General features: G+C 37.6%; 2 protein-coding genes and 1 long non-coding RNA gene across 3 annotated transcripts; 1 reads left to right on the top strand and 2 right to left on the bottom strand.

Annotated features, from left to right (window-relative positions):
* Positions 1-48,669: 48,669 nt before the first annotated feature.
* On the bottom strand, positions 48,670-50,352 carry LOC133823831 (uncharacterized). The gene has a single exon (XM_062256679.1). It carries the CDS (start codon positions 50,350-50,352, stop codon positions 48,670-48,672), a length of 1,683 nt encoding a protein of 560 aa, XP_062112663.1.
* Positions 50,353-51,627: 1,275 nt separating this feature from the next.
* On the top strand, positions 51,628-53,490 carry LOC133821028 (uncharacterized). The gene is made up of 2 exons (XR_009887268.1): positions 51,628-53,131; positions 53,226-53,490. It is a non-coding gene; the product is annotated as an uncharacterized LOC133821028 (long non-coding RNA).
* A 1,302-nt stretch (positions 53,491-54,792) lies between these two features.
* On the bottom strand, positions 54,793-56,431 carry LOC133822416 (GSH-induced LITAF domain protein). Its single transcript, XM_062254748.1, has 3 exons — positions 56,002-56,431; positions 55,237-55,363; positions 54,793-55,104 (listed from the first exon to the last, which is right to left on the bottom strand). Exons 1-3 carry the CDS (start codon positions 56,208-56,210, stop codon positions 55,018-55,020), a joined length of 423 nt encoding a protein of 140 aa, XP_062110732.1. The 5' UTR covers positions 56,211-56,431; the 3' UTR covers positions 54,793-55,017.
* Between the last annotated feature and the right edge of the window lie 15,658 nt (positions 56,432-72,089).

Genomic DNA, 72,089 nt, shown 5'->3' with positions numbered 1-72,089 from the left:
GAGCTCAGGTCTGGTTGTGGTTCAAGAACACTAGTGTTACATCAAGAAAATGGCTTCAGCAAAGTTTGAGGTGGATAAGTTTACAGGGACAAATGACTTTAGTCTATGGAGGATTAAAATGAAGGCCTTACTAATTCTTCAAGGGTTTGCCGAGGCCATTGATAGAAAAGCTCTGATTGATCTAGGTGATGATAAGAAGAAGCAACAAGAGATTAAAATGAAAGCTCATCATATAATCTTGTTGAGTTTGGGAGATGAAGTTCTACGTGAAGTTTCGAATGAAGAAACAACCATTGAGCTGTGGAATAAGTTGGCATCAATTTACTTGAAGAAATCTTTGGCAAACAAATTGTACTTGAAGATGAAGCTCTACATGTTGAGAATGGAGGATGCAAAAGAGTTAAGAAATCATTTGGATGACTTCAATAAAATTGTTCATGACTTGAACAATATTGGAGTAAAGATAGATGAAGAAGATCAAGCAATTCTCTTATTGAGTTCCCTGCCTAAAATGTATGAACACTTTGTTGATACAATCCTATATGGCAAAGATACATTGACCATGTCCTAAGTAAAGGCAGCATTGAATTCAAAAGAGATTCAGAAGAAATCTGATGATAAAGTCGACTCAAGTGGTGAAGGGCTATTTGCAAAAGGCAAAAATGAGAAAAGAGACTCTAAGACTCACAAGAATCATCATGGCAGAGGAGGTCATAGATCATGATCCAAGTCTAGAAATGCTACTGGAAATAAGTGTTATTATTGTGTTTAATGCCCAAAATATGACAACCACTAAGCGGTAGTTGTAGTAAGATCAGACGGTCGATCCACAAGGAGGTAACCTAAAATCAAAAGATTAGTAGAAAATAACACAAAAAGTTAGTAACAATAAATAAATAAAATTGTAAATGAAAAGAGGTTTGAGATTTTGGTATTGTCTTTTTGATAAAGTGATAAAATGAGATAAGTGAAATAAAAGTAAGATGTAATCAAGAGTTTGAGAAAAGGAGAGGTTTCAAGAATCATCCATATACTTGTTTAGTTACTTGGTTACTTTATTTACAAAAAATACACAAGTAAATAGTTCACATCCCAACATTTATTTGGAAAATCTAACATTAAAGTCCATATATTTTTTTCTAACAAAAGTCCATTTGAGTTATAAAGTTCTTTACTTTAAAAGCACAATGTTAATCTTATGAAAAATCTAAAAATGACAAAATACCCAAGGGCAATAATGCAATAGAAGATTAGACATAAAATTATGTATCAATATTACTTTTACTAATTAGAAGCACATAGAAAGAGCATGACTAATCCTATATACTATTAGCATAAGTAAATAAAGATAACAAAATAAAGATAGAGATGAAATAACATAAATAACTCAAATATATTATATTAAGAACATAGTAAATCAAAGTAGCAAAATAACATCACTAGCATATGGAATCATTCCTAACCTTCCTAGGAAGATTAGACCATTATGCTCATGATTCTCACAAAATTCTAAGAAGAAAATATGAGAAGAAAGTGAGTAGAAATTTTACTATAGTTTCTTTTACTCTAAAAATTACATGCATGTTGTGAAGGAAGAGTCCCTATTTATAGAAGGAGAAAATGACTAAAAAGAAATTAAACAACAAAATAGGGTTTACAAAATAAATCCGAAATATTAATAATAAAATATGATTTTGAAAAATCAAATCTTATTATTAATATTACCCTAGCTATTTTTGTGTATAGTCAAAATGCCATTTTTCTAAAGCACCAAAAAAGATGAGCTTTAAAGCTCAAAATGGTAATTTTGCAAGGCCCAACACCCACAAAATATGGGTTGAAGGTGGCTGATGGTACAAGAGGGTTTTGACCCACTCCCATCCAATGGGGAGGTGCCACCTGGCATTGGCTGGGAGAGGAGAAGGCAGATGGGGTGCTGGGCTTGCTGGAAATGGGACTTGGCTTTGTTGGGTCACTGCTGAAAAAGGCAAGGCTAGGTCGTGGGGTCTCTTTGGGCTGAAATGATGTTGGAGTGAGGCTGCTTGTTGGGCCGTGGGAGAGCTGAAGGCCTGGGTTGCTGGCAGGGGCTACGTTGGGGTACTGGGCTCGGTTGAAGGGAAGAGAGGGAGTGAGGCGATGGCTGCTGGGAACGGGCTGGTCACGCTGCCTTGGAGGAGATGATGCGGACAGGTGGCACGAGACGAGTGGCTGGCAGGCTACCAGCGTCAGGCGGCTTGCAGGCTCAGCGGCTCGGCTCCAAGCTCAGCGGCTGTAGGCTCGACTCGGCTTCAGGTTGGGGAGGAAATTGGGCTTGGGCTTCTCTTTTAGTTGGGCTTTAATCTCAAGAATACCATTTTCTCTTCTCTTTTTGTCAATTTTAACTATTTCTTTCTTCTATCTTTTTATTATTGCCAAATGCAAATTATTTCCTGAAAATTAAACATAAATTAAATCAAAAATTAATATTTTCAATTAAAACATATATTACAATAAATTCATGAAAATATTAATTAAAACTTAATTTATTTTACACTTTAAAACCAATAAATTTGCATTTCTAAGCATTAATCATATTTCAAGAAGGAAGGACATTTCAGAGATGAATGTTATGAATTAAAGGCCAAACGAAACCGAGACAAAAATCTTGATAAAGGATAGGCAAGTGTTGCATCTGATGGATATGATTCAGCAGATGTTTTGGTAGTCTCAAGCACGGAATCAGGCCAAGAATGGATCTTGGACTCGAGTTGCCCGTTCCACATGTGTCCAAATAGAGAATTATTCAGTAATTTTGAAGAAAAAGATGGAGGGATTGTGTTGCTTGGAGATAACAAAGCTTGTTCAGTACAAGGTTTAGGTTCTATGGTGCTAAAACTACATGATGGCGTTTAAAGAACTATACAGAATGTAAGGTATGTTCTTGAACTAAAAAGAAACTTGTTATCCATTGGAACTCTTGCTGCTAATGGCTGCTCTATTAAAATTGATGAGAATTCATTTAAATTAATTAAAGGTTCTCTAGCTGTGATGAAAGGAACTTTTAGAAATGGTTTTTATTTTCTAGTTGGAAAAACAGTAACTAGTGTTTGTAATGACCCACTAATCTAGACTATTTGGACCATTAACGAAACTATACATAAAACTTACGTTTTTACGAAAATACCATAATTTATTGAATAACTTACAAAATAAGAGTTATTTACAAAGTAAATACCAAAACGGATATGGGATCCCATTGTCTTTAAAACAAAACATAATTTAAAATAATAAAACATTACATAATTAGTGCGGAAAATACATATAAAAAGATATAAAACCGAAACTACATCCTCGAATCGATTAACGCTCGGCCCCTTGACTCCATTCATCATCGATACACATCCTCCAAGCGTCACGAATCTTACCGCCTCTAAAGCTTATTTTCCTGCACATAAAACAGAAAGGAATGAGCCTAATGCCCAGCAAGGAAAATCTAACACAAAATCATATACATAATTTCATAAGAAAACATAAAGACTTAACATAATACATATAACATACACTTATTATAATGGCCATTATTACTTGGGGTCCCATAGACTAAACAAGCATATGCCCATGGGATTAGTGGGGTCCTACTAGCTAAGTAGGTCATATGCCCATAACCCATTTGGGGTCTTGTTAGTCATATGGGTCATATGCCCAAGCCTACAAACATACACATATACATATCATAACACTTTTAATAACATAAAACATATAGATAACATAAGCACATAACATGTTGATTCTAGCCTATTTTCCTTACCAAAGTTACCGGGATTATGGACTGAGTTGGGACTTTTGGAACACTCCTAAAACCATAAGAAAGAGTGAGTCTAAAGAAAGGAGATGAAATGAAAGAGATGGAAAGACTAAACCATAAAAACATACTTACCGACCTATATGCTTAAGAGCTTGGATTCCCTAACCAAAATAAGAATAAGGTTAGGGGACTGAGTAGAAGGTTTTGAGAAAGGAAATAACATAAAATACAGAAAGGAACTAGAGTTTTGGGTTTACCTCAAAGATTGCAAGATCAATCTAACCTCCACTGAAATACTATAGAACTCACTTCCCAAAGTGTTTGATAAGCTTATGATGTTTAAGCTTATAGTTTTTCCCCAAACCAGGTGTTTACACTCTCACACTCACTTAACACTAGCAGCTTCTGAACTTAGAGCAAATGGTGAATAATGGCTGGGTACTAGGTCCTATTTATAGAGTTTGGGAATGAAAATATCTTGATTTTACTTGAATAAAAATAATGGCTTTTTAGGTGAAAATCATTTGAATAATCGTTCAGCAGAGGCTGAAGACTCGTTCAGAAGATGCTGGACTGTTGAAGGAGTTTGAATGGCTGAAAGGAAATGAATTCAAAAACATTTGAAAACATACTGGAAGAGGCGATATATCGCCCCCTATAGGCGATATATCGCCTGGGCCAGTATGCCCGAGGCGACCGTGCATCGTTTCGTGTTTTCCGTATCTACGTGCTGCGACATATCGCCCCATATAGCTGCGATATATCGGCACACGCTGAATATTTAAACACGAAATTACACATTTTTAGCTAAGTTTGAATGGAGTAAACAGCCTTGACTAAGCCCTCAACGTACTCAAAGCTGCTGACTGACCCTATAACATTCAAACTTTACCCTTATTTAATTTAATCCTCCAAAATACTTAATCCTTAATTACCATTCATAACATGTGCTTAAAATCCTATTGGTTGATGTCTAAACCTTATAATATAATAAATATAATCCTTAATATCAGTCACATAATCAAACCTTAGGTTATACTTAATATTCTTAAACTATAGGTTAAACGTTAGAAAATCTATAAGTACTACTATGAGTGTCCAAATAATTCCCGATCTGAACCAAAAATCCATAGTAACAAAGATAACACTAAACATACTATAATACTACTAAACAATTAGCTAAGTAAAGTTCTTGGACTCTACAGTGTTGTTTCAAATGTTTCATGTAATGTCGATGCAAACACAACCGAACTATGGCATCTTCGACTCGGTCATGTGAGTGAAAGAGGACTGTGTGAACTGGAAAAACAAGGAATTTTGGAGGGAAAACTCTCAGGAAATTTGGGCTTTTGTGAAGAATGTGTATATGGCAAGAGTTGTAGAGTGAAGTTCTGCTCAGGAATTCACACAACAAAAGATCCACTTGGGTACATACATTCGAACTTGTGGGGGGCTGCTAAAGAATCAACTATGGGTGGTGCAAATTATTTCATTAGCATCGTTGATGACTACTCAAGGAAGGTCTGGATTTTCTTGTTGAAGACCAAAGATGAAGCTTTTGGTACCTTTCTAAAATGGAAGAAACTGATTGAAAATCAAACAAGAAAGAAAATTAAGAAGCTTCGAACTGACGATGGCTTAGAATTTATTTTAGCTGAGTTCAATGAATTTTGTAGTAGAGAAGGTATAGCAAAACATCTTACAGTTCATGGTACACCCCAACAGAATAGGCTTGCTGAAAGAATGAACAAAACGATCCTTGAAAGAGTGAGATGCTTGTAAAAAGGTGTTGGTTTAGGAAGAAAGTTTTGGGGTGAGGCAGCAACTACTTCTTATTACTTGATTAATAGATGTCCTTCAGCTGCTATTGGCTTCATGACACCCGGAGAGAAACGGACAGGCCAAGCTCCAAGTTTTGGTAATCTAAAAGTATTTGGTTGTTTGGCCTATACACACATAAGACAAGACAAACTTGGACCCCGGGCAGTTAAGTGCATGTTTCTTGGGTATCCTAAAGGTGTTAAAGGTTACAAGTTAGGGTGTTTAGAACCAAGCTTTAAGAAGTGCATAATCAGTAGAGTTTTGGTGTTTAAGGAAGATGAAATGGCAATGAAGACAAATTTATATACAAGAATCAGTAAAGGTACAAGTAGTAATCAGATTAAGGTGGAAATCGACCAAAACAGAAGCAACTTGAATCAAAATTTGAAAACTACAGCTGAAACCAATAAAGATGACGATGAGAGGAGTTTAGAAGAATATCAACTAGCAAAGGATAGAACTAAAAGAGACATTAAAGCCCCTGAACGATTTGGTTTTGCAGATTTTAGTGCCTTTGCATTGACAACAGCAGGTGAAATTGATAATTCAGAACCAACAACCTACCAAGAGGAAATAAGCAGCAGGGAAGGTGCATCATGCATTCAGGCCAATCATGAAGAAATGCAATCATTACAGAAGAACAAAACATGAATTCTGGTTGACAAACCAATAGGTCAGAGATTGGTTGATTGCAAGTGGATTTTTAGAAAGAATGAAGGTATTCCTGGAGTTGAGAATACTCGCTATAAAGCCAGACTTGTAACTAAAGGATGCACTCAAAGAGAAGGAGTTGACTTCAATGAAATTTTCTCCCCAGTTGTAAAACAAGCTTCTATTAGATCTATAATGTCAAAGGCAGCCAAGCTCGATCTTGAGGTGGACCAAATGGATGATAGGACTGCTTTCCTTCATGGAAAACTTGATGAGGCAATCTATATGAAGCAACCCAAAGGATTTGAGTGCAGTGACCAAAATAAGGTATGTCTCTTACAAAAATCTCTTTATGGACTAAGTCGAGCACATAGACAATGGAACTTAAGGTTTGATGAGTTCATGACAAGAATAGATTTTGTTAAAAGCTATTATGATCCGTGTGTATACTTTGGTAATCAAATCTATTTGTTGCTTTATGTTGACGACATTTTAATTGTTTGAAAGAATAAAGAAGACATAAACAAACTCAAGTGTTAGTTGAGATCCTAGTTTGATATGAAAGATTTAGGTGTTGCTAAAAGAATTCTGGGCATTGACATTAGAAGAAAAAGGTCGAACTCTATTTTCTTGTCTCAAGGAAGATACTTGCAGAAGGTACTTGAAAAGTTTAGTATGGACAAAGCCAAACCAGTGAACACTCCACTGGCTGCACATTTTAAACTCACAAAAGATCAATCTCCCATAGCAGAAGAAGAAAGGAGTTACATGGACACTGTCCCATATGCTAGTGGAGTTGGCAGCTTGATGTATGCCATGGTGTGCATCAGGCCAGATTTGACCTATGCAATGAGCATAGTAAGCCGTTTTATTGCAGACCCTGGTGAGCAACATTGGAGTGCTCTTAAATGGATTATGCTGGCTGTATAGATACAAGTAGATCTCTAACTGGGTATGTATTTGCAGTTCAAGGAAGGTGTGTTAGTTGGAAGGCTAACTTGCAGAAAGTAGTTGCATTATCATCAACTGATGCTGAATATATGGCAGCCACATAAGTTATTAAAGAAGCAATAGGGCTAAAGGGACTTACTAAAGAGCTAGGATTTAATTAAGAAAACATCACAGTTCACTGTGACAATCAGAGTGCTCTACACTTGATGAGAAATCCCATGTTCCACGAGAGATCCAAACATATTGATAATAAACTGCATTTTATTAGAAATGTGATTGCTAACAAAGAAGTTCAAGTTGAGAAGATAAACACAACTAATAATCCAGCAGATATGTTCATAAAAGGGGTCACTCAAGACAAGTTTAGGCACTGCCTGAATTTGTTAAACATAGGAGAATATGCTTAGGCCCCTTAAGAGATTTTGGAACAGCCTGTACTATCATGAAGGAGATATTCAAGTGCTTCGAACCAATGTGGATTTGTAGTGATGTGCTTCAAACACTTGACAAGTCAGCCTCACTTAAAGCTAATTTGTAAAGATAAATGGCAGCAATTAAAATTTTTAACTCCATCTCATTGACACATACTATATATATATATATGGACACACATTCATTTTGTAGAGTTAGAAATTCAAAAATCTGTTCCAAGAAGTAGAGAGAATAAGAGTACAAATTCTTGTCATTCTGATGCTCAAGAACTCTGGTTTTTCTGTTGTAAAGTTCTTGTAGCTGCTGTCATTTTGTAATCTCATTTTGATCAATAAAGATAGTACAAAGCCTTTAAGGTTGTTCCCGTGGATGTAGACTCAGAAATGAGTTGAACCACGTATATCCCTGTGCAAAGCTAAGTTTTATTACTTTGTTGTTTTTTGAAGCCTCTACCATTTTTAGTTGTGACGTTTCTGTTTAGTTAATGTTCTTGTTTTGTGATAGATTGATCACAACAGATTTGATGCAATATTTGTTGCATTAAAATATTAAATAAAAGTATTCTATTTGTAACAATAATCTCATTAAGTGGTTCAACACATAATCAAGTGTAACATTTCTAGGAGGTTAATATTAAAAACAATTTACCATTTTCCTAAAGTAACATTTATGTTTTGAATAAAGCCCATGAACCTTTTTTTATCTCCCTACATCAGTAAGGGTAGAAATTTTTAGAATTTATTATGTAATTAATTAAAAATGGTGTATATTGGGCTACAAAATTGAGGCCCACTTGACAAATAGAAGCATCATGGTAGTTGTAACACCTACTACCCAAGGACCGTTACATTGTGTATTTTAAATAGTGCTAAACTCGCTAAATGAGTCATTTGGCCATAATCGTGTAACTAAACGTGATTAATGGTTTAGGGTTAAAATTTTTTGTCAAAGATACAAACGTTTCACTAAAACGTTTACTGTATACACGGGATCCCAAAATACATTTAAAAGGTTAATTACAATAAAAGAATTACAACCTACCGACCTAAGCGGCAAAATAGGGTTTGACCCTAGCTCCTCTTTAAACCTTCGGTCGTGGTGGTCGAGCAGCCGCATATGTACACATCGCCACCTAAGCTCTCCAACTCAAGGATGGTCCAGCTTTCTTTTCCCTTTTACATGCACCACATAGCACCCAAGAGCCGAGGCTCAGCAAGAAAACTTAAACATGCTCATAAGTAGTTAACAATATGTTACCAAATCATAATAAGAATGCCTAGTAGTAATAACCCTACTCATGCATGCATACAGGTAAAAATAAATTATTATGGAATCATTCTGGGGCTTGCAGCCTTAGTCAGATGACCATAGAGTCAACCTGGGGCCCTCTGCCCTGAATAGATGACCATAGAGTCAACCTGGGGTCATTTTCCCTATCTTCTATATAACCAGCTTTGGAGCTGATCTAGCGTACTCGATAAGTTTTCTCTGACCAATAGATCGGTCAAGCGTATGATGCACTCCTGGTTAGGCATGCTATCGCCCTGCTTGACTAATAAGTCAATGCCTTACGACCAGCACTCAGCGTGCTAATGCCATCCTTGACTAATAAGTCAATGCCTTACAACCAGCACTCCCCGTGCTAATGTCGCCCTTGACTAATAAGTCAATGCTTTACGACTAGCACTCACCGTGCTAATGTCGTCCTTGACTAATAAGTCAATGCTAGGATATGGGACTAATAATTCACTCTAGGTCCCTTAGCCCTATCCTCTGTATAAGTGCACCTGGCGCTGACTAGCACCCAATGTGCTAAGGTCGTTCTTGATTAATAAGTCAATGCTAGGATATGGGACTAATAAGTCACCCCTGATCCCTTAGTCATATCCTCTGTTTAAGCGTATAATGCGCTGACCAACACTCAACGTGCTAAGGTCGTTCTTGACTAATAAGTCAATGCTAGGATATGGGACTAATAAGTCACCCTGGGTCCCTTAGCCCTGTCCTATGTATAAGCGTACCTGACACTTCTGATTAGCCTAATCATAACGACTAGTGCTCGACGCACTATTGCCGTCCTTGACTAATAAGTCAATGCTTTTCAACCAGTGCTCAGCGCTATTGCCAACCTTGACTAATAAGCCAATGCTTTACAACCAGCGCTCAGCACTATTTTCGTCCTTAACTTGTAAGTCAAGCCTTTCCCAATAAGATAATGCAAACAAGCATATATCATATGCTAAATATCCAGATATAAAGCATTCATCATGCTTAATCAACAATCACAAGCATAATCATAATCATAATCATGCACATACTCAGGCGTTCATGCCCTATTCATGATCCTATTCAACAATTATGAATCACAAGCATAATAATAATCATGCACATTTGCAGAGACTCAAGCTTTGATAAATTCTATATTCAACATTAGGCCATGCCATAATCACATGTATCACATACTGGGTGAAAAAGTATCACATATAATTTTTCAAAATCTATCAAGTCCCTTAAATGAGAAAAAGTATCAACAACATGCCAATACACCCTAGGCCGAAAACCCTATTGCATGCTTCTACTCCCAAATTGCATTTTTAATAACCCAAAACATCATGCTTTTTAAGAAATAAGAATACTCCAATATAAATCTCTCAACAATTAATAAGATCAATACTCTAGAGGATTTTCATGGAATCCTAATATGCAAATTCACAAACAAGTTGATAGGATATTAATTAAAATAAAATAATTCTTAAATGCGTAATTACTCATATACATAAATGAATTTTTCCATGGAAAATACTCATGCATGTACTACCCATATAACCTTCGCATGTTCCTTCAAATCAAGAAAAGAAAATATAGGGACATGGAGAATAAATCTTCAACACACATAGGGAGTAAAAAAAAATGTCCAAACAACCATGAACTAGATCACAAACCTCTTAATAACCTTGCTTAGCCAAGAACTCTATAATCGTGTCTCTTGACACTCTCGCCACTTATCACAAGAACCTAGAACGAGACACCCCAAGTATCTGTATCTTAGAAATCTTGGAAGGAAAAGTTAGGAGAAAGGCAAAAGAATAAGAAAAAAAGAACTACCATTATACCTCTTCCAATTTCAAGAGCCTAACCCTCTTGGATTGGTGATCGACTTCACTATAAGGGCATAACTCGTGATCCTCTTGCTAGAACCACCACCAAGATCCTAGTTCAATGAATCCCCAAAATATTCTTAACTTAGAACATAGAAGGAGAGATTGAGATAATGGAAAGGATATGAGGATAATCACCTTACCTTGACTCTATGGAACTCACGAACCATAGTATCCTTAGCGTTAATGGAAACAACGTAGGGAGATACAAGTTCTCTCTATGGTGTTGGGCGGCCTCCAAGGTGATGAGAGCAAGAAGAAATGTGGGAGAGGAGAATAAAAGAAAACCTAGTCTTATGCATACCCTAGCCGAACCCTAGTGTTCTTGGTCCCCAAATTATGTTTGATTGATTTCCTATTCCTCCTTTCTAGCCATTAAGATCATTTCATATTAAGAAATAAAGAAAAGAAATAAACGAAACCCCTTTTCCCTTGGCTGTCCATGGCTAATAAAGGAATTTATGTTATTCTCGTAACTCTAGAGTCCTACGACTTGGGACTGGGTATTGACCCATTTCAGTTGCATTTTAGGGAAAACATGATTTCACAAATTTTGTAGGAAATTTCATTAGCTTTCTAACAATACTATTTTTGTCTAAATTGGATAAACACAGCCTAAGTTATGCTAGTTTTTTTTCGAGGCTGGGTCCAGGGTTACGGGAAATAAGAAAAAGGCAACTCCCTTTTTCTACAATTGTTTCCTCATTCTTATTTGTGTGAACACAAAAGCTTACCCTATTTACTTTTCCCATTAATCATCTTTTTTAATTTAATAAAAATAATAAAACAAAACTAATTAATTAATAAGGAAAAAAATCTAGAATAGTGCCGGGAAAATCCTTGCATGCTCACCATGCAATCATGCACATGCACACACACAAGTACTAAGGTGCATTTTTACTAACCATGCACCTTGGTGCATTCAACCAAAACTCATTTTACTTATAAATTAATTTAATAAATAATTAAAACAACTAACAATTAAATTCACATAATTCCTACCAAACAATTAAAATAATTTCTAACACTAAACAATTATTAATAAAACAAAGCACAAAATTAATTAATTAAAAAAATAAAAATTTGGTGCGCTACACAGGACAGCCGACTACTCTAGGGGAAGATTCATGCCAAGAGTCGTCTTGCGTTTTGTATTTCTTCGATGTTCGACGGGTAGAGTAGCTTTTGAACCTCATCCTTTTGGTTTTTGGAAGGGGCTACGTTTTGAGTTTTTGGTTTTAGAGAGCGATAAAGAATCGGAATAGGAAAAGGTTCAGAAATGGCGTAGTGAAGTGAAGATGACCTTTGTGTTTCCCACAAAAAAAATTGAATAGCTTCCCATAGCTACTACACGTAGAGTCATTATGGATATAAAGGGAACTTGTCTAGTCACCCTTCGTCTACAAAGCACAATTTCGACGGCAACCACTCTGATAGACCAATTGGTTATCCTTGCTTCACACGCTTTTTAGATTTTCAAGCTTTTATTTCTATTTTTTATCTTGAATAATATAGAGTTTTTATTTCGGATAATAGGATAAATGGGCCTTCTGATAAGTCAATCTCCGTTGGCCTTAGGGCCTAAAGAGTTAATGGTTCAGCTATATTGGGTCGAATACCATTATCAGTAATATCTCTTTTTCCCTCAACTTCTTCATAGTACCATCTTACACCAAATTTTAAGAAAAATACCTCCAACTAAAATATTTGTTGAAGTTTGTTCCTTGTTATGATTCCCCCATAAAATAAATATTGACAAATAAGACAATGAAAAAATTGTACAGTGTGCGTAAATTTTAAAGTTAGAATTAGTGGTCGTGAAAAAGAAAAAGAAAAATTATTTCGAACTCTTGACATTTTAGACATTTTCAATTCATTGATGTACACCCTACAAAGCACGGCAAGTACTCAATAAAGAATGATTTCCCTCGATGCAACGATTATTTTCTGCATATTCATTGAGGATTTTATCATTAATCTATCATAACAATTTAATATAATGTTTGTTAGGATAAATATGACAATATTCTCTATATTAATTAATTTTTTTTAAATTCAAAAGTCATACTGCGGACTACAATGCCATCCCAGGTTGGGCATTATCATCAATCTCAGTCCAGTGACCATTTCATCCATGTTGTAAAGTGAATCGATTTGAAATTTTTTACTTTACTCTTGGAGTAACTAGTATAGTTTTGTATATATATATATAAATATAAATTTATGTCAATATTAAGTTCTTCCTCATTGGTACTAATATGATGTACACCCTACAATTAGTGTTCATATTAAATCAGAAAAATATGAAAATACACAGCGAAATGAATAGGGAAGGGATTTTCAAAAAATTATTGATACCAACAAGGATCATACATATATAGATATATTAAATAACATATATTAGGAATAGAGATTACCTCTCGTAGTGTAATAAGTGTCATTAAGTTATTTTGTAAAATCAACAATTTTCCTATCAAATTAATTTGTTTAATTAATGAAAATAAAAATGAAAAGTTACAACATTTTTATTTAGTTACTAAAAATCATCTTTAAAAAATAATAATTAAATTTATTAAATAATCAAATTAATTTAAAATTTAAACTTAAAATCCCAACGATAGGAAGTATATAGATCTGGCGTCACTCATAGACTGGCATAAACTATGTCGTCAGCGGCATAGGGTTTATCCCTAATTTTCTCCTTTGTTTTTTTATTCATTTTAAGAGAAGATATTTTTCCCAAAATAAATATTACGAAATTAAAAAATAATTTTATCTTCAAAATATAAGTTTTAAATCAATATCTTACAATGAGAAAATAATTAAACTCTCTCAAATATTAATTGAAACATGATTAATATTTATCTGAACATAAAGTTTGTCAAATTAAAAAAGTATATAGTTAACTAATCAATTAATTCATTTGTAATTATGGTTGTTGTTATCCCCAAAATTTTAGTTCGATGACGTGACAATCAGAAGTGACAAGTGGCAATGCATGGTCAGTAAATGACACATTAATAGTCAATAAATGTATTGGCTCTTCGGAGTTGTGATATTACTGGTCATGAAAATTATTTATTTGGTTTGGAAGTGATTTGACTGACTAGGTAGAATTTTTGTCCGAACGGTAAAGATTTTTGACTGACCAGTAAAATATTCTGGCAGACCAGTAAAATGTTTTGGCCGACCAGTGGAGTATTTTGGCCGACCAGTCATTTTTTTTGCCCGACCAGTAAAGTGTTTTGCTAGACCAGAAATGTGTCATGCTAGACTAGAAATATGTCATGCTAGACCAGAGATGTGTCATGCTAGACCAGAGGTGTGCTAGAGGAGTGCTTTGCCTATACCGACCAGAGGTGTGCTAGAGGTGTGCTTTGCCTATGCCGATGAGAGAGGCTTGCCTATGTCGACCGATGAGTTGTCTTGGCCGATCAGTCACTTCGGGGATGGATTTGGTTGGTCCACGGATCAGAATCTCAGAAGTTACTGTCTAGTGACTCTTCAGTAAAGCCTCAGTAACAGCTTCAACCTGAATCATTCTCAACTGCCGCGGGAATCTCTCAGATATCCCAGAATAATAGCAATATTATTGTAATTTAAATTTATTTATATTTTATTAATTAAAGTATGTTGGAAGAACCAAGGACTTGGTCAAAGGGATATATCGGATGTACGATCCATGAGCCTATAAATAAATGGCTCATGGCATCATTTAGGGGGATCTGGTCTTTTGAAAGAAAAAAGAGCTCTCTAGTTTGGAGAACTTGGGACTGTTACTTAGGGCATTCTTGGGCATTTTCTGAGAGAGTTTAGAGAGAGAAAGCTTGTATTCTCTAGAGAGAGAAACTCTGTATTTTTCTACTTACACTTAAGAAACTCAGTTGACTCAAGTTCATCTGATCTTAAGTGTAGGATATATATATCGCAACTCCAAGTGGATTAGGCTATTACCAATAAATTGGGGCTGAACCACTATAAAATTATTGGTGTCGTATTTTCTATTCAAGGCTTATTATCATTTTGACGTCTACTCGTCGTTGGACAAAATCGTGGTCAACATTTTTGGTGCTTTCATTGAGAGCTTGAAGAGAAGAAACACATGACTATCATATCAAGATGGCGCCCAAGAATACCAATGTGGCATCCAAAAAGTCAAGCACGTCAAAAGAGCCTACTAGATCAGAAGGTCCTGGACCGCAGAACCCAGAGACTGAGCCCAGGTTCTTTCTCGAGGAGACCACTCCAGAAGTTGAACAACTCCAGAAAGCAATAGGTGTTTTCCAAGAGGAAATGATGCAATTCAACACTCGGCAGGAGGTTCGCTGAAGAGATGGCCAGGCAGAGAGCTGCGTTAGAGCAGCAAAGGCGCGATATGGAGGCCAGAAGCGAAGAGATCAGACAACGACAGGAGGAAGTCCATCGGAGACATCGTGAAGCAGCAGTTGCTCTAGAAGTGGCTACCCAATTGGCCCAAGCCAATGCTCAAGCCGCGGCACAAGCAACCACCCAAGGAGCAAGAAATAATAATTCTAGTCGGAGGACCACTAACAGAGCCAATTCTCAGGGACCGGACAGAAGTAGGAGTAACCCCCCTGGTTGGGAAGATGATGGGGTCCGATCCGAAACTGCCTCGACGCAAAGGGAGAACTCTAGAACCCCCTCCAGGAGCCACCGATTAGAAACTTCTAGATCAAGGAGTCACCGATCGGGCAGTAAAAAGACTCCACCCAAGCAGGATCAGACCAAGACTCCTCGAGATAAGAGGACTTCATAGTTCAAAGATGGGCATGGTCATGATGAGGTTGATAGTCATCACACCGACCAGTCAAAGGATAAAGAATACAACAACCCACAAGAAGGAAAAGACTGCCCGGGACGTACCGAAAAGCCTCCACTGCACCCCAGCCATCAACGTAGTGGGAGAGAACAAGTCCCGCATAGTAACCCTTTTAAAAATAAAAAATTACGGTGTTTGATCGGGTAGGAGAGTGTTATACCCAAAAATTGGAAATCAAGGACGTGGCAATAAATGTGACAAGTAGCAGTGCATGGTCAGTAAAAGACACGTTAATAGTCAATAAATACATTGACTCCTCAGAGTTGTGATAAAGTGACCCGGTAGACTGACGAAGAATTTGGACTGCTTCAAAGATGTCATAACCAAGCCAAGTGCACCTTGGTCCTAGGACGCTAAGGATAATGCATCCTAGGAGAGCTAAGGAGAGTGCATCCTAGGAGGCTAAGGAGAATGCATCCTAGGAGGCTAAGGAGAATGCATCCTAGGAGAGCTAAGGAGAATGCATCCTAGGAAAGCCAAGAGAGTGATCCTAGGAGAGCTAAGGAGGTTGCATCGAGGAGAACTCAAGAAAGTAGTCCTAGGAGACCCCAAGAGAGTGATCCTAGGAGACCCCAAGGGTGAGATGCCAAGGAGGTTGCCTCGGACCTATCCGGGGTGAGATGCCAAGGAGGTTGCCTCGGACCACCTTGGTCCGAGGAGAAGCCAAGGAGATTGGTTCGAGGAGAAACATGGCATGCTAGAGGAAAGTGACATGTTAGAGGAGAGAAGTGCATGTCCTACCACCTTGGTCCGAGGAGACCCCAAGGATTTGTTCTGAGGAGAAACATGGCATGCTAGAGGAGAGTGCCATGTTAGAGGAGAGAAGTGCATGTCCACCATGCACAAGTCCTACCACCATGCACGTTCGACCAGCACTTGCATGGGTGATCAGTAGGAGGTGGATCAACTAGCTAGAGGAGACTAAGTCAAGATTCCCAGAGACAGCTTCAACAACATACGCGGGAATCTCTCATTCTTCCCACAAATGGTGGGTTTGTTACATTTCGAATTTTGAATGTTTCTTTGTAATATAAATATAAGAAGAATAATAAAATATACCTATCGTAAGGGGATATCAGTTGAGGATCCCAGGCCTATAAATAGAGAGCTTATGGAATGAGAGAGGGGCTTCTTTCTGCTTCTTCTTTCTAGAGAGAGAAAATTGGGTATGTGTGTTCTAGAGAGAGAAAGTGCTGATATTTGAGAGAACTCTTGTATTTTCACAATCTGTACTGAAGAAACTCAGTTGGCTCAGTCCATCTGATCTTGAGTATGGATCTATAAATCACAACTCTAAGTGGATTAGGCTATTACCGACAATCGGGGTTGAACCACTATAAAAATCTCTTGTGTGTTCTTTATTTTCTTGATTAAACTGTCTGTTGTCGTTTACATTCTCTTGAAGGCTTGTCATTATTGACGTTCTCACGTCGTTGGCTAAAAAGACAGTCAACAGAGAGCATGCTTCCTGGAAGGATCTAAGGGACGTTATCACCAACAAGAGGAGGATCGAAGGGCAAAATCTGAACCGCCCTACTAGTCAAGTAGAAATACTTGACAACAGTGCACCAGATGGTAATGCCCGACCAGGCGGTCAAGACCTTGGAACTTCGTCAGTTGCACCAGCCATCCAAGCCCAGCTTGATGTGCAAACGGCTGCAGTGCAAGGTTTGTCAAAATGACCTTCTGGGATGGATGTGATAGACCACCAGAGTGGCAGCCCATTTTGTGCTCGGATTAGAGCAGCCCAGCCGTCGGCAAAATATAAAGCACTAGTGCTGCCAGTATATACAGAAAAGGCAGATCCCATTAGACATGTTGGGAAATTTGAGGACCAGATGGAACTGCTCGGGGTAAGTGATGATTATCGGTGTAGAGTTTTCCCGACTACATTGTTGGATACTGCCCATGATTGGTATTGGAAGTTTAAGCCGAACTCCATTACCTCTTAGGAAGCATTCAGGAAGGAGTTTTGTAAACAATTCAGTGCTGCTCGGACTCCACCAGTTTATGCCAACCACTTGGCTGATATCAAACAAGGGAATGATGAATCTCTAAAGAATTATATACAAAGATTCATGAGAAAAGCCAATAGAGCAACTGCTGTCGCAAACGATGGGAAGATGGTTGCCATATCTTCTGGAATCACTTATCGAAGCCCTTTGTGGGATAGTATACATAGAAATCCAATTTCAACACTTCAACAATTTCTTGATCAAGCAGACAAGTATATGAAATTGGATGATGCAATCGAGAAAGAGGAGAAAGGCATAAACAATCAGGGCGGATCAGCTGACCCTCCTAAGAATGGTGGAAAGAAACGTGGGAATAACGGGTCTGACCACCATGAAGAAAAGAAGGCTAAGTCGAGTTCAAACGAAAAACCAACCAAGTATGAGCCTCAGTTCACTAATTACACCACTCTCTCGACTAGCCGAGCGGAATATATCTTGCTAGTCATGACGAGGTTCTCTATAAGAAACCTCCACCTGTAATGCCCCGAATTTCCTAATAAGGGTTAAGACCTTGATTAGGAGGTCGGGAGGGCCATAATTGATTTATTATGTTAGTTAGTGATAATATGCATGTTTATGTGAATTATATTATTATATGATGATGAATGTATGCATATGGGTGTATTTTAATTATAAGGGCATTTTGGTAATTTGGCCTGGTCAGGACATAATTGTGTATTTTCATGCATGTGGGTGAGTTATGAAGGTACCACATTATATGTGGATTTGTTCGAGCCTTTCGGCATGAGACGATCATGGAATGCAAGTGTTCGGTCTGGTCATAACGAGATTAAGTTCGGGGCTCGGGGTGAGTCTCGGGGTGAGTTTAATGATTAGAACATTACCGAGAATTAAAGGGTAACGGGATATGGATTATTGGTACGTGAGAATATTGAGAATAGCAGGAATTGGAGGGTGTTAATTATGATTAACGAAATAGGTGCGAAAGGACGGTTTTCCCCTTGGTGGCTGTTAAGGTTTTATTTTAGACTTAAGGGCATTTAGGTCTTTTCACCCTAAAGGATTTGTTAAGCCATTTAAACTTAGAAAGCTGTAGAAACCTTGTCCAAAAAACAAAGCACCAAAATCACCTTCTCCCGTACCTTTTCTTCCTTCTTTTTCTCTTTGAATTTTCAAGCTCTTTTTGAGGAATCAAGCCAAGGAACCAAGCTGGGATAAGCTAGGGTTATGCTACACCATTGAAGAGGGTGTGTTGCTGATATTGAGGTCAGTTTTTAGCCATTATAACTCTTGGTTTTGCTCTATTTTCTTAGTTAAGTTCCAGCTGGTTTTTGGGTTGGAAAGTTGGGAATTAATTGGATTTTTGGCTAGGGTTCTTGGGGTTGAGGTGCCTAGGATATGTGGAGGTGGTATTTGGGTTCATTTGGGACTTAATTTGATGTTTGGAAATTTTTGGTTCGGGTTAGAAATGGTGGAATCGAAGGAAGAGTTTTATGGGCAGTTGCTGGCTGAAGGTAGCGCTACAGCGCTACCAGCAGAGAAGGTTGAGCAGTTTTGGTTCTGTCTTGGGCGCTGGGGCGCTAGGAGGGTAGCGTTGTAGTGCTACCCTGTTTCTTCAGAACCCTGTTTTGAGTGTTTTTAAGGGTTTTTGGTTCGGGGTTTCAATCCTTAAGGCCCGAGATCGAACTACTCACCATGTGGGCATGTTTCGAGGTCCCGAGAGTGGGGTTTAGGTCAAGACCCTATCTTTGATGATTTTCATTAATCGGAGATTGTATTTGGTTATAACTAGGTGACCGCTAAAGGATTAAGGATCGATCGTTCTCAAGGGTCGTTCTTGTTCTAATTCTCGCTCGAACCGGAGGTAAGAAAACTACACCCTGTGTATATGTGACATGCATGGTTATTCTTGATGCATGTTGGATGTTTAAATATAATGCACGAGAAACATGTGATTAGGACATGCTATGTATACTGAATATGATATTGTTCAGAGCTTGAGCCTCTGTGTTTATGCATGATTCTAATTTTGCTAGTAATTATTGAGTAAGCATGTTGAATGCCATGTATCTGGATATTTGACATATGCTATATGTTTGGTAGCATTGCTTACTTGTGTATGGCACTGACTAGTCAGGGTTGGCATTGGTCGAGTATCACAGACCTAAGAGCCAAGAATGGCATAGCGTCTTGAACGCAGGGCCGACTAAAGATTAGATCTAATCGATATCAGCGTTGAATGACTCTAAGGCATAAATGCTGGTCCGACCCTAAGGTCGATGAAACCTAAAAGTGCTTGACTAGTCTAAGCTAGTTACTCAGAGCTAGGGCCTAAGGCCTAGATGACTGCTTGTCACATGGCTAGGGAACAGTGTTCCATAGTTATGACTCTAGGGTCATGAGGAAGGTTATGTTGGTGACTAATCATCATGCACCTATCCTGTTTAAGCTAGTGAAAGGATCACTTATCTATAAAGGGAACGGATCCCACCTTAGTGACTTGTACCACTGTCACTCTTCTATTCAGGGTTATCAGCCCGGTATGGTTACCGGAACCACCAGTGTTAAATCACTTATCTGGTTGAGACTGACTTAATAGTCATCCACTCAGGAGGGCAGGATTCTTTATCCTGGATACCCATCATTACGTAAATTTGTTTGCCTGCTTGATTAGTGCTATATCTGCTAGGCGTGTGCCTTATGATTTGATGACATGTTATTACTGTTCATGAGCATATTAAGTTTTCTTACTGGGCTTCGACTCACGGGTGCTATGTGGTGTAGGTAAAGGTAAAAGAAAGATGGATCATCCTTGAGTTAGAGAGCTTAGGTGACGACGTGTACATATGCGGCTGCTCGACCGCCACGGCCGAGGTTTGAAAGAGGAACTAGGGTTAAACCCTATTTTGCCGCTTAGATCGGCCTGTTGTAAATATTTTCTTGTAATAGACCTTTAAATTATATTTTTGGGATCCCAATGTATACAGTAAATGTTCTAATGAAACATTACATCTTAACCAAAAATTTTAATCCCTAAACCGCTAATCATACTTAGTTACACGATTTTGGCCAAATGACTCGACTAGCAAGTTTAGCACTGTTTATAAGGCACACCGTAACGGTCCCTGGAGTTTGGGGCGTTACACCACCCATTAGGAAAGAGATGAGTAAGAGAGACATGAATAAGTTTTGTCGTTTCCATGGAGATTATGGTCACGACACGAATGAATGCAATCACCTCAAGGACGAGATAGAATTTCTTCTCCGGTCGGGCAAGTTGAGAAAGTACCGGGCAAAGACACCCCAAGGAGAAGGAGGCAGCAACAATTCTGGGTTCAAACGACAGAGATCTTCACCTTTGCAACCTGGACCTGTGGACTTTACCTTAGACACTATATGTGGAGGTCCACACTACTTGGTTGACGATAATAACAAAGCAAGGGAGAGGTATGCCCAGATACTTTGACATGAGTTGGAGTGTTAGGATCAGATTGGGTGAACGGAGCTTGATCAAGAACCACTGGAATGGAGAGCATCAGAGGATATATTATCACTAAATTCCGCTTTCAGAGTGGTACTTTAATTTCAGGTTGTTTAACTTGTTATTTAAATTTTGTTTATGAGCTGGTTATTTGCTGACCAAACATCTATTTTTGAACAATTTTTGTTGTTTAAGACTCGTTATTAGACACGTTTTGTCCTTTTTTAATTTACAAGTAATAAAAGAGATTACGCACAGCGTGGTCTATTCTTGCTACAAATGTACATGTGTGTTAATTATCCGAACACTGGTCGGTAAAATCAAACAGTGTTCAACTGGCCGATATGTTCAAGAAGTGTTCAACTGCTCGAATATTTTCAATATATTCTATGTGTTTCACGAGCAATTAACTGCTCGAACAGATTCAGTCAAGTAGCAAGTGACCAAGGATCTTTCAACCCTCGATCACTTGGGGGGCACATGGGGTATACTGGTATATAATTTAACACAGGCAATAAGAGCACGAGTTAAGATATCTGACTTGTAAATTTTCGAAGTCAAAAAAGGCTATTAAGCTAGCTTGTTTGACAAAGCTTAAGTAACTTGGAATTTTTTAAAATTTCAAGTTAGGAGCAGATATTCGTGTGATAATAAACATTATGCTCATAAAATGTTAGAGCAATAAGAGTGTGAGAAAGTATACTTAGTAGGGACTTATGAAATGTCTAGAATTTCTAAGTATACTTAGTAGGGACTTTACTATTCACAAAAAACTTATAATGTTTTAAGTCTAAAAAGACTTAGCATGTTTCAAGTTAGCAAAGAAAAGTAAAGTATAAATGCCAACAACTCGACCATACAAGAAAAATATCAAAGCTGCTAAGCAGCAGTTGTCTTCACAAAAGTATAAGAAAAAAAGAGTAAACTACTAGCCAGATACAAAGTTCAGCTGGTCAGGTGCAAAGTTTTCCTGGTCGGGAGAGTAGATACAACTTCCCTGATCGGCTGAGCATGTTTCACTGGTTGAGTAGGAAACTCTATTGATGGATAGGAAGCTCTCAGGTCAGCTAAGAGTGTCTATTGGTCGGGTAAATTAGTCCCTGACTAGTTAACCCCATCATTGACATTCAAAACCTTGACCAACTCCTTATAGTCTATTACTCGACGTTGAGCATGACTAACAGTGATGAGTGAACCAAACAAACACAAACAAATGAATGCAAAGAAAAAATATTTACTACCTAGTAAAATATTTTCTCTGAGCAGTAAAAATATTTACTACCCAGATAAAAGTTTATGAGAGCAACAACAATAATCATAAATTTTTGGTGCCTAAATGCATAAGCCATAAAGTTTTGTACAAGCCCAAGGAGCTAAAAGGGCCATGTATCCGAGCGGCTTGAAGGGGCACGCCTAGGAGCTGAAGGCAGGTGCCCGAGCGGGTCCGTACGCATCCAAAGGTTGGTGCATCCGAGGACCAGCTGCGCGTGCGTCCAAGCAGCAGGGCGTGTCCAAGGAGCTTAGGTGCGTGCGTCCGAGTGGCAGGGCATGTCCGAGGAGCTTAGGTGCATGCGTCCGAGCGGCTAGCTGCGTGGTGTCTGAGCGGCTGGGTTGGTGTCCTAGAAGCTGAGGGGCATCCGAGAAGCTGGCAGGAGCGCGTCCAAGCTGATGTGTCGTGCGTCCGAGAAGCCAGGTGCACCAAGAGAGGCACGTATCCGAGGAGCTCTGCTCTAATGCCGAGGAGCCAGGATGCCAAGGGATGTTATCCGAGGAGTTTATGTGCCCCAAATGGAGAGGGCATTCCCAAGGATCAAGGCGGGCATCCAAACAGCAGGAAACAAAGCACCCAAGGGTCAGCAGGTAAGAAATTATTTGGGTCCCAAGGACCAAATAGGCATTTCCAATAAGCTTAGCAAGCACAAGTTTACTAAAAAACGTGGAGCAAACATGTTTTACTACTCATGGGGTACTACAACAAGATCAAAAAATCGAATTTGAAGAATTCAAAAGAAAAGTTCAATCGTGGGTTTACTAGAAAAGTGAAAGTTACTGACCGGATGGAAGCTTTTGGATGACATCAAAAACATTTTCCTAGAGAAAAATTTTATCATACGATTAAATCATATAAAAAACTTGGGGGGCAAATGTTATCCCCAAAATGTCAGTTCGATGACGTGGCAATCAGAAGTGACAAGTGGCAATGCATGGTCAGTAAATGACATATTAATAGTCAATAAATGTATTGGCTCTTCGGAGTTGTGATATTACTGGTCATAAAAATTATTTATCTGGTTTGGAAGTGATTTGACCGACCAGGTAGAATTTTTGTCCGACCGGTAAAGCTTTTTGACTGACTAGTAAAATGTTCTGGCCGACCAGTCATTTGTTTTGCCCGACCAGTAAAGTGTTTTGCTAGACAAGAAATGTGTCATGCTAGACTAGAAATATGTCATGCTAGACCAGAGATGTGTCATGCTAGACCAGAGATGTGTCATGCTAGACTAGAGGTGTGCTAGAGGAGTGCTTTGCCTATACCGACCAGAGGTGTGCTTTGCCTATGCCAACGAGAGGGGCTTGCCTATGTCGACCGGTGAGTTTTCTTGGTCGATCAGTCACTTCGGGGATGGATTTGGTTGGTCCACGGATCAAAATCTCAAAAGTTACCATCTAGTGACTCTTCAGTAAAGTCTCGGTAACAGCTTCAACTCGAATCATTCTCAACTGCCGCGGGAATCTCTCAGATATCCCAGAATAATAGCTATATTATTGTAATTTAAATTTATTTATATTTTATTAATTAAAGTCTGTTGGAAGAACCAAGGACCCGGTCAAAGGGATATATCTGATGTACGATCCATGAGCCTATAAATAAATGGCTCATTGCATCATTTAGGGGGATCAGGTCTTTTGAAAGAAAAAAGAGCTCTCTGGTTTAGAGAACTTGGGATTGTTACTTGGGGCATTCTTGGGCATTTTCTGAGAGAGTTTAGAGAGAGAAAGCTTGTATTCTCTAGAGAGAGAAACTCTGTATTTTTCTACTTACACTTAAGAAACCCAGTTGACTCAAATTCATCTGATCTTAAGTGTAGGATATATATATATATCACAACTCCAAGTGGGTTAGGCTATTACCAATAAATTGAAGCTAAACCACTATAAAATTATTGGTGTCGTATTTTCTATTCAAGGCTTGTTGTCATTTTGACGTCTACTCGTCGTTGGCCAAAATCGTGGTCAATAGTTGTTGTCTCTATAAATGGTCCTTGTGTCATTCTTACCCTTGATAGTGTACGAAAAAGGTGGCCTCATCTTGCAGCCTTTGCTTTGTTCATATTTATGAATCATATTCTAAAATGATTTGTCCATTTTGCATAGCTCTTTGTCTCTCTTTAGAATAGCAGATAGAGCTGTAAATATGGGCTGACCTTTCTAGCATGGAACGAAACCGTCACAAGCCCGGGAAGCACGAGCATGACACAACATGAAAAAATATGGCCTTGGGCCAGGCACGACAAGAATTGAAAATTGGCACGGCACGACACGACAAGCCCAAAGGCACGACACGAAAGCATGAACAAACTAGCTCGAAAGCACAACACAATAAAAAGCCCGATATTTTGACATTAATAATGATAATAAATTCTTATTTGTCAATTATCTATAAATTAAAATGATAATAAAAGTCTATTATTTTTCTCAATGTTTATATTTTTATAACTATATTAATTTATTCTAAGATTTGTGAGTTAAAAAATTTAGCATTTATTGGTAGGTATTCAAATTCTAATAATTATCTTTGATATAATTTTGGGTAAAGTATTGTTAAAAAGTATATAAAAATATCTAAAACTATAATTTAAACAAAGAAATGTATTTGGATTGGTGGTGAGTCCATTGATTATTAAAGAGGAGGTAAATGGTTCAATTCTCCATCCTCACATTTTTTGGCAATAATAAAATGGACCCAAATTTAGGCCCAAATAAGGAAAGTGGGTCGGCCTAACTTGGGCCCGACATGAGCACGACACGACATGGGCCAGGCCGTGCTGGGCTTACTCTTTCAAATATGGGTCGGCCCGGCACGAATTGAAATACAGGCCCGGCTCAAATTATTCGAAGGCAGGAAAATGTGGGTCGGGCTGGCCCACATTTACAGCTCTATTAGCAGGATCAATCTTCACATCACCATCGTCCTCTATTTCAAGAACCAAACAGTGGTCTGTTCTTCCATACACAGTCGATGCAGAGGCAATGACATCCTCCACAACATCAGAACTGTTACCCATCTCTGCCATCTCTTCCAAAATTGTCTCCATTTCTGTCGTTCTGTTGTCATTATGTGAAGAGGTTACTACGGGGCAATTATTGAGGTCTGAATCATTACAATGTCCCCCCTCATCATTCAATTTGTCAGGACAAAAAATCGTTGCTTCATTTTCATTTACATCTTTCTCTGGTACCCACTTCTCGGTCGGGTAGTAATTAGCTGAACCTTCTCCATAACAAGATTTAAATTCATCAGGAATGTGTAGAACAAACTCAACCAACATTGGGTCAATCTTCAAAGAAACCTACTTTCATTGCCTATTCCCATCGAAATTAAGATTTGCAAGGATAAGGTCAGAAACGGGCACCCGTACTTGACCAAACTCAGCACCTTTACCATTAGTATTACTTCGGCAAACAACCTCGGGCATGATAGATCTAACAACACTACTGAGAGTATGATGTAACCACTCAAATCCCATTTCCAATTGCAACTTCACGTCCTCCTTTAACCATTTCAGTCTCCTTAGCAATCAATCTCTTCTCTAATGAACCTACCATACTACACAAAGAGGTGATTGTGGTAGGCAACCTCAACTGATCTACACCTTCCTGCAAATCTAACATTTGTATTTGTAAAAGGAATGACAAACATATTATTAACTTCAACAAATTATGTTTCTTCTAAAGTACTGGATTAGAAATTGTAAATTATATCTCATACCTACTATATCTGATTCAAACCCCTTGCTCTTCCACCCATTCAAGTATAGACTTGAAACCTTCTTCGCCCTATACAATTAAAGGGCATATGGAGCTATCCACATAGCTTTCCTTCCAAACAATACAGTGACAATAAAAAACCTACAACATGCAAAGAGGTCACTATGCACCAATCACGAAAACCATAACTGCATCATCTAAATAAGGTAAGAAAAATACCTACAAAAAATAGATGCATCCTCCAAAAAACATGACTGGTTGGGCATGATGGCGTCAAATGCTTTTCCATAAAATCTTGTATGCCAATGATGCCCAATTAACCCCACAAACAGAGGAAATATCATTAAGAGACATTATACCACCACTCAAATTTCCGCCTAACTTTAAGAGATGTATTCGACATCAAAAATACTCTAACTACAAATAACAAGAATTCTCAAACAAAACACATGTCCCCCAATTCAGCATGAGTCAATTTTTCTTCCAGAACATGGACAACATTCCTAGGATATTTCCTTTTTGAACGACCTTTACCCTTACCGTCCACTAAATCTATGACACCATCCTTAATACCCATCGTAGCACCAAAGCTTTACTGTCCAATTCGAAGTGCTTCCCATGAACATCCAAAGATCCATCCTTGATGTTGAATCTAGACAAAAGCCATGTTATAAGATTTCGTCTGACGTTATAGTCTTTCATTCCCAAAAATGTCCCGAATCCCAATTGTTGAACCACCTCCTTCTGAGCCCCATTCAAACTGGATATAAGGGAAAAAAATCCTCTAAGGTGAGCTCTTGACTTCGACCATTTTCAACTTCCCTTTATTTCCAAAAGTTTTTGATACCACTGAAATGGTATGTCCCAAAACATATATACATCACCAGGAAATTAATTCCAATTTCAAAGGCAATAAATACAAAATCATTACAACCATTAACAATTATATAGACTCTACCTTTAATAAAAACATAAAAAGCAACAGCAAAATTATTTATCATTTCCTAAAGCTTTCAACCAAGTAGCCAAAACAACTATAACCACAAAATTGTTATATGACATGGCTAGACACTGTTTGTTGTAAACAATCATTAATGGAATCTTTGTGTGAATAACATAATGGTGACAACCCTATGCCTTCCAATAATATCGTATTCAAGTAACAACTCTCCTTATAAACGTAACCTAACCAATTATTTGTGCAATACTTGTCAATGTAACAGTAATGGACATACATAGAGCGTCCTTCACATAATAGCAATGCTTCAAATCAAGTAATAGAAATACTTCATAGGCCATGTTGCCAATATAAGATGTCTGTCACATAGCGAAATTTAATAATTAATTATGTCATTTCAAAATCAAAACACAAATATATAGCAAATTTTGAAAGGGAAAAGCACTTGATCTATTTCTATCTTCAATAGCAACAGTTTCAAATTGAGAAAAACAGTCCACAATTAAGAAATGGGTTACCGTGTGTAATAAAATTTAATTATTTCCATATGAAGAAAACTGGACCATGTAAAATCAACAACAAAACAACAATCCTTCTGTTTTTTTTTTAAAATTAACTAGTTTCACTTTTCAACACTCATAAATTAATTATTAAACCAATCCTTACAATTCAATGCCAATGAGGAAAAATAAAACTATTGGAGTATAATATAAACAATTTTCTATATACCTTTCAACTATACAAAATTGGGATAACTTAATAAAACCTTACCTGAATTATTATCAGCACATAAATTATGGTACATCTAACTTAAACACAAGCATTAAACACTTACAATTAACTGCAACTGATTAGAGCAATTAGCCCTCTAATTCCAGTCCTAATCTCAGACCCCCAAACATTTTAATATACCTATTCAAGATTTCAATAAAAATCCAACTTTCCCAAACTAACAAAAAAAAAAAACAGAATAACAAAAACTCTAATAAATATATAGAGTAAGTACGTAGCCATGTACACTAAGTCAAACATACAACCACACACCAAGTTCCACATTGTTATTGAAAATGCATAACCAGAATTAGATTTACATATTAGAGGAAACTAACCAAACTTCAGCAACTCTAAACAAAAAACATCAATTGACATATAACCAACATTGAACTGATAACTTCTTTCTATAAAACATACTGTAATTTTACAAACAAGGGAAAACATATATCTCTCAATACTTCATTTCTAAAAAACGCAATATATGAAAACATTAATAAGACTCACAATCCCAACATACGGCTGGAAGTTCCCCATTGACTAAATGCTTTTGTACCATATGCATTAATTTTACCATGGCATTGCAAAACCAACGCCAACTTATGTGAAAAATCAAACAAAGTGTAAAAATTTAAAAATCAATTAATTATTGTAGCGTCCTAAATTTGCTAATAAGGCTTAGGACCTTGATTAGTATAACGTCCTACTGCCTTAGAGTCGTTACTAAGTGAGTTTAAAATGTGCAATTAACTCGCTAATCGAGGTTTTAGGACAAAAGTGTAGTCAAATCATGATCTGAGTCATAAATTAGAAAATAAATCTTTCATTGAAAATTATAAAGTGTTTAACATTTGGGATCCCAAAAACATTGTTTAGAAATATTTACAACTCAAAATATAACCAGAGTCGACTAAACGACAAAATTCAAGTTTAGTACAATAATCTCCCAAAATCACCCCTGGTCGTGGCAGCCAGGCAAACCAGACATGTACGCGCCGCTCGTCACGCTCACCATACTCAAGGTTGATCGACTTTCTCCTTGCCTTTACCTGCACCATAGAGCACCCGTGAGCCGAAGCCCAGCAAGAAAACCCTCACAAGCAGATAATATATATGCATGTCAAACACTTAACATATAAACATGCCATCATCAGGCTACACACGTACGGCCATGCCGTCCCAGGCGTTTTACCAATCCCTAAGTTCGCGATCTATACCGTAAGGATATCCCAGGTATCCCTTGGGGTCTCGCCCTGGCAACTCGCGCTCCGCGTGCTAAACGCTGCTCCCGGCCCCTTGCCGTTCTTGGCCTTCACCGTTCCATCATTTATGTACACACATAGTATAACTAAACAGATATTTAAATGCGTATAAATTCAATCAAAGGGCCGAGCCCTGCAACACAAGCTCTATGGGAATAGTAGTTTTCTTACCTGTGTCCCGAGCCTTCCAAGCACCGATGTCTCGAGCACAATCCCCTAATCCGAGCCTCGCTGAAATCCTAGTCACAACGCATTAACAATATACATCCATCAATCTCTAATCCATTAAATAACTTCAAGTCTTAATTCTAATCTCCAGGACATTGAATTCTATCAATCCGGGTGATAAAATCCATCCCGAGCCTTAATTATTGAATTCCCGAGCCGAAAACCTCTTAAAAACCCAAAAATGCACTAAGCGCCGCAGCCCTAGGGACTTATGCCGCGGCCTCCAGCTCAACCCGAGGCCCAGCCCACACGCGCCGCGACCCTTCCTGAAGGGCACCGCGGCATGCCTTCAACTCCAGGCGCCCCAAGTTCTAAGGGGTCGCGGCTCAGCAAGAACAGCGCCGCGACCCCTCGAGCCCAGGAAAACTCACCACTTTCACCTCAAAAACCAGTCCAATTATCCCCAAAATCAAGCCAACAATGCAAACTAATTATCACAGAGGTTATACTATAGATTCAACAACAAAACCTAACCAGAATTCTAGTTCAAAGCCCCATCAAACTTAAAGTTGAATCTTCATCTCTCCAACATGCAAAACTCTAACATACCAGCAGAAATTCCAAACACAATCCTTATAATGTAAAACTTACCCTTTGCTGAATTGAGTCTCTGAGTTGATCTCCTAATCCCCAAGCTCCTAGCCTCCAAAGCTCTAGCTTGATTCCTAGCTTCCAATTGGTTTTCACAAGTAGAACCTCCAAAATGCCTCTAAGCTTCCAAGAAAAGAAGGGAAACAAAGTGAGGGAGAGGGTGTGGGTCAGTTTAGAGAGTTCCAAATGGTTCTGTGGTTTGTTTTATGTAACTTAAGTCTATACGTTTACCTCAAGGCTCGGGGTACCAAAAACGTCCCCGAGGGCAAAGTGGTAAATTTTCCCCAATATTCCCTCCTAGGCATTCTAACCTCAAATATATCTTCAAATATTTATTTCCGTAACCCGATAACCCCAAAAATGACTAACACCCGAGGTACCCCTCGACTCGTCCCGAGTTGGATTTTCGACCCCGTTGTGACTTTCTAGCTAACCGCTCCCTAGGACTGTCTCAGATCGTGCAACACAGATATATAACAATTATCATGTGTATACCCTCAACAGGCTAAAATTACAATCATGCCCCTAATAACCAGACGGGGCCCACATGCATATTTAATTCACCTAAACATGCATCACTAATCACATATTCACACAAATCCATATGTTAAATAATAATTCACATATTGCCCTCCAGGCACGCTAATCAAGGCCCTAAGCCTTATTAGCAGATTTGGGTCGTTACAATAATTGATTTATTATGTTAATATGTGAATTTGATAAGTATGTGATTAGAAATGCATGTTTAGGTGAATTAAATATGCATGCAGGCCCCATTTGGTTATTAGGGGCATATTTGTAATTTTGGCCCGCTGAGGGCATAAATGCAATATTTGTGTAAATTGTGATTGACACCACGTGTGGATGGTGATATATCTGTGCTGGACGATCCGAGACAGTCTGAGGGAGCAGTTTAGCTAGATAGTCACAAGTGGAAATAATTAGTGGTTAGTGGCACCTTGGTAACTTGGGTAACTATAAGTAACTCTTGAGGATAGTCGTTATAGGTGGGAAATTAAGTGGGAATGGGCATTCTTGCAAGAGGATAGGGAAAATTCTTGGCTGCCCTTAAGGATTAGTTAGAGTCTAAGTTAGAGGGGAGGGAAAATGTGTCATTTGGCTTTAGTAGTAGATAGGCTTTGGCTGAGGAAAAGTCTTACACGTTGCTCTCACTTTGGCATTAAGCTTGGGTCTTTTGGGAGCTCTAGAGAAAACCAGAAACTAAAAGGAAGGACCTCTGATTTTGTGGGATCAAAGTGGGGAATCAAACCAAAGGAGCTAGAGGTTGTTCTACATGTTTGAGGTAAGGATTTTAAGTTGTTATTTTGTTGAATTCAGCCAAGAAATGTTGTGGTTTGAGAGTTGAATTGTGTTTTACCTTGTGGATTATTGGAATGAAGATTTGGAAAAGTTAATCTTAGGAATTTGTGGATTTAAGCTTGGGATTGGATTTGAAAGCATCTATGGGATGAATTTCTACTTGAGGTAACAATTCCATGCATTTCTGAAGTTTATATGCTGGTGTGGTCTAAGTTTTGTGAACGGTGGTTTAAGTTTTGTGGAGTTTTAAACCACTAGGTGATTTTTGGGTTTGGTTGAGTGATTGAGTTTCTTGTTGGTAATTTTGAGTTGCTATACTTTTTATTTGAAGTTTTAGGGCGAATTGGGACTTGGGTATACTCTGGTAGTAATTTGGATAAGTTTTGGCTCGAGAAAAACCCAGTTTTATGGGTTCGCGTATGAGCGTCGCGACCCTGTTCTTCCGTGCCGCGGCGTTGGGTTGAATCAGGTCAGGGGAGCCTTCCTAGGCACCGCGGCCCCTATAGGGAAGTGTCGTGGCGCTAGGCCATTTTCAGGATAGGGTATTTTGTGTTTTTAAGGTTTTGGCTTAGGGGGCTCAGGGGACGCTTCCGCCACCTTGTGTGGGGAAACGGGAGGTCTTGAGAGCACAGGATTGGTTCCAGGGTACAATTGTGAATTGGTTAGTAACGAGAGTGTTACTTGTGTGTTGTGACTAGGTTTTCAGCGAGGCTCAGGTTAGAGGACTGTGCTCGGGGTTTCGGTGCTCAAGAAGCTCGGGACACAGGTAAGAAAATTTTTGTACCCGTAGAGTAGGGCGTGGCCCTATAGTTTGTATTGCACGACACGACCCTATGTAATTATGATGCAGAGCATAGCCCCATTATGTATGTTGTATCTGTAAAAGTACTTGTTAATTTTATGCTATGAATGCTTATCTGTGAATGAGCGGTGAAGGCCAGAAACGGCGAAGACCAAGAACGACAAGGTCGAGTACGACAAAGGGCCGGGAACGGCATCAAGCACGTGGAGTGCAAAGCCGAGTACGGCAAGGGTCCGGGAGCGGCAGTAAGCACGCGGAGTGCAAGTCGCTAGGGTGAGACCATTCTCAGATGCCTGAGACATCCTCATGATGTAGACCGCGAACCCAGGGCCTGGTAAAGCGCCTAAGACGGCATGGTCGTTATGTGTTTAGCCTGCTGGCAGTTTTATTATATGTTGATTGTTAGTTATGCATATGTTGATTGCTTGTGTGGAGTTTTCTTACTGGGCTTCGACTCACGGGTGCTCTATGGTGCAAGTAAGGGCAAGGGAAAGGTCGATCAACCATGAGTACGGAGAGCGTGAAGCGGCATGTACATGTTCGGCCAGGGGTATTTTTGGGAGATGATGTGTATTAATCAAATTTTGTCGTTTAGTCGACTTAAATCATATTTTGAGTTGTAAATATTTCCAAACAATAATTTTAATGTGTAACACTTTATAACTTTCAATGAATGGATACATTTTCAGATTATATGACTTTTATTACAGTTTAGCTACACTTTCAACCTAAAACCTCAATTAGTGAGTTAATTGCACATTTAAAACTCCCTTAGTAACGGCTCTAAGGAAGTAGGGCGTTACAATTACATTTTAACTCAAATTAATATATACATTGTACGTTGCTTCATAATTACTTTAATTAATTTGTCTACCTTCAGTTATTTTGTTACTCTCTCCATCGTATCTCAACTCATATAAACCAACAGTTTCGACATTCTCCAGGGCCAATAGTTATGATCACTTCCACACAGAATACATTATTGCCTATGAAACAATTTATTACATATAGCATAATTACCCTAATTTTAAATTTTAGGTCATTTTGACATGGTAGTTCTGGTTCCCTAAAAAAACAACAACAAAATTTGGAAAAATAAATTACAACTAAAGTCATTTGATATACATAAAACCAAGTCCCCAGACAGAACAAATAAGGATTGCACAATGCAGAAATATAGAAAGAAAAGCAAATTGGTATCCTAAAAACACAACAGAATATGGTCCACCGTACTCATGGTAAATTTTGCATTCGGGCCATCAATTCAAACATCATGTACTAGAAACAAAATTTATGAACTTACAAGTTTGCCAATAAACTCTAACCTTGCTTGACATAACCCAATGCATAGAGGACTATCAAATTTTCCCACAAAAAAGCTGACGAATGAAAACCACGACATTCCAACAACGAATTTATGTGTACCGGATCCCCACCACCAATGAACCACGCCAACCACCCGACTCTTTCAGAAATTTAACACAAACCCTCAATCGCTCTCACCTACCTCCCAAACCCACGCACGACGCCAACAAAAGAAAACCACGGAGGGATTGACGAACATTGAATCAAAGTAACCCGATATTTACCACAAACCTTCGAATACAACCCTTAGATTTTACAAAAAAGTTTTCGACTCCTTTATTCTTCCAATAAGATCACTTTCAAATCGGGGGAAATGAAGCCTATTTGGGTGTTTCGAATTCGTAAAAAATAAACAAATTTTTTTTTTTTTGGGAAACGGTAGTTGGTTCCTTTCTCAAATGAAAGGGTATGAAATGGTATATATGTATTTTAACACAGTCTGAACCAAAAACCACAATCCAACTGTCCACCGTGGATCTAATGACTCAAAAATGCTTGAAGGACTAAGTCCTTAAAATCTAACTGAGGGACTACAGAAAGCCCATTTTTTTTATATATTTGGAGAAAGGATTTAAACTTGTGAGTTATTTTTTGTGGAAAGAGATATATCAAACTATGATTATAAAAAATATCTTATATAGTAAACTTACTACACTGTTTTTGTTAGAGAGAGGGGCAATTAGATTGGTGATTTGTATTACTATTAATAGATAAGAGATTGAAAAATTAGGATTGATTTATAAGTATTAGGGGACAAATATGTTATAATAATGGGTTATTTGTGGCAAAATCACCTTCTTTTTTTTACAAAAGTTGCGACAAACTCTCCAATCAAAATTTTGGTGACAAAACCCCCTTCTGTCAATGGTTTGTTACAAATTATTTATTTTAGGTGTTAAATGTCACGTAAGTACATTAAGTGTCAACTAAGATATATGTGGCAATACTTTTATAGGGCCACATGTCAAAAAATAATTAATTATTATTTTTAAAATAAATAAATATAATTAATTAAAAAATAGAAAAAATTTTAAAAACTTTTTTTAATTTTAAGTTTTGTTTAATTTTAGTTATGTATTATTATTATTATAAAATATTAAAATAATAGAAAAAAAAAATTAAAACACTAAAACAAAACTAAAAATACAAAAAAATTAAATTTAAAAACTTTTTCAAAACATAAACTTATTTGAATTTTTTTTTTTAATTTATTGCCTTCAAAATTTAAATTTATTTGAAAAAAGTTCTTAATTTTTTTTTATTTTAAGTTGATTAAGTGTTTTAATTATTTTTCTAGTATTTTGATGTTTTAAAATAATAATACATAATTAAAATTAGAGTTTTTTTATACGTGTGGAAAACATATTGTTTGAACTCTGATTTGAAGATTGTAAATTATTCGGACTTTTATGAAAATTTGTGGGAAGTGTTCTATAACTATAATATACATTGTTGTGAAAAAACAATTGAGGTACAATTTTTTCAAATACTAGAAATAGAAAATGACCCTATGCTAGGAGATTTTCTATGCCCCTACCATAGAATTATCCCAAAATCTCTTCTGTATAAAAAGTGTGTAGATAACGGAAATTCTTGGTTTTAACGGTTTTTTATTTTTTTTCCGTTAACTTTAACAAAACATTCTTATATTTAACAGAATATTCTTATATTTAACGATAAATTGTAAACATGACATAAACATAAATAAAATTAACTAAATAAATAATTAAACAAATTAAAATATGATATTTTTGAGATATTTTACAAGGTTTTTTATTTAAAAATAAGAGAAATTGGTGGAAATAGGCCCCTTTTATAGTGCATTTTGCACAATAACCTACTTTCAAAACATTTTAGCTAAATGACCTCTTTTATTAATGAATTTTTTGTATTACCCATTTTACCCTTAAAATAAAATAATAATAAATTAAAATAAAAACTCTAATAACTATCATCTTCTTCCTCTCACCCATCCACCAACACCCATCCACAACCACCCACTATCATCCCCCGCCGCCACCACCACCACCACTGGCGACCACTACCCCCTACCGCCGGCGAACACTACTCATCACCGGATGCTGTCATTTCTCCACAAATCCAGCCACCACTCATTCAAAAGGTTGGTTGATAAAGGTTTTTTTTATATATAAAATATAATATTTTTTATATTGTTTTTTTACATTTAAAATGCAAAATGATTGTTTTAGTATATTGAAAGTATAAGTAAGGATTTAGGTTTATTAAAATCTGAAAAAATTAATGGTGGTTTCGGCTATTTTCGAGATAGAGAAATCCATAATTTTTTGACAGCTTGTCTAATTTTTCAACAAGGAGTCTAATATTTTAGACCAGTTGTCTAAATTTCAGACCAGTAGTCGTATTTTTTCGACCACCTGTCTAAATTTTACACCATCTGTCAAATTTAGACAGGTAGTCTAATTTTTAGACAGATCGTCATATATTTTCAACCACCTGTCGAATTTTTAGACGGGTTGTCGAATTATTAGACAGGTTGTCTAATTTTCAGACAGGTTATCGAATTTCTAGATTTTCAACTTGATTTTCATTTTTTTATATAACTTTTTAATCAAAGTAATACCAATAATTTATATTTGTTTATTGTATTATTTTTTTCAGATGTCATTAAAAAATATTGTAATATTATGTGATGGAATGTGGAAAAAGAATTATGACTCGTGGAAATGGATTTCAAATGGCTCAGGATCAAGATCAAGTTTGGTACAAACTAACCTAACTTATGAGGAGTCAGTTGAACATATTTATGAAGTTACAGAAATCGATCGCAACCTCTTCGATATAGAATTAACTTACAAGATAACGACAATGGTGGAGATTGAACCAATTGCAATAAAAAATAGTAGAGACAATGTTAGTTTCTTTACATGGAAAGAGCGTGATTTGGTTCCATTATGTGTGGGTTTGATCAAGAAGATGGAAAATGTGCTCATTAAGGATAAACTTGTTACTAATATTGATTCTACTACAAATATTAATTAAGATCCAATTCTACATGATAAAGTGTTGTTCTTATACTATAAACATAATCATCATAATAGTTCCTCAATAGATTATCTACCACTAAATCATTGATCATCATAGTAGTTTGATTGAAATATGTACCACTCAATCTGTAATCATCATAATCTCATAAAAATTAAGTTTTGTTTAACTTTATAAAATGTTAATTGAGATATATGTTCTTTTATTGTGTTATTGGAGCCTTTTTAGACATTTCAAACATTTTAGACAACCTGTCAAAATTTGAGACTAGTTGTCGAAAGTTTTAGACAGGCTGTCAAAATTTTTAGACAAGCAGTCGAAATTTCAGAATAGGTGTCGAAATTTTTAGACAGGCAGACGAAATTTTAGACTAGTTGTCAAAAGTTTTAGACAGGCCGTCAAATTTTGAGACTAGCTGTCGAAATGTTTAGACAAGCAGTCGAAATTTCAAACTAGATGTCGAAAGTTTTAGACAGGCAGTTGAAATTTTAGACTAGCTATCGAAAGTTTTAGATAGGCCGTCAAAATTTGAGACTAGCTGTCGAAAGTTTTAGACAAGTTGTTGAAATATAACACAAAGAGGTCTAAAATAGAAACATCCAACACAAGTAGTCTATAACAGTTTGTGGTATACCAGAACAGTTTTATACATAAACAAAATATCATTCCATTGCCTTTGCTAATAAATATCCAATACAAGTCATACTATAAGAGTTTGATACATAAACAAAATACCATTCCATTGCCTTTGCTAATAAATATCCAATACAAGTCATACTATAAGTGTTTGATACATGAACTTTGTCATACTACAAGGAGAAGATGGCTGTCGAGTAGAACAATTTTGAAAGTAGGTTATTGAATCTTAATTAACATTTGTAGTAGAATCAATATTAGTAACAAGTTTATCCTTAATGAGCACATTTTTCATCTTCTTGATCAAACCCACACATAATGGAACCAAATCACGCTCTTTCCATGTAAAGGAACTAACAATGTCTCTACTATTTTTTATTGCAATTGGTTCAATCTCCACCATTGTCGTTATCTTGTAAGTTAATTCTATATCGAAGAGGTTGCGATCAATTTCTGTAACTTCATAAATATGTTCAACTAACTCCTCATAAGTTAGGTTAGTTTGTACCAAACTTGATCTTGATCCTGAGCCATTTGAAATCCATTTCCACGAGTCCTCATTCTTTTTCCACATTCCATCACATAATATTACAATATTTTTAATGACATCTGAAAAAAAAAATACAATAAACAAATATAAATTATTGGTATTACTTTGATTAAAAAGTTATATAAAAAATGAAAATCAAGTTGAAAATCTAAAAATTTGACAACTTGTCTGAAAATTAGACAACCTGTCTGATAATTCGATAACCCGTCTAAAAATTCAATAGGTGGTTGAAAATATATGACGATCTGTCAAAAATTAGACTGCCTGTCTAAATTTGACAGATGGTCTAAAATTTAGATAGGTGATCTAAAATTTAGACAGGTGGCTGAAAAAATACGACTACTGGTCTGAAATTTAGACAACTGGTCTAAAATATTAGACCCCTTGTCGAAAAATTAGACAAGCTGTCAAAAAATTCTAGATTTCTCTATCTCGAAAATAGCAGAAACCACCATTAATTTTTTCAGATTTTCAAGCTTTAACCTCCATAAAACCCAGAAATAAACCTAAATCCTTACTTATACTTTCAATATACTAAAACAATCATTTTGCATTTTAAATCTACAAAAACAATATCAAAAATCTCATATTTTATATATAAAAAAAACCTTTATAAACCAACCTTTTGAATGAGTGGTGGGTGGATTTGTGGAGAAATGGTAGCATCCGGTGATGAGCAGTGTTCGCCGGCAGTAGGGGGCAGTGGTCGCCGGTGGTGGTGGTCGTGGTGGCGATGGGGGATGATAGTGGGTGGTTGTGGATGGGTGTGGGTGGATGGGTGAGAGGAAGAAGATGATAGTTATTAGGGTTTTTATTTTAATTTATTATTATTTTATTTTAAGGGTAAAATGGGTAATACGAAAAATTCATTAATAAAAGATGTCATTTAGCTAAAAACTATTGAAACTAGGCCAAAGTGCAAATTGCACTATAAAAAAAAGGCCATTTTGCCAAGGACCCCTAAAAATAATAAAATCATATATTTAATAACTTAAATAAAATTTATTTAAACTTAAACTTAATACTATGTTAAACATATAATATATAATATTTTGTTGTCACTGCCAAATTCAAAAATTAGAACAAACATAAACTTAAATAAAAATAAATTAATTTATTAAAATATAATATTTTAAAGATATTTTATGATAATTTAAATAATTAAATCATATTTATTTAAAAATAATAAAGTCATACATATCATTTTTTTATCTTATAAATTTGTGTGATAATTTGTTTTTTATCAAGTGGTTGGAGCTTTTTTTCTTCATCAAATAAATGACATTGTGAGATACATTCGAAACTAAAAATAGTTGATGTACGTATACTACTGTCTACACTATGATTTTTTCTATTCTAATTTTATTTTTATTATTAATTTATTTTTAAATATTATTGTATTTTATATATATGTCATTTAACCATGTAAATATATATATATGTCAACGTTGCGTTTAGATATCATATATGTATATATTATTGATATAAGGGTTTTTACCGGCGAAAATACCCAATATTTTCACGTTGTTCCACTTTTACACTCAATCTTTATTTTTTGCGGTGAATATACCCAAACTCACTCAAAGTGTCTCTCCGTCACTACCCACCCATTAACACCGTTTACAGTGCTTATGTGGCATTGACGTGGTCTGACAAAGCTGAGGTGTTATTGTCACGTCAATGCCACATAATTTTAAATAAAAAATATTTAAAATTTAAAAAATGATTCGAAATTTTGAAATTATATAATTTTATAATTAAAATAAAATAAAATAGATTTTTTTTTTAATTTTCTTTCTTCTTTCTCCCCGACCTCTCTGCTTCTCCCTATCGTTTCTTTTCTTTGCCACGATCGGCCATGGCATGGTTATTCTTCCTCTTGGTTGAACGATGTGAAATCTCAGGAGGATCATGGTTATTCTTCCTCGGACGGGCTCTCTTATTCCTCGTGCTAGGCAGAGATGGCGGGTTTCATTCGAAAGACACTTCAGAGCCACCGTTCATTGTCTTCTCAAGGGCTTGCTCACCGGCGCTCCTAAGAATAGCCATTTTAGATAGGGAGGACTCGACTATGGAAATGGTTTCGAGTTTTTGAGGAGGAAAACAGTCAGCTATGGAGATGAATACGAGACTGAGTGGTGGAGACAGTGAAGGAAAATGGGTTTCGGTGAGAGTTTTTAAGAGGGAGGGAACCGTTTTTGGAGAGAGAAATACCAACTATGGAGATGGCTATGGAGGAATCGCAGTCGCCAGCAATGGTCTGAGTGGTGGAAAAGGGCGGCGATGGCACCTAACGATGGAGCTAGGCGGCGAAATGCAGACGGTGGAGGAGGATTTCTGGGTTTCAGGTAAGAGTTTTTATTTAAAATTATGTGGCATTAACGTGTTGGGGAAGAGTGGTTTGGGGATTGTGTATAAGGTGGTGCTCGGGAATGGGACTCCAGTGGCGGTGAGGAGATTGGGTGAGGGTGGTGACCAGAGGTATAAGGAGTTTGCGGCTGAGGTTCAAGCCATTGGGAAAGTCAAACACCCAAATATTGTTAAATTGAGAGCTTACTATTGGGCCCTTGATGAGAAACTTCTTATCAGTGACTTCATCTCTAATGGCAACTTGGGTACTGCTCTTTTGGTCAAATTAATCTTCTTCTTCTTCTTCTTCTTCTTCTTCTTCGTCTTTGATGGTTTACAAGAATTTATGGGTTAATGTCAACAATGGAGATCTCTCGTGCATATGGTTTTTAAGGATTTAAAGCTTTTTTTTGGCAATCAATAATTAAAAATTTATCTGGGCTAAATGATGTGTCTGGGTTTGTACACGCAATTGGCCACGTAAGCATTTTTAACACTGTTAGGGGTTCAGGAGTGACGGAGACACAATTCATGTGAGTTTGGGTGTATTCACCGCAAAAAATAACGATTGGGTGTAAAAATGGAACAACGTGAAAACATTGGATATTTTCGCCGGTAAAAACCCTTGATATAAATATTCATATAAACTATAGAATTATAATTCATTTTATTATATATATATTAAAAAAACAATGAACCATTTTTTATTTAAATTATTGGCAATGTTTACACCTTTACAACTAAGCAAACGTGCATTGCACGTTTATTCTACCTAGTATATATATATAGGAAACTTCTGTTATGCAGTCGTACGGAACACCCACACAGCTACGATTTTTATATCTATATATATATATTTTAAAACAGACACACGGCTGAACTTTTGCTCTGAAAAAAAAAAGCTGCAAAGAAGACTAACAAAATTTGAAAAAAAAAATTAAAGTTTTAATATATTTTATTTGTTTTGCTTCACATGGCTGAACTTCTGTTCTGAAAAAAAAAATGCAAAGAAGACTAACAAAATTTGAAAAAAAAAATAAAGTTTTAATATTTTTTTATTTGTTTTGCTTCACACAGCTGAACTTCTGCTCTGAAAAAAAAATATTAAAACTTTAATTTTTTTTCAAATTTTGTCAGTCTTCTTTGCAACTTTTTTTCAGAGCAGAAATTCAGCTGTGTGATGCAAAACAAATAAAATATATTAAAACTTTAATTTTTTTTTCAAATTTTGTTAGTCTTCTTTGCAGCATTTTTTTCAAAGTAGAAGTTCAGCTGTGTGTTAGTTTTTTAAAAAATATATATATAAAAATCGTAGTTATACGGGCATTCCATACGCTGGCAGAGCACAAATTTCCTATATATATAAAGTTGACATATTTAAATAGCCTCCCAAGGGAAAAGAAAACATTTATATATATATATGGAAGACTTCTCAATGGTTACTACCCATAGATGAGTACTAATAATTATGGTGATGTGGAAATATGGTGACTTGGTATAGCAAGTCACCAACATGTCATTTTGATTAATTTAGTTATTATTTTTTTTATCATAATTAATCTTTATATAGAAATTTTAATCTTTATATAGAAATTGACATAATTTTAATTAGCCAATATGTAAGTCCATATTGCTTTTTTAATCTCTCTAATCTGTGATCAAATGTAATACTAATATTGAGACCATTATATCATGTTTATATAAATTTGAGAGACTATTATTCATTAAAAACATTCATGATTCTGAAAGATTAATTTGACAGATTAATTTTTTACTTTTTAAAACAGGTCACAAACATGATAAGGTTCCTAGTGGACAGCTACAATACACCTATCCCAGCCATACTTGAGATCCCATCCAAGGATCATCCATACGACCCTGCTCATGATTCAGTTCTTTCTTGAGTCAAGTACCTCTTTTCTGCTGAATCTGTGGCCTCAGATAGACGTTGAGAATTGCCGATATTCTCTTAGTGAGATGGCAAAACAACATAGCAGTCAGTCTGTAATGCCCTGAATTCTCCGATGTGTTTAACGGCATGAATAGTAGGCCGGGAGGGCCATACTTGCTTAATTATGTTATTAATTGATAAAATGCATGTATATGCTGATTATATTATGATATGATGTGAAATGCATGCATGTGAGTCCATATTTCTAATTACAGGGGTGTGATGGTAATTTGGCCCGTTGAGGGTAAATTGATTATTTGTATGCATGTTGGTGATATATCTTGAGACCACATTATGATGTGGGTTTGTTCGAGCCATTTGGCATGAGACGATCAAGGAATGTTAATTATCGGTTTGGTCATAATAGGCTTAAGCTCGGGGCTCGGGGTGGGTCTCGGGGTGTTTTAATGATTAGATTGTTACCGGGCATTAAAGGGTAACGGGATGTGGATTATTGGTGTTTGAGTATATTGAGATTAGCGGGAATTGGGAAGTGTTAATTATGATTAACGGTGTAAATGGAAAGTGCCAAAATTACCCTTGAAGTGGCTTTAGAAGCTTTAAAAGACCTAGGGGTATATTGGTCATTTGGGGGTTTGGATATATATGATGTTTAGAAAGCTGTAGAATAAACAGAGTAAAACAGAGGCATTTCTTCTCCTTCTCGTACCTTCTCCTTCCTTCATTTTTCCTTGTGAATTTTTGTGATCTTGTTGAGGATTTGAGCTTAGGAGCTAGGCCTTGGCACTTTGGGAGAGTGTTCCACTGTGGAAGAGCACCATAACCTGAACTTGAGGTAAGCTTTTAGCCACTAGTTTCCATGTGTGCTCTGTTTTCGTTTTAAGATTTCAGCTCTAGATTTTGGTGTGGAAAGTTGGAATCAAGGGGAGTTTTTGTGATGTTTAGGTTGGGTTATGATGGGGGAGAGTTATGGGTGATGTTTGGAGGTTTAAATGGGTGTTTGGAAGAGGTTTTGAGTTGGTTTGAAGGGCTGGTTCTAAGGAAAAACGCAGGAGGATGCTTGCTGGTGCATGCTGAATTCTGGGCATTTTAGCTTATTGAGCCGCGGCCTGGCATAGGTGAGCCACGGCCCAAAGTGCCTGTCAGGAGGGTGGCCGCGGCGCAGCTGGGGAGGGTCGCGGCCCAACAAGGCAATTTTGGCCAGAATAGTGTTTTTAGCATGAGGATTCAAACCTAAGGCCTCAGGGTTGAACCTACTACCCGGTTGAGTAGTGTTTGATGTCCCGGAGGTTAGGTTTTGGTTTGGGAACCTTTTATTGTTCAATTTATTGATGGAATCCCATAATTGGTTATGACCAGGTAACCGCTAAAGGACCAAAAGGTTGATCGTTCTCGGGGTTGTTCTTGTATTCATTCTAGCTCGAACCAGAGGTAAGAAAACTGCACCCCAAGTGTGACATGCATGGATATTCGTGAGGCATGTTGGTTGTGTAATATGGACATGGATTGAATACAGAATGCTTAGCATATGTTGCTCACTTGTGCATGGTACTGACTCATTAGTCAGATTTGGCAAAGGTGCTAGTATCAACCGTGAAGCTGTGACTCATTAGTCAGGTTTGGCAGTGGTACTGGGCACTGGTCACGTTGCACTGACTCATCAGTCAGAATTGGCAAAAATGTTAGCGTCAACTGTGAAGCTGTGACTTATTAGTCAGGTTCGGCAGTGATACTGGACACTGGTCACATAGCGCTGACTCATTAGTCAGAACGGCCTTAGCGTGGATCACGCAAGCCAACAGAGATTAGATCTAATTGACTATTAGCATTGAATGACTCAAGGAGCATTAATGCCAGACCGACCCCGAGGGTCGATGATTGAGATAAGCGCTTGGAGGCTAGTGGCTTACCTAGCAGCCACTCTCCCACTTGAATCACGTGATGTTCACTTATTTGTCTGAAAGCTTTATGCTCAATGTGATTATAATGATAATCATTTGATAATGTTTATATAAAGAGTTATGTTTTCTTGCTGGGCTTTGGCTCATGGGTGCTATGTGGTGCAGGTAAAGGGAAAGAAAAGCTCATCTAGCCTTAAGTGGAGAGCTGATGTGGTGATGTGTACATATGCGGCCGCTTGACCACCACGGCCAAAGAGTTCTCAGAGGAACTAGGGGGTTTACCCTATTTTTGCCGCTTAGGTCGGCGGGATTGTAAATTTAAAATAGTAGTGACCATTTTGTACTGAGAACAACTTGTAAATGTTTTGATTAGCTCTGCAGAGCAGTTTGTAATGAAAATCTCCATTTCCTTTTATCGGTTTTATTCCTTAACCTGTTAATTACACTTAGAGCACGTTTTTTACCAAAGGACTCGGGTAGCGAGTCAAATTTTCGGTCCACCGTTCACCGTAACTGTTCTGGGGTAGCCAGGGCGTTACACAGTCCTCAGGCTGATAGAGTTTATTATCTACTTTGGCTCTTGTGCTTAATATTCAGGCTGATAAATCTTGAATAACTAGTTTCTTTTTTCTGGAAATTCATTGAAGACGACCTCTTCTCTCAACTCCAATCTATGAGAAAATGTCTGATAATATCTATAAAGAATTATGAACAAAAATCTAAAGTGGATATCAAATGGGGATGGACCCAAGGAGCTTACTCCTTTCATCACCATAGCATAGATGATCACTGTGTGCTTAATATTCTTCTATACTAATTTGGGTTTTTGTTCTATGCCTAACAAAACATATATTTGGTTTATGAGAATTCAAAAAGTTAATATTTCAATAAGATACTTAATATAGATTTTTCTCTTTATATTCCGAGTATGATTTTTTTTATTAAAATACAATTAAAAATATATATAGATTTCTAATAATATAAAAATGTTTTGAAAAAAGTCAAAAAGTTATTGTTGTTTTTTTTTACATTATTTTTATATAATATTAATAACTTTGATGAAATTTATTTATTATTTTAATAAATATATTTTTCTCACTTTGAATTTTGAATATAAATACACAAATGAGTGATTGAGTATTTGAAATTTAAATGCTAATCATAGCCAAATTTTGTAATTAGTAATCTTATTAAATAGAAAATGTAACTTTTAATCTACCAATGAATTTTATTACGAGACAAATAAAAATGACATATATTGTGCATTAAAGTTTATTAGGTGATAGTTTATTTCAAATAAACATTTATGTAAATTTTAGTATTTAATGTTTTATTATAGAAAAAACCTATTATTAAAAATATATTGAATTTTTTAATAAAAACATAAAATAACAAAAAGATGTTTTAACAAATACTATATTTATATACAATATGTTAATGAATAATTTTTTTAAAATGTATATTACAAGCTATTAAATATATCAATCACCATTGTTATATTTGGAAACAAATAAAATAATATTTGTTCGTTAACTACTTAAAGGTATTGAATAAACTAATAGAATTATAATTTTCATTAATTAAAATTTTGAAATAATAAATATACACATACTAATGTTAAAATTATTAATTATATATAGAAACTAAAATATGTTGTAAAACTGTAACTGTTGCAAAACTATATTCTTTTTAGTGGCATTTGAAAAAATGTAACTAAAAATAATTAAATATCATTTTCAAATATTACGAAATTTTTAATAATAATGAATTACATACTTGTTTTTTATATTAAATTTTTTTTTAGTGACATTCTATAAAAATGTTACTAAATGATATTTCAGAAAATAAATTCCTTTTTAATGTATATTTGTAGACATTTTGATATAATAAAATTTTATAAAAACTTTCTAATAACAATTTAACATTACAATATTAGTTTATGTATACAAAACATCTACGTAATACACATAACAAATAAAACATATGTAATTCTATTTACAAAAGTTTACTAAAACAAAATACATAATTGTAGTATAGAGCTTTCCTTCTTCTTCTTCAATTTCTTAAAAAAAAAAATCTTCTAAGCTCTTAATTTTCTTTTGCAATTTGCATAGTCAAAATGCTTGCACTGGTAATTCAGACACCTCCCAAATCTCACAGAATGATACCTAGATATGCTCCCTCCATCAAGCCATTTCTTACTAACGATGCTATCTCTGCATCACTAAATTGAAATAATGCCTGCAAATCCAATAAAAATGAGGATGATAGTGAAGATTAAAATCGTACACTCAAAGAAATTTCATTATCAATATTCTATATCTTCGACATATCATAAGAAAATAACCCGGAAAAAAAGATAAAATGAAAATAATGAAAATAAGGATGAAATTGAAGATTAAAATATGACAAAAGTATATGAGAGCATTACCGCACAATGAAAAATATGGAAGGTGCGCGACACTGGGCTTTGAAGTCTTGACCCTAAGGTGTCCTATGGTGGTGGCAGTGACTTTCATATCTGTCTATAGAGCAAGATCGGAGCCGAGAATCCCAGAAACGCCGGCGACATTCAAAGTCAATATTTTTTAAAACCCAAAAAATAAATAACCAGTTTTTCTTTTTGAAAACTAGAATGTAGCAGTTATAACATTCTTGAGTTATTTTTTTATTAATATATAATGCTTATTTATAATACAAATTTCCTTTATAATGTTTAGATAAGATTTTTTTAATTCTTTAATTTAATAATTATATGACTGACATGTCATCAGGTCACTCTTATAAAAATTTAAAAAAATCACAATTTATTTTTAGAAATTTTAATTAAAAACTATAAATATAAACCATTGATCTTAATCCAATGGTTAATATCAAAGTAACCATCTATGGGTAGTAACCATTAAAAGTGCACCCATATATATAAATATATATATATATACATAGGACAATTCTTCTATAGGGGCTTCACTTTAAGTCCTATCGGTAGGGCTCTCAGTGTTTCTCGACCCGTGAACAGTTTTCAGCGCGACTTTTTTTTATGACCGTGTATATTGTAGCTATTTAGAGCATCCTGCAAATTTTCAGAAAATTTCGAATAGTTTACAGTACCGAAAACTAAGTTCAAACATGTTGTTTTCCACTCGCATAAAAAAAATTAGTCATGTGTAGAACAACATGTTTGAACCTAGTTTTCGGTACTGTAAACTATTTGGAATTTTCTGAAAATTTGTAGGATGCTCTAAATAGCTACAATATACACGGTCATAAAAAAAATCGCGCCAAAAACTATTCACGAGTTATAAATACTGAGAGTCCTACTACTAGAGCTTAAAGTGAAGTCCAATAAAAAAATTCTCATATATATATATAAAAATATTTGATATTTATGTGTGAAATTGTAAAAGGTGAGGAGGAGGAACATAATCATAATTAAAAGTTGATTGAGATATGAGAATATAATAAGATGATAATAATATGAATAATTGAATTGGAGAGAGTAGTAGTAGATAGAAATAGTAGTATTAAATACTTTGAATTGCGGCTCTCTATGTCCTAGTCTTGGTCATCCATGACATCATATATCATTGTTTTCTACCCCACCGGGCCACCGCAACCATCCCCTCTTTTTTTATTATATTTATTTATTGGTCCCATTCTTTCATAAATATCATTTTAAGTCCGATTGTTTTAGTTTGCCTTGCAGCATTTAATTCCCAATTCTAGTAGGCAGTAGTTTTTTTTTTTCGGTTGAGTTTTTTTTCCTTGGAACTCTCCCCCTTCCCAATTTTTTTTCCTTCTCATGTTATATCTAATCTAATTATATATATTGGATATGCATCTTATGATATATATATATATATATGTAAATGAAAATGAGTGGAACCAACCCAAGGAGTTCATTATTTCTTGAAGGAAAAATCTATTCTAGTAGTTGTGTTATTACACACTCAAATGTTTTATGTCATTTGATACCAGGACCTAATTGTTACAAAAGTTAAAAAATTTGGAATTTAAATACTATACATTAAAAGTTGGAGATTAAAGTTTAATACTTTTTGGAAAGATCAGGTTTTCTTGTGATATAGTAAACCATTTAATCTCACATGCCAAAGCAGGAGCTGCCCAGATGTATCACCAAAATAGTTAGACAAAAAGGTAGCAACTATCATTAATCATATAATCAGTACAAAGCTTTTTTGGTTTATAAATCGAATAAATGAATATATTCACCATGGATAATAATAGTACATATGTGGCTGAATACAGATGTGATCATTACACCAAGATGGCTTCTTCAAACAGCTAAACAGGTCGCTCTGATCTTATAATGCCACCAACTAATTCAATATTAAAATGCTATTTCTGAAATATATTGCTCACCAACTGTTAAATTTAATAATTGATATTATGTTTATCTTCCCAAGGGAGGGTGGTACCAACTCAGAGACAACGGAAAATAACATGTTCAGCTGAAAAACACATCAGTCTCTGGTTAACTATATTTACATGTGACACTCGAAAACATTTAATGACTTTTTCGAAACTAGGCTTCCCATCTAATCTTATAATATGAAGAGACTCGAATCTCAGGTTTTGTAAGAACAATCACATGTCGCAAGAAGATAATGCAACACAACCAACAATGAACTATAACACACCAAAGGAAAATAAGCTTTTGTGCAATTGAAAGTCATGGAAACAAAGATATTAACAATTTGGATTAGCAAACAGAGCATATGATTACATTTTATGATTGTACAACCTCAATGAAATTAGTGACAATTAAGCCAATCAATCGAACTCTTGGTCACATACAACAAGTTGAAAAAGTGTGATAAAGAGTTAAAAGATATATATACCGGTTGAGGGTTTCAAAGTAGGGATGAAAAAGAGGTAAAAACGAGTTAGTCCACTTCATCTTCTTCTGGCAAATACACTCCATGAGTTGTTTCGATGAAGGCTTTCGTTAAGCTTCTTAGCCCCATCGACTTCCATGTCAATAAGCTTTGGCAAATGATCAAACGCCCCTGAATCTACTATTTCTTTCCTACACTTACTTGAATTTACAATAGAATTCAAAACAGAAATCAAATACTTCTTGTCAAAATTAATTATTGAAGGACCAAGAAGTTGAACTGTACACTCTAAGGCTTTGTCTTCCTTGAGGAAGAGTTTCCTGTTTCCTGCATAAAGCATAAGAATTGCCAATGCCTGTGCAGCCATTTCCTTTTCCTCGCTAGACTTGGCTTCCAGCATACCAATTAATGGAGGTATTACTCCAACTTCTCCCACCTCTTTTCTAGCTTTTGAGCTAAAACTCAATTCACAAATGGCCCCAGCAGCAGCCAATCTCACACTAGCAACTCCACAACTCAATACTCCAACTAGTTTAGCTAGGAACCCCTCAGATACAAGAGCTTCACCAATAGATCTACAAGAAGCCAAGTTTTTCAATAACTCAATCGAAACCTCAATGCTTTGAATCGTTGGAGCACCATCCCAAAAGCTCTTCAAGCACTGAATACCACCTTCCTTTGAAACAACAAGTTTCAAGCTCTCATCCTCTGAAACCAGATTACTGAGACACCCAATTGCGTTTTCTTGTGCAACTAAGGTCCCTGAAGTCCCAATGGCAATAAGCACAGGAATGGCATTCTCCTCAATGAAATATTGCTTAATCTCAGAGAACACAGATATGTTTCTCAAAACCCCAACTGCATAAGCCTGTGCATAGGTTGACCCAGCTTGACAAATCTCCAGAAGTGAGGCTATTCCACCGCTGCACCCAATCATTCTGGCATTCTCTTCAGAAAAGCTAAGAGCTTTAAGAGCAATACAAGCTTTCTCTCTAGCGAACCCATTTCTGGAATCAAGAACTCTAAGCAAATGAGTGATTAACAAAGGCCCTTCTGCTAACAAGACATGGTTGGCACCATCCACGGTTGAAACCCTTGAAATTGCTGAGACCGCTTTCTCCTTAATTTCCACTGAGCTCGAATCGAGCAAATTGACAAGCACAGGCACAAAACCTTCAGCCACGGCCGTCAAAACGCTCTTATCGTCCTCGTAGAGGTAACCCAGCAAGGAGTCCATGGCTGAGTCTCTGGACTCGAAGTTCCCAATCTGCAAACGAGTCATCAGCAAATTACTCGCCTCGACTCGGACAGAGTCCATTATAGAACTCACCGACTCTGACCTACCATCCACAGCATTACCCTCTTTCCGAAGTGCAAGAGAATTCATGAAAATCCCCAAGTCTTTGATGTGGTGGTCAAGCCTTGCCGATACCGAGTCGAGATCGCTCTGGGTTCTGAGCTTGCCGTCTGAAGGGCTCGGGTTCATGCATTTTGTAGCGAGAGCCGAAGTGTCCAAAAGGGTCTGAACGACGGAATGAACGAGTTCTGAAACGAGTGAAGTGGATGATGAAAAGTTGGATAACTCAGAGAGGCCTGCGAGATGAGTTGGGAGGTTGGTAAGTTTGGTTATGATCACTGCCCATTTTCCTTTAAAGGCTAAAACTTTAGGTATCAATTCCATTAGTGAAGATAAGACCTTCTCCGCTTCAAGGAGCTGATGTTGGCTCTTTGGCGATTTCATGGCGGGGATTGAAGTCTCTCTTCAGTGTTGTTGACAGAGAGAAAGACACAATAGTCAAAAACCTTTACTTCTTCTTCTTTTGTTATTATTATTACTATTATTATTATTATTATTATTATTATTATTATTATTATTATTATTATTATTTTTTGGATTAGTAGTATGCTAAAGGAAAAAAAAAAAAAAGCCAAGACCTTTCAGCATTATTGAATTTTATTTTTAACAGTCAAGTTTCTAAATTTATAAATAATAACAACTAATTTTTATGATTATATTTATAATAAAAAATTATAATTTTATCCCTTAAAATTATCATAATTTATAATATAATTTTTCAATTTATCATTATTGATACTCTTCAAAAAATATCATAATCATAAAAAAAAAAAAAGGAATTATGCTAATAACACAAAAATTAATAATGATAATTGGTGGTGTTAGGATTGGATTTGGAGGATTATTTTTTGATGAGTAGCTAGGATGATGTTGATAGTAAATCCAACGGTGGATGGAGGCCGTGATGAAAGCAAGTCGGTAGAGTGTTTCTATTGGCAGTGGTATTCAAGTAGGTCATTTATGCCCTTTGGCCATTTACTATAGAAAAATACCAGATGAAGTTTGGACCAGTTAGTCGGGGACAACGAAATGACATAATCAATTACTACCAGAAAATGACAAAAAGTGCAAACCTCTTATTCAACTTTGGTATATTTAAAGGCTTACAACTCAATCGTAATTGTGCTAAAAGTTTTTTCTGAGTGCTGGGTGGTGGACAGTCGTTGAAGCTAAGTATGTGTAAGCAAGTAATAATGTTGTCATTCAACAGTTTTCAAATAACATTCATGAAAAAATGAGTTTTTTCTTTTTTTTATCCTCTACTCTTCACAAGCAGACTGTAGAAAAGGGGCAGTGTACAGAGACAAGCCAACTACAGACCATTAATTCCACATAACAATGGACCCCTTTAGGCTTCAGCATCATTACAAGTTTGTACATATATACACTACATCTGTAGTGAGAGCTTTATGACTTGGTTAGCATGACATGAGTAATATACAAGCACCATATTGCAGTGACTCGAAAAAGAAATATTGATCATGAGCCTATTATATATACGAGTCTATCAAAGTGACACTATTATAGAACGATGCTGCTATATAGAAATGAAAACATGCGTAAGAGAGCTATTGGCTCAACTATACTACTACTACTACTATATACTCTCAGTTCCAGAATGACCAAAGAAAGGAATCAAGTGGTCCTAAAAATTGCAATTTGCAAAGAGCCAAGGAAATGAAATGTGACACGCACGTCTTGGATGGGGAACAGAATAACGAATAGTCTCTGATATTTGATGTTCTTTTGTAGAGATATATATTGGAACAGTGGAGAGGTTTCGGTATATATTATTGTCTTCATCATCACTTTAAACATATATATGCGCGTTGAAATTCCAAAGAATTAAGTTGCCCTCATTGCTGTCGAACTCATATGATACGATTCACAAAATGACACAGGGTCAAAGGGTTAATTTCCTTTTCAACGATTTGTATACCAATCCCGATCTGATAGATGGCTCATGAATTGATTCAACGTAACCCCACAAGGTATATAAGGATCTTCAGTCAATTTGTCATGTATGCTAGCTTGTCAAGTTCTCATAGCTAGATCGAAACTTATTGCTACATTGCTTACAAATATTTATATATGGATATATATATGCGACCGCAAATTAAGTTTGGGAACTAAGAAAACGAAAGACAGAAGATGATATGTTGAAAAAGTAAGGTATATTATTCATAATATTGAAGCAAACTGGAGACAAGGGTCAAAATCCACACTTCATTTCGGAGCATCAAAGGATCATATAAATGTATATATGGTCAGCGAGCATTGTCCAACCATTGACAGAAAAAGATATTACTTCAACTAGAAAATGACAATAAATATAAATATTATTAATTATATAGCCCTTGAGCCGAGCCAAGAGGCAGAAATTAGGTCTGAGCAAATGGCAGGTGGACAAGTGAACACAGCAGAGTGGTTATATATTAACATAATATAATATAATATTACATAGAGAGACAGTCAGCATTTGTTGGAAATGGAGGGCAAGAAAACCCTTATCTTGGTTATCATCATCTAGACCTATCGCAGGACATGGGCGGCCATACGTTGGGCCATGCAAAAATTCTGGAATATATTCGACGACAGGAACTTTGATCATTGCATTTTCATTGCATATCATGCAGATTATTATGGCCATGCTAGTATTTGATCTTTCTTATTACTCCTACGTAACTAGCATTCCGAATATGCATTCACACAACCACACAATGCTCTATATATATTAAGCACCTCGGTCTTAGCCATCTCATTCAACATATAGCTAGAGAGTAGAGATAAGTGCTGTGATATATCTAGTGTTGTTTGAAACTAACGAGAAAGGAAGGATCGTCCTACATGAGGATTAAGAGCCTTTGTTTTGTAGCCAAGGATGACTTGCCTGCAGCCTCTTCAAGTAGTCTTAGACCCTCATTAACCGAGCAGTTTTTTCTGTAAATAAAATCATTATTGCATCATGATTGATTACCAGTATATATGTATATATATTATTTATATTAATCGAGAAGGAATCCTTGTGTGGTATTCGGGCAGTCTCCTTGGCTATCAAGACAGGCTCTTATCTCTCATGCTGGACCTCTTCTTCCACAAGTCGTACGTCTTCTTCCCCCCGGACAAGTTTAATGAAGTAGCTCATCGTCCAAAAAAAAGGGAGGTAACACTATCTTCTCTCTACTAATTAATGTTCTTTCTTTTTCGGTTGACACTTAGTCTCTTAATCGATCATGTTCTGCAATAATCCATTTCAGAAATGATAAGTGTCATTGACCACGGACGTATGCGTGCTCTACTGCGAGGTTGAGTAAAAGAGAGCCCTTGTATTTCGGAGTTTGAAGATTGATAAAAGATTAATCTTTATGCTTATTTCGAGAGAACTAATCTCTATTCTCTCTCTCTCTCTCTCTCTCTCTCTCTATATATATATATACTGGTGATTTCCAAATTCTAGCAGACCAAGTTTTGTAAACGTGTAGTCATTTCTTACTATCAAGTGAAAGAGTAGATTTTATTATCGATCTACGATTATAATGATATATTCATTAAAATTATGCACCAAAATATTATAAGTGCCAAGCGTGTGTTTGGTTAAATAAAATTGCCAAGAAACCATGTATCTTAAACTCTGAGTTGAAACCAGTTACAACATTCTTACCAAGGGAACAAAAAAATGAAGATAAAAATGTTTCAATTTCAAAACTTTAACTTAAAAGAGAGTTGTTTGTGGCTGATGTAGTATAAAGCATTGTCTTCAATTCTTAGCAATGCATGTCTACACTTGAATCTTTTACTAATAGTGATCCGTCAATCCAAAACCTTCATGTTAAGAGATATTTCACCCCAAATTTCCCGAAACAAGGTCCTCTTTCAATATTTTGAGGTGATGCAGTTTGACAACCATGAAGGGAGAAAATGTACAGTATATATCGGCAGAGATGCTACTGTAGAGAGGCTTCAAAAAGTGCCCCCACCAGTAGATTTTTGGTGTATTCCCGTGAATAGTTTTAATAGAATTTCTGTTATCACCGTATATTTTATAATTATTTAGAATACTCTGTCAAATTTTAGAAAATGTTACAAAAGCCTACATATCAGTTCCAATGCTACGCCTTGAAACACTTGGCCATCTCTCTTACATAATGATTATGGTTTATAAATCGAGTAAATAGTGATTCATTCTTATTTTATTATTGGATAGGTGTATACAATCCATTTTTACTATAAAAAGAGAAAAACTTTACCAAACCTTTATTCGGGGTTGGGGATATAATTTTTTTATGAATAATTTTTAATGTCAAAAACTAAGTTAAAACATATTTTTCACGCGCATAAAAAAAATTAGTCATCAAACAAATTCTTGTTTTGAACTTAGTTTTAGACACTATAATCTATTTAAAATTTTCTAAAAAATTACAAAATATTCTAAATATCTAATTTCACACCAAAAATATTCAAGGCTAGAGAATAATGTAAACACCTATAGTAAAATCTCTCTCTCTCTCTCTCTCTCTCTATATATATATATATATACACACACATGAAATTTATTCTTTTTTTATTTTTGACAGTTAATGCACCAGAAGGGGTAGGGCGTTCACGTTTCAACAAGGAAAAGAACACCGAAAATAAAGTCTGTGCTACCTTATCTTTAATCATTCAACACGGCCGGTCCAACAACTCAGACGGTCAGAACCACCTAATAGTGTAAAACAAACTACATGTGGCCAAAGAATCAGAAATGAAGGTCTTTGCATATGCAGCAAAAATGTCATTAACTAAGATTAAATGAAAATGCATACAGCTCAATCGTAGACTATATTTTGGCCAAAATTCACGAACATTTTTATTGTATGAACAATGATGATCACATTATGCAAACCAAGAAGCATAGATGTTCTAGAAATATTGTATTTTACAATAACATTTTGAGAATATATATATGTACGGGCATTCTTGTGTAATTTGTTCTAGTAATGGGTTCAGAGAGAGCGTGCGCAGAAGTGAAACATTCCGAAGTAAAAGTGTGAATTGTGTAGAACAGAGTTAAACTGCAGGCAGGGCAAAGCTTTCCTGCGTCCACTGAGGAGGATCCATCACAGCACAAATATCCGATTTCTCGAAGTCGGCAACCTACATTAGGATCAAACAGCAGAACAGAAACATCGTTAGTGTTCAAATACTAATCAAAACTTTTTCGGAGATAGTTCACTGAAAGAAACCAATAATAAAAACATGACAACAAGAGAAGAAAAACTCAGGTACCTTTTCTTTGCAACTCGGGCAAAAATGATATTTATGCCATAGACAGTCCATTGAAGGGCAAAGAAAACAAATTCCAAGCATCATTGGCATCATACAACCAATAACAGCTGCCAGACTTAACTTTGATCTGGATAAGAAGATAAACATTTTAATCTCAGTATGGCATAAAAGCTCAACAACGCCCAACTTAATCACACTGGAAATCAAAATTAATTGGTAGTTCTAATTATAAGACAGCCAACTTCAACGAGTATAATTCTTGGCCTAGCATTGAGGTTTGAAGAGACTTCCCCTCTTTCATTGGATAATCTACTCAAGCAACCAACATACTTTTGGATGAGCTTTATTTAAACTCTTATGATAATCATTGTTGCACTAAACAGTTACCAGTACCTTACCTTATTCTTAATTCTTGTACGGGATCACTTAATTCATGTTTAAAAGAAAACAGTTTTGTGTTCCATGCCCAGTAACACTACAAGTTACAAATGATAAATTCTTGTAAGATTGTACGAACAGCCTGTCATGTTTTATATTACAAATCCAAGAAAACTAAAATTACATGAACTTAAACAAAGCAACATTCAATACAGAATAGGTTCTCCAAGCATCATGAAAAATCTTAGACCTAAACCCTAAGATAAGATGGTCGAATTCCAATAACCAATTTCAATTTCCACCTATAAAACAAGGTACTAATTTGATAATTCTGAATAAAAATGAAATCTTTCGAAGGAGAGCGACTTAAAATCGAGGGGAAAGTACCTGACGGTGGTGAGACCAGAACTACCACAGTAGAGGCAGTTGAAAGGGGCAGGTGTGTCCCGGTAAATGGTCTGTTGGATCGGAACACCCTTAGGGTCCCCAAAGACGGCGTTTGGGGGGATCATTCCAGCTTGATAAGGATTCTGATGGACATAGTAGGGAACTCCGACGACTGGTTCGTCGTTCTTCGACATCTCCATCTCTTTCATTTGGGGATTTAGGGCTTTGAATTAGACGACTGTGGCTCCGATTTCCAATTTTTCAAATGAAGAATTAAGAAGAAACAAGTAAATCAAACTTCAATTAATTCGTACATAATTTTCTATGAATTAGGATACGTCACCAACGACGCGTGAGGAATACGAATTTACTAAGATTTCCCTCCGTCAAGCCGTGTTTTCTGACTTGTAGTAGGACACCAGGGGAAACTGGTTTCTGAACTTTCAACGAACCAATCTTGTTGTGTTGATGATGGTCCATCACTCAGTTGGGCCTGCTCGGGCTAAATTTTCTAGGCCCACAACAAATAACCAGCAAGCCCATTGTTATTTAAGACTTTCAATCAAAATAGTGATCTTTACAATTATATACATATAAAATAAAATAATTACAAAAATTACCTACACAATTTTATTTACAAAAATACATTACCACATCATCACAAAATACCAAATTTCAAGAATAATATACCAGAATTGGAAACATTTCCCAAATCTCGAATTTCTTATTTTTCTTGGTTTTCGAAAGTAGCATTTGGGTTACTTATAATGGCTACCAATTAGTTACTTTTTCAGAAAAAAGTTTATTTTTAACACATAATATTTCATATACATTTTGGTGACATCTATTTGTTGAAACTTTTTTATCTTAAAATAATGATTAGTTTTTTCAGGTTATATTATAATGTCTTATTATTTAAGATATTTTTACGTTACCTTTAAACCTGTTTTAGAAACTAATGAGTTATAGTAAAATATAACAAATTACTATAAAACTTTTCATCAAAAGTTATTTTTATTATGCTATATAGTAACTTTTTTCAATGAAAAGTTTTAAATATATTTTAGTCACTAATGTAATTTACATGTAAATAATAGTGTTTCTTTTATTAATTAAACAAAAAATAAACTTATAAGATAATTTCGTATTATAAAAAAAAAATACACATTTTGATTTTTTATTAAGAAATTTGTTTAACCAAATTAGAAAGCAACTAAATTGTTATTTTTTAAATACAAGAAAGAAGAAAAAAAAATTGGTTAACAAAATATAAAAGAAACTAAAATGTTACTTTTAATTTTGATTATCTTCTCTCACAACAGCGAAAAAACATATGCTTCCTACTTATCAAAATAATCACATTGAAGAGTAGGTTGTGATGGTACCACTCACGAGCCCAAATGACTAGTGATGTGACTGAATTTTTATTTTTAAATTTTGGAGAAGAGAAAGAAAAGAGAAATATATAGATTTGAAGAAAGAGAAAAATAATAATAAAAAAAATTGTTTGAAGGTATACATTAACTTATATGTGTAAATAATTATTTATATGTGATTTTTATTAATATTAATAAAATTTAATTCTTGTTGAAGGATGTAATCAATCCATAAAAATAGGGCTTTCAATTTTTTATTTATTTTATAATTAAGATTTTTATGTCTAATACAAAATATATAGACGAGATATATATCAAATAAATCAAACATATCAAAATCGTAAAAATATATATAACAAAAAAAAATGTTGTACTAGATGTAAACAAAAACTAGGTTACATGTTTTCATTGAGATGAATGCTGACAACAACTTTTTATTTAAACATTTTAGTCAACATTTGCCTCCAAAAACACGTGTTGGAGTATTTTTTTTTTACAGTGGCGCTCGTTGTAGTTACAACATATATCTTGCAAATTTTTAAAAAACTTTGAATAGTTTATAGTGTCGAAAATAAATTTGTGATTTTGTGAACACATGTGGTAACCGGAATATTAACAAATATAAGGTTTTCAACACTGTAAACTATTCATGATTTTTTGAAAATTTGCAAGAAGAATGTTGTAACTACAACAAACACCGCCGTGAAAAAAAAAACTTTGGCATGTGTTTTTTAAGGCGGAGGTTGACTAAGGGGTTGACCACAGCACTCTGCTTTCAATAATATTACTAAACTACATATTTATTGTTGATGCGGTTCTTCGGCAACAGGTAATTAATAGAATAAAGAGGGGGATTGGTGCTAAGTTGTGAACCGTAATAGATGAATGATCTTAAAGTAAAATGGTGACACGAATACTTTTTTAGGTGGTTCAAAGGTTAAAATCCTTCTAGTCCACCAGGTTAAAATCCTTCTTGTCCACCAACCAATATTATTGCTATCTTTATGATATTCTTTACAGGGTATTTCTTTATCAAATAAAATTCAACCCCTTGCAACTCCCAAGGTATCCATATTTATAGGGAGAGGGCACCTAGGGGTTGGCAAGGGGGGTCATCCCGTGACCTTCTTACCCATCATGTCACTTCTGTGATATTCATGATTAATTCATAAAACCTGACAATGAAGTGTGGTCTAATCAATAAGTAAGGGGGATAATGGGCTGCATGGCCCAACCCAGTCGTGGGTGTCTAAACACGTACGTTTATGTTGCGTGTCCGAGAATTCAGGGATATATCAGACACGTGATGTCTGATATATGCACGTTTACATTGCATGGTTGACTTTATAAGGGGTCAGAGATGCCAACTCAAGCTCGTGTCTCGAGCTTGATGTATTCTTAGCCCGTGGTGTCCATACCTCTGACCCGCCTCCTTAGTAATCTCACTAGGCCTTTGGTTACCTCGAGCTGGAGAGGTAGGACCTGGCAACAGCAGCTCCGGGCACGTGGCTGATATAATTATGCAATTTCTCAGCTCGCTAATAGCCCGTGGATATTTAGAGCGTACAATTATATTACAATTATTTTATTTTGGGATACTGGCAGCAATGATACCAACAAAAATTTAAAAGTTACACTTTAATACCCAAATCTTTTTTTTTCGGTTATAATACCTAAATCTACAATTTTGGTACAACCGTTAACTGCATGTTAAATGTGACACATTTTTATACTCGTAAATTTAGGTATTAAAGTGTAACTTTATAAATAATTTGGATATTATCGCCGCCAATATTCCTAAATTCTTTAAACACTATAAAAATCATTTTAAATTTTAAAAAATCTAAAAGATTATTAGAAACTAATTAATATAACTAAAATTTGCAAATTCGAAACAATCCAAATTAAAATTGAAACTCAAAATCATCCCAAAATCCATATTATTAATTAGTTTTTAATAATCTTTTAGATTTTTTAAATTTTAAAATAATTTTGATAATATTTAAATAATTTAGTCTAAAATAAGCCCAAAATTCATATGTGCCACATGGATACTTAACGGGCAGTTAACGGTGAGTACTAACGGTTGCACAAAATTTTTAGATTTAGGTATGTACGCCCTAAACATCCGCGAGCTATTGGCGGGCTGGATTAGGGCTCAATTCGATCTGCCACGTGTCAGACGTTCGTCCGGAGCTTTTGTATACCATCCCCTAGTTTAACTAGCCCGAGCTAGTTAAACTATCTAGCTAGTTCGCGGAGCCATTGTGTCGACTTGGTGAGAGCCACGAGCTGGTACCATTTTTAACTCGGAGTGCATCAGAGGTTTGACATCCCCGACTACTTGTAAAGTCAACCACGCAATATAAACGTGCACTTCTCAGACATCACGTGTCTATTCCATTCCTAAATTCTCGGGCACGCAGTATAAACGTGCGTATTCAGACATCCCACGACTGGTTTGGCCCATGCGGCCCATTATCCCTCCTTACCTATTGATTAGACTACACTTCACTGTCATGTTTTAGGAATTAATCATCAGTGTCACAGAGATGACGTGAGGGGTAAAGGGGTCACGGGATGACCCCCTTTACCAACCCAGGTATCCTCTCCCTATAAATACCAAGACCCTAGGCATTACAAGGGGTTGGCATATTTTTTGTAAAGAAACACTCTGTAAGGAATAGTCAAGAGATATCAATAACATCGACTGGTGGACTAGAGGGATTTTAACCTTCGAACCACCTAAAAAGAAAGGAGTGATCACTTTCCCATGTTATTAATTTCCCTAGTCTAGAAGTAAACTATTTTCCTATTACAGTTCACTAATTAGCACTAATCCATCCTGTTTATTCGTATAATTATCTGTTGGCGAAGAACCGCGTCAACAGTTTGGTGCTTTCATTGAGAGAATTTAGATTGGTGCTATCGCAAAAACCTGATCATGGTGGTTACTCGTTCGAGACATGGTAATGAGGCGGACCAACATGATGGGCAGGAGGCCCACCATGCCGCGCATATCCGATGAAAGAAACCCCGAGGTCCAGCAGCGACCGAGAAAGGAGCCTATGGGTTAGGGCGACACGGGAGTTCTGCACCCCGGCCGCCAAATCTGAACCCGGATTTCCTAACGGCGATAGAGATGGAGAACATACAGTTGATGAGACAGTTGTCAAGAGCAAACAAGCAAATCGAAGAAGTCTTGGCCCGGTTACCCCCTCTTACAACCGACGCTAACGTCGGAAAGGGGAAAAGTAGGACTCATAAGTCCCACCAGGATAACCGGTCCAGGCCCAGCCGATCAGTCAGAGCCTCGACTTCGAGTTCTACCCCCACGTCACACCACCACCAGGAAACTGTGTTTGAGGAGTTTCCTAGGGCCAATCAGCAATTCAGCCGATCATTCCGAACGTCAACTCCTAGCTCGATTCCACCATCGAACGCACCTAGAAGGGCCCGAGGCAGCTCGCGGAGGAAATCCGGGGAGGGCTCGCGAAGACAGCCTGCTCCGACCAGCCATCCTGCACCATGGTCAGATCGCCGAGCGCAGGTTGCAGGGGATGGTAGAGTGGAGCGGGCGCGACCTAACTTGATTCGCCCGGACGGGACTAGGATCGCGTCACCAGTTAGGCATCCCCCGTCGCCAATAAGATACCCATCTCCTCCCCATCCAGTTTGGGACATTCCGGCTCACGGGAGCAGCAGGAGAAATCCTCCTTCCGTCGGTCCTTCCCATCGCAGCCGAGCGTGCAGGGAAGTCCCGAATCCTCACCCTCAGCAGCAGGCTCCGAGCTTTTCAAACGAGAGTTACTGAACCGGGAGCCACCGAAGTGGCAGATCTGGTGAAGACCTGCGCAATCGCTTGAGCTCGGCGCAAAGCCCTCGGGCCACCCCGAGGGCCGACCTTCGAGATCGCCTCAACTCACAGAGGGGAGATCCGACTAGAAATGGTAATCATGCTCATTGAGGGGATGGTCTTTCGGAAGTACGTGACAGTGGGAGTGTCCCACCTAACCAAGCCCAAGCTTGGAGGGACAGTAACCCGCCTAACGCTTACAATGGAACTAGAGCTGTTGGCCCCAGAACAACCAAGGAAGTAAGGACCAAACCCTAGAGCATTTAGCTCAAATGGAGGAGCTGATGAAGAAGCTATTGTCAGACAAGTAAAAAGACGAATACGACTCGGGGGACGAGCTCGAGCTCTTCGCCCCTAGCATAGTAGCCACGGCGTATCCGCCAGGTTTTCGGATGCCCCACTTGTCTAAGTTCGATGGAGACAGAGACCTGTCGGATCATTTGGTTATGTTCAACACCCTGATGATGGCCCACAACATTGGCCTCGAGCTAAGGTGTTTGATATTCCCTTCCACCTTGACTGGGCCGGCCAGGTAATGGTTCAATCAGTGTAAAAAGCAGTCCATCAGCTCGTGGAAAACCTTTTCTACTAACTTCAAGAAGGCGTTTCGCGCTTCTCAAGCTGCCCGTTTCAAAGCCGACACCCTGGCAAATGTGAAGCAATAGCCTGAGGAACCTTTGAAAGCTTACTTGAGCAGGTTCGCAAACGTCGCGGCTCTAGCCAGGGACGCAGACGATAGTTCCAAGCTTATGGCCTTGAGGACTAGAATCCTCGTTGGAGGCGGGCTGTGAAAAGAGATACAGAGAAAAGGTGTCAGCACCATTGATGAATTCTTGAACAAGGCCCAGGGATGGATAAACCTGGAAGACGCGCGAGCGTCGGTCGCGGGAACCAGCCAAGCCCCTGATCAGCCCGTTGAAGTGGGAACGGATGTCGTGAAAACGACTCAAACCATTACACAGAATAACCAAGTGGGTGGAGGCAAGAGAAAAGGGAGCAGCGAGGGCAGCCAGCATGGTCCGAAGAAGAACAATCCCGTGGAAAAATTTAAGCCAGTCTACGCTACTTATACCGAGCTCACAAACATTAGGGAACACATTTTCCTAGCCAACTCTGCTCGCCTCCCCTGGAAGAAATCAGAGCCTTTGAAGCACCAGAAGGCCAAGAGGGACCCTTCCAAGTTCTGTCGATTCCACACTGACGATTGCAAGCATTTAAAGGATGAGATCGAGACACTCATAAGAGCCAGACCTTTGGCCCAATACGCGCGGAACAGAGTTCCTACCGGTCAGCCAGTCCCAGAAGCTTCGGTGAATCAGCCAGGGCCCTGGATAAATCAGGATACCCCTCCACCTGTGATAGGGGGAGAGATATCCACAATCTCCGGTGGCCCCCATTTGGCCGGCACGAGCAGAGGTGCCCAGAAAAGATATGTCAATGAATTGAAGGCTCATAACGGAGTGGAATTCGTCCTGGAGCAGCATCTACCTAAACAGCAATGACTGGAGAGGCAACCGATCATCTTTACCGAGGAGGATGCTAGCCACGTCCAGTTCCCCCATAACGATCCCCTGGTCATAACTGCCCAGCTCGCCAACCGGAAAGTTAGGAGGATACTGGTCGATAATGGGAGTTCGGTGAACCCGCTGTTCAGGTTTACGTTGGAGAACATGGGGTTATATGTCACCGAGTTGAAGGCCACGTCCATGATGCTGTATGGATTTTTCGGAGAAGGATCAACAGCGATAGGAACAATCGAGCTGGTGATTACCTTGGGAGAGGGGCCCCGGACTGTCTCTAAACTCCTCGAATTCGTGATCATCGATTGTCCCGCCGCCTACAACGTCATTCTGGGCCGACCTACGTTGATAGCATTTGAGGCCATAACCTCCATCCGCCATCTCTGTAATGCCCCGAATCCTCCGATGTGGTTTAATGGCAGGATTAGTAGGCCGGGAGGGCCATAACTGTTTAATTATGCCATTAAATGATAATATGCATGTTTATGTGAATTATATTATAATATGATGTTATATGCATGCATGTTGGGTCCACATTTGAATATTAGGGTGTTTTGGTAATTTGGCCCATTAAGGGTATATTTGTATATTTGGGTGCATATTGTGATTTGTGAATGAGAATCCATTATTATGGAGATATATTCGAGCTATTCAGCATGAGACGTTCCTATATAATGGATTAGCGGTTTTGTCATAATGGGGTCAATTATTGGGTAATAGGAATGTTATTTGATGAGAAATTGGGAGTTATTGAGATCAGGATGAAATTCTGGAAGTTTTGACTATAATGTCCCCGGGGGTGTTTTCGGGACCCCGAGCACTAGGTTTTATTTGAGGTTACTTAAGCTTGAAGTAGCTTGTCAGATAGAATGTACGTTAGAAAACCTCTCGTTCTCTTCCCGTAGTTCATTTTTACCGTTCGAAGCCTTTTCGAAGAAATCTCGAGTTCTAGGAGTCGGAATCAAGCGAGGATCGAGGCATAGCGATCCTAGGAAATATTAGAAGCTTCTTGACCGAAGGATTTGACAAGAAACAACCTAATCGAAGGTAATTTAAGTTTAAAGTTTTGAGTTTTTAGAGTTTATAAGCTTTGAATTGGACTTTGTGAATTATTGAGTTTTTTGCTTGATTGAACCTTGGGTTTTGATGGTTTTGGACCATTGGAAAGCTTGGGAACTTTGATTTGATGATTTGGTAATGTTTAGGCATGATTTTGGAGGCCTTAGGATGTTGGAGAACGAGTTTGGCATGTTCTGGGTTGGGCGTCGCGGCCCTGTTCTTGGAGAGCCGCGACCCTAGCTCGAAGAAGCAGGTGGGGGGAGTTTGCTCTTGCTGGGCGCCGCAGCCCTTGCTTCAGAGGTGGCTGGGGGTTGCGGCCCAAGGTGCCAGGGCCGCGGCTCTTGAGCAGGGTTGAGCCCGTTTATGTGTTTTGACCCCAGGAACATGGTTTTAGGCCTTGGGATCATTCCTACTACTTGGATTAGTCTGGATTGATGTCCCGGAGGCTAGATTTTGGTTTGGGAACCTATGTTGATCATTTTTATTGACGATGTCCCGTGTTTGGTTATGATTAGGTGACCGCTAAAGGACTAAAAGTTGATCGTTCTCAAGGGTCGTTCTTTTATTCATTCTAGCTCGAATTTGAGGTAAGAAAACTGCACCCTGTGAATATATGACATGCATATTTGTTATTGAGGCATGTTGATTGATAAATGTGGACATAGATTGCATATTAAATGCTAGTGAATGTTGCTTACTTGTACATGGCACTGACTAGTCAGGGATACTGACCTAAGAGTCAGAAATGGCATAGCGTCATGAACGCATGGCCAAATGAAGATTAGATCTCATCGATATCAGTGTTGAATGGATCTAAGGCATTAACGCTGGACTGACCCTAAGGTCGATGAAACTTATAAGCGCTTGGCTAGTCTAAGACTAGTTACTCAGAGCTAGGGCCTAAGACCCAGGTGACCGCTTGTCACGTGGCTAGGGAACGATGTTCCAGGGTTATGACTCTATGGTCATGAGGAAGGTTATGTTGGTGACTAGTCACCATGCACCTATCCTGGTTAAGCTAATGAAAGGTTTACTTACCTGTTAAGCCCCGGTGACCCTATCGTCATAAGACTGAAGGGAGCTATTTCCAATTTAGTGACTTTTGCTACTGTCACCTATCTATTTTGGACTGATAGTCCTGAATGATTATTATGATCATTGTTGATATTATACCATTCTATATTGTGTTTTCTTGCTGGGCCTTGGCTCATGGGTGCTATGTGGTGCAGGTAAAGGGAAAGAAAAGCTCACCTAGCCTTGAGTGGAGAGCTTAGGTGGTGATGTGTACATATGCGGCCGCTTGACCACCACAGCCAAGGAGTTCTCAGAGGAACTAGGGGGTTTACCCTATTTTGCCGCTTAGGTCGACGGGTTTGTAAATTTGAAACAGTAGTGACCATTTTGAGTTGTAAATAACTTGTAAATATTTTGAATAGCTCATGAGCAGTTTGTATACTTAATGAAATATGTCCTTTCCTTTTAATTTGTTTTCCACCTTAACCTGTTAATAACACTTAGAGCACGTTTTTAACCAAAGGACTCGGGTAGCGGGTCAAATTTCTGGTTCACCGTTCACAGTAATTGTCCTGGGGTAACCAGGGTGTTACAATCTCGCAGTCAAATTCCCATCCTCCATGGGGTTATGCACGGTCCGAGGTGATCAGCTCACTGCCAGGGAATGCTATAGCATTTCCATGAAGGGAAAATCATGACCCGGGCAGCAGACGATGACCATTCAGGGCGGGGACGAGGAATCTCAGGAAGCAGGACCTATTCCTGAGATAGAAAAACCTCAAAATGTCAATGGGAAGGGTATCATCTTGAATGATGATATCGACCCCAGGATAGGCAAAGATAGATCCGAGCTCCAGGCCATCGAAGAGCTCGAGGAGGTGAGCATCGACCCGCAAGACCCCTCGAATGTAATGCCCCAGATTCCCTATTATGGTTTAATGGTTGGATTAGTAGGCCGGGAGGGCCATAACTGTTTAATTATGCCATTAAATGTGTTTATGCATGTTTATGAGAATTATATTATAATATGATGTTAAATGCATGCATGTGAGTCCACATTTGTTTACAGGGGTGTTTTGGTAATTTGGCCCGTTGAGGGTATAATTGAATATTTGTTTGCATGTTAATGATATGTTGTGAGACCACATTATAATGTGGATTGGTTCGAGTATTTCAACATGAGACGATCTTTAAACATGATTTATCGGTTTGGTCATAACAGGTTTGAGCTCGGGGCTCGGGGTGAGTCTCGGGGTGATATTAATGATTATAGCGCTACCGGGGATTTTAGGGTAACGGGATATGAACTATTGGTGTTTGAGGATATTGAGATTAGCGGGAATTGGGAAGCGTTAATTATGATTAACGGGATAAGCGGAAAGCACCAATTTTACCCTTGAAATGGTTTTAGAGGCTTTTGATGGCTTAAGGGTATTTTGGTCATTTGGGGTTTTGGATATATATAACTTAGGAGGGCTGTAGAAGAACAGAACAAAAATAGAGATTGCCTTCTTCCCTTCCCGTACACTATCTTCCCTTCATTCTCCTTTGGTGTTCTTGAGTTCTAGGAGAGGTTTCAAGCTAGGGAACTCCAAGGCTGGGTTGGTGAACTTGATTCAGCTTGTGTGGGAGGTTCAAAACAGGTTTCAAGGTGATCGTCAAGGAATTTAAAGGTTGATCGTTCTCAGGGGTCGTTCATATAATAATTCTCACTTGAACCAGAGGTAAGAAAACAGTGTAAGAATACAGTTGCACCCTGTATAGGTATATGACATGCATGGTTTGATATTGAGGCATGTTGGTTGATATATGTGGATATGGATTGCATATTAAATGCTAGTGAACGCTGATTACCTATTTGAGACACTGACTAGTCAGGGACCGACTCTAAAGTCGATGAACACTCATTGAATGGCTCCATGGCATTAATGCGGGACCAACCCTAAGGTCGAAGAACATATAAGCGCTTGCCTGGTCTAAGACCAGATGTACTTAGCCAAGGTATATGACCCCGGTGACTGATTGTCACATGGCTAGGGGACGTTGTCCATAGTTACGACTCTAGAGTCGAGAGGAAGGTTATGTTGGTGACCAATCACCATGCACCTGTCCTGATCAAACTTATGAAAGAATCACTTATCAGTTAAGCCCTGGTGACCCTATCGTCACATGGCTAGAGGGAGCTATGCTCAATATTGTGACTTTTGGCTATTGTCCCCTATTTGCTTGGACTGATAGTCCTGAATGGTTATTATGATCGTTGTTGATATTATATCATGCTTTATAGTGTTTTCTTGCTGGGCCTTGGCTCATGGGTGCTTTGTGGTACAGGTAAAGGGAAAGAGAAGCTCACCCAACCCTGAATGGAGAGCTTGGGCGGTGTTGTGTACATACAGGGCCGCTTGACCGCCACAGTCAAGGAGTTCTCAGAGGGACTAGGGGTTTACCCTATTTTTGCCGCTTAGGCCGGCGGGGACTGTAAATTTGAAACAATAGCGACTCTTTTGTATTACGAACTACTTGTAAACATTTTGAAAGGCTCATGAGCAGTTTATTTACTTAATGAAATATATCCTTTCCTTTTTACTGGTTTTCACCTTAACCTGATAATAACGCTTAGATCACGTTTTTAACCAAAGGACTCGGGTAGCGAGTCAAATTTCCGGTTCACTGTTCACCGTAACTGTTCTGGGGTAACCAGGGCGTTACATCGAAGGTGGTGAAACTCAGAAAAAACCTGTGTAGTAGAAGGAAAATGGAGCTGCTGATATTTCTACGAGAAAATCTAGATGTGTTCGCCTGGTCCCATGAGGACATGATAGGGATCAGCCCAGGCGTCATCATGCACACCCTCAACTTGGACAAGAACGTGCCGGCGAAGTCCTAGAAACAAAGGCGCCTGGGCACGACCCGAGATGAGGTGCTAAAGGAGGAAGTAGCTCGGCTCTTGAAGTGCGGCTTTATTTGCGAGGCGAAGTACCCAATTTTGGTCGCCAATCTTGTTTTGGTCCCAAAGCCCAATGGGAAGTGGCGGACCTGCATCGACTTTTCCGATCTAAATAAAGCTTGCCCCAAAGATTGCCTCCCTTTCCCAAGGATTGATCAATTGGTAGATGCCACGGCGGGGCACGAGCTCGTGTCTTTTATGGATGCATACTCGGGCTATAACCAGATTTCCATGACCAGCGGACCAGGAGCACACTAACTTGATGACCACAACTAACGTTTATTGCTACAAGGTCATGCCGTTCGGGCTGAAAAATGCAGGAGCTACATACCAAAGATTGGTCAATAGGATGTTTACTAATCAGATCGGGAAAAACATGGAAGTGTACGTTGATGACATGTTGGTCAAGTCAAAAATTGCCGATAACCATGTCTCCGATCTAGCGGAATGCTTTAAGATTTTAAGAGAATACGGCATGAGGCTAAATCCCCAAAAGTGCACTTTCGGGGTCGCGTCAGGAAAGTTTATGGGTTTCATATTCAACACCAGAGGAATAGAGGTGAACCCCGATAAGATCAGATCGCTACTCGAGATGCCATCACCCCGGTCGCGAAAAGACGTCCAAAGTCTGACAGGAAGGGTGGCAGCCCTTAATCGGTTCATTTCCAAATCTATCGACAAGTGTTTTCCATTCTACAACCTGCTCCGGGGAAATAAAAAATTCGAGTGGACCGAAGAATGCGAACGTGCCTTCCTCGACCTGAAAGCACATTTGGCCGAGCCGCCCATGTTGTCCAAACCAACAGCAGGAGAGCCTTTTTTCCTTTACCTGGTTGTCACGGAGGAGGCGGCTAGCGCAGTGCTGGTCCGGGAAGAAGACTGGTCTCAGAAACCAGTCTATTACATTAGCAAGAGGCTACTCGGAGCTGAATCCCGATATCCGTTGATGGAAAAAATGGATTTCTGCCTTATTACGGCCTCCCGTAAGCTCAGGCCATATTTCTAGTCCCATTCAATCCACGTCATAACCGATAAACCTTTAAGGCAGGTTTTGCAGAAACCCGAGGCATCGAGGCGTCTTTTGAAATGGGCTATCGAGCTCAGCCAATTTGAGATACTGTACGTACCGCGAACTGCAGTAAAAAGCCAAGCTCTGGCTGATTTTGTGGCAGAGTACACGGGTTTCCGAGAAGAACTAGTGGAAGATCCGGTTCGAGCCTCGTGGAAGGTCTTTATAGATGGCTCGTCTAACGAGAATGGGTCCGGGGCTGGAATCATCTTAATTTCCCCGGATGGACATCATTTCCACTCCGCGTTGCGATTCAAATTCAAAGCGTCCAACAACGAAGCCGAATATGAAGCTCTATTGGTCGGGCTAAGAGTGGCCCAGGAGTTGAAGGCCAGCTCCGTCCAGTGCTACAACGATTCCCAACTCGTGGTAAACTAAGTGTTAGGGGAATACCAAATGCTGGGAACCAAGACGGCTGCCTACCTGGCCAAGGTAAAAAAGGAGTTGTCCGCATTTGAGCACAGCCTAATTGAGCAGATACCTCGGGAGCAGAATGCCAATGCTGACGCCCTGGCAAAGCTCGCCACCTCCAGGGAGGCCAAAACTTTGGGCCTGGTACCGGTACAGTTCTTGGAAAGACCAAGCATAGAGGAAGCTGAGGCAGAGGTCGGGATGATCGACACCTGGCCGACCTAGATGACTCCCATAATTGAGTACCTCACAACAGCGAAGTTACCTGAGGAGCGAAACAACGCAAGGAGGGTACTTTACCAGGATCCGAGGTATATAATGATAGATGGGATATTGTACCAGCGTGGCCTCTCTTTACCTCTCCTGCGGTGTGTTCTGCCAGGTGAAGCGAGAACCATTCTGCAGGAGGTGCATGAGGGATTTTGTGGAGATCATGCTAGGGGGCAATCCCTGGCCTTGAAAGTATTGAGGCAAGGGTATTATTGGCCCACTCTATCAAAGGACTCGATCTCTTATGTCAAAAATTGCGACAGGTGCCAACGGTTCACAACGGTCGCCCGAGCCCCTCCGATCGAGCTAAAGATGATCTTGTCCCCATGGTCGTTCGCAGTCTGGGGGATTGATTTAATTGGTGCTCTTCCCACGGGAAAGGGAGGAGTTCGCTATGCTGTGGTGGCCATAGACTACTTCACAAAATGGGCAGAAGCAGAAGCCCTGGTGACGATTACTTCAAAGAGGGTCCTCAACTTCGTGGTCAAGAGTATTGTCTGCCGATTCGGGCTGCCAAAGAAGATCGTGTCGAATAACGGAACACAGTTCGATAGTGATCTCTTCACCGAATTCTGCGAGAGGCACATCATAGTTAAAAGCTTCTCCTCCATGGCCTACCCCCAGGCTAATGGGCAGGTCGAGGCTGTGAACAAGACACTAAAAGAAAGCCTTAAGAAGAGGTTGGATGAGGCCAAGGGAGTTTGGCCCGAGCAGCTCCCCAGGTGTTGTGGGCATACCGGACCTCACACCGAACTTCGACGGGTCACACTCCTTTCTCCCTAGCTTTCGGGAGTGAGGTCGTCCTTCCTATCGAAACAAAGATAGCCTTGCATAGAGTCCGGACATTTGACCAAGACCAGAACAAAAAATTGCTCTGCGTATCCCTCGACCTAATTGACGAAAAACAAGAAGCATCGTAGCTGCAGCTCGCGCATTACCAATAGAAGATCACTAGTTATTTCAACTCAAAGGTCAAGAAAAGCAACTTCAGCGTAGGCAACCTAGTGCTCCGAAGAGTCTTCTTAGCCGGTAAGGATCCCAAGGACGTAGTGTTGGGACCAAATTGGGAAGGACCCTATCAAATAATAGAGGTTGTAAGAGAAAGAACCTTTAAACTAGCTCGGATTAATGGAGAAGCAGTCCCACGGACTTGGAACGTTGTGTACCTGAAGAAATATTATCAGTAATACTTTTGTAAGGCTGTTAGGAAACCCACCTTGTTTTATTAAATAATGAGAAGTAGTTTCTTCGCATCGTGATGTATCTTCATGAGCATAATGTTAGAGTAGCATGTTCCAAGTAACCACGAAAGATTCTTTCCTGATTACTTGGGGGGCATTGGTGCGTGTCGTATGGCGTACCAAATTTAATAAAGATTTTGATTACACTATCACCAATTAATTTAGTGCAATGGCAAATAGAGGTCGAACCCAAGGGAACTATATTCAATTTATTATTCACAAAGTTTAACAAAGTTAAAAGGAAAAGGGGATTTTGAAATTTAAAACGAATAAGACGATTAACAAATAAGGATTTATAACGATTTTTAAAGAACAGTTAAGAATTATTCTCCACCTCAAACAATCATGCATGAATATCAATATTGAATATTATTCTGATTCCCAATTAAACTATTAACCCCGCAGATAAAGCTTAAGCAGTCAATTATCCCAATCTCCCTATTACAATCAATCACGGCAAAGCGCTCAATAATTAACTCTTTTTACCAAATAACAAACCTATGAAGCATATGATTCATTTAATTTAGTAAAAGCATTAAGAACAATGGAGATAGGTTAATCTAGGCAATAAATCAATTTAGCATATAATTCATTTAACCTAGGTTCTATCCTTCATCACAATCAACAACATATTTGACCATATCATCAATTGCAATTTATCACCAATACTTAGAACCCTAAACTATTAGGTGAATAGAAATTCTAAGATGATAATGAAATACTGTAAACCCTAATTAGTTGTACACCCTAACAAGGAATCACAAAATTCATAAGATAAGCATAGAAGAATAGAATCAATTTAATATGAAGGAAATCAAGAAATAATACTCATAACTGAAGTCAAACAATCATGTCTGGGTTTTGAATAACCCTTAACCTAAAAGAAACTCCAATAATCTTCATCATGATTAAAAACATAAACATAGATAAAGAATAATAGAGTAGGGGAAGAAGAAAACTATTGAGATGTTGATTGCGATCTTCCTTCTCCTCCCAAGCTCTCTCTGAGTTTCTCTCTCTAAAAACGTAAAATAAAACCTCCTTTACGAATCTAACCCTAATCCCCTTTTATATCTCCCCTCAAATAATCAGAAAAATTGAATTTAAGTTCAAATTTAAACGCGTGCCGCGGCAGGCACTTTCCCTTGCCGCGGCAAGGAACTTCGAAAAAGCTTTGCTGGGCTGTCGTGCCGCGGCAGGGATTTTCCCTTGCCGCGGCAAGGAACTCTCTGACTTGCCTCGTAGCGGCAGGGACTTTTCCTGTAGCGGCGAGCACTCTGCTGACTTGTCTCGTAGCGGCAAGGACTTTTCCTTGTAGCGGCGAG

Source organism: Humulus lupulus, chromosome 3 (genome assembly GCF_963169125.1).
Source record: "Humulus lupulus chromosome 3, drHumLupu1.1, whole genome shotgun sequence".
Classification (NCBI taxonomy): Eukaryota; Viridiplantae; Streptophyta; class Magnoliopsida; order Rosales; family Cannabaceae; genus Humulus; species Humulus lupulus.
The sequence above is the reverse complement of the archived record's forward strand: the minus strand, read 5'-3'. Positions and strand labels throughout refer to the sequence as shown.

Excerpts from the sequence above, each read along its gene's own strand:
- LOC133823831 (XM_062256679.1), bottom strand. The coding sequence starts at position 50,352 with ATGAAATCGCCAAAGAGCCAACATCAGCTCCTTGAAGCGGAGAAGGTC.
- LOC133822416 (XM_062254748.1), bottom strand. The coding sequence starts at position 56,210 with ATGAAAGAGATGGAGATGTCGAAGAACGACGAACCAGTCGTCGGAGTT. Across the intron at positions 55,364-56,001 it reads TCTGGTCTCACCACCGTCAG|ATCAAAGTTAAGTCTGGCAG; the intron begins GTACTTTCCCCT and ends CTTCTTATCCAG. Across the intron at positions 55,105-55,236 it reads GCCCGAGTTGCAAAGAAAAG|GTTGCCGACTTCGAGAAATC; the intron begins GTACCTGAGTTT and ends ATCCTAATGTAG.